This window comes from Eptatretus burgeri, chromosome 11 (genome assembly GCF_056783735.1).
Source record: "Eptatretus burgeri isolate ZD-2024b chromosome 11, Ebu_testis_v1, whole genome shotgun sequence".
Lineage (NCBI taxonomy): Eukaryota > Metazoa > Chordata > Myxini > Myxiniformes > Myxinidae > Eptatretus > Eptatretus burgeri.
In genome coordinates this window covers 10,882,966-10,955,054 of record NC_140971.1, presented here as the reverse complement: position 1 = coordinate 10,955,054, position 72,089 = coordinate 10,882,966, and the positions used below count along the sequence as shown (strand labels likewise).

General features: G+C 44.8%; 1 protein-coding gene across 6 annotated transcripts; it reads left to right on the top strand.

The window, feature by feature from the left end:
* The first annotated feature begins 14,300 nt into the window (after positions 1-14,300).
* On the top strand, positions 14,301-69,779 carry LOC147016498 (interferon-induced very large GTPase 1-like). Of its 6 annotated transcripts, none has more exons than XM_085845200.1 (4): positions 14,301-14,434; positions 39,587-39,923; positions 50,108-50,192; positions 64,235-69,779. In XM_085845200.1, the coding sequence occupies exons 2-4, from the start codon at positions 39,611-39,613 to the stop codon at positions 68,997-68,999; spliced, it is 5,163 nt and encodes a 1,720-aa protein (XP_085701326.1). In that variant the 5' UTR covers positions 14,301-14,434; positions 39,587-39,610; the 3' UTR covers positions 69,000-69,779. The 6 variants fall into 6 exon arrangements, with proteins under 6 accessions (XP_085701326.1, XP_085701329.1, XP_085701331.1 ...); XM_085845202.1 differs by lacking the exon at positions 14,301-14,434 and adding an exon at positions 15,492-15,640; XM_085845201.1 differs by lacking the exon at positions 14,301-14,434 and adding an exon at positions 16,860-17,504.
* Positions 69,780-72,089: the final 2,310 nt, after the last annotated feature.

The window sequence follows — 72,089 nt, the reverse complement described above, 5'->3', positions numbered from 1 at the left end:
ACCGGACGGACAGTTCAGTCGTGACCCTCTCGGACCAACGCAGGGATCTAGTCACGGGTGGGGGTTTAACCTCACCACGATCGTGCCAATTGCCCACCCGCGCAGGATAGGGTCGCTCGCCAAATTCGATCTACCTAAGTACCTGTGCGAATGGTCGACCGGGCGATCGCACCACGCCACAGGCCGACTCCGGACACGAACCGCTTAAGCGGTCCGTTCCATGCTACAGTGATAACCGAGCGGTGTTATCGTCGGCCTCGACGGTTCCGATTAATTACCGGGCGTATTAAGACCACTACGAACCCTTTATGTGAAGCAGAATGGAGGGTCAATCAAGAAAAGATGAAGCGAAATGGGAAAAGTTCACACAATGCACATTTATTACGCGACACACGGAAAGCACACATATACAGCCAAACGGTCAAAATGCACATATAGCAGTTAAAACAAAAGAAACAATGACGCAGAGTTACTACCGAATATGCGTACACACGGCAATACTTATACAGTTCTACTTTACAGACGGCGCCAACAACATTCATTCAAAAGCAATAGAAAAGGCCACCCTCATAGACAAGGGGGCAGACGGGGCCCGTGGGCCTTTATGGCGTGGAACTTGGCAGACCGAACGAGTCTCATGAGACCGTTGCAGGTTACCTGCACCTTCGCGGTGCGATGGTCGGTGAGCTCTCTCCGGTGCTCCTTGTACGAACGTACAGGTCCGCGCAACACAGCTGGCAGAGCGGCGCCTCCAGTCCGCGTCCCCTCCGTGATGTCCGCACTCTCCACCGACTGCAAGCTCCAACGAGCGGGTAGCTCTACGGACCGCTTCTCCAAGACCTAGACGGGCAGAAGACCATGAACCGCCGACGGACACTGACACTCACCGACTGCCCTGACCTGACCTCCTCTGACCTGACTTCCTCTGACCTGACTTCCTCTGAGGGGCGCCTCCGTGCGCCCTTTTATTTCCCCGGCACCCCGCCCCTCCCTTCGTGGCACGCGGGAGGGGTGCGGGGGGGGACATTCCACTAGAGAAATCGGGGTGGGAGTTGAGTTCCAACCGTCATTCTTGTTTACCAGGGAAATCGGGGTGGGAGTTGTTGTTTGTCCCCTTTGGTGTTCGTGGAGATGTTGACGGTTGCTGGCGGAGTGGTGAGGATGGCGTGGTTGTTGAGAGGCAGTTGTGGTTGTGGTTGTTGTGAAGCGGCGTTGTGGTTGGTGGTTGTTGTGTGATGGCGGTTGAGACGTGGTTGGTTCAAAATAAAGATAGAACAGAAAAACGCCGAACTCAAAGCGTCGCAGCCCGAATGAATCACATAAATCCCTCTAGACAACGGATTTCGGGCTAACTACACATGTACTTCGTGATATCTCACCTTCGGGCCCTTCATGGTGGAATGCGAATTTCCACAGCCGTAACAATACGCCGTGCAGCTCCACGAAAAATAAAAACATATGTGACTGCTACATTGTGTGACCGTGGAAATACTGCGGCCGCCATATAATTGCTAGTGGCCGTAGATTTTGGAGACCTCACGGCCGCCGTGGCAAATGTGACCTCGGCCTTAGTGTGATTTATACAATGTGTATATTGGTTAGTGTGATTTATACAATGTGTATATGGGATAGTGTGATTTATACAATGTGTATATGGGATGGTGTGATTTATAAAATGTGTATATGGGTTAGTGTGATATATAAAATGTGTATATGGGTTAGTGTGATTGAAAATATGTGTATATGGGTTAGTATGATTTATAAAATGTGTGCATCGGTTTGTGTGATTTATACAATGTGTATATGGGTTAGTGTGATATATAAAATGTGAAAGAGGGTTGGTGTGATTTACACAATGTGTATATGGGTTCGTGTGAAATATAAAATGTGTATATGGGTTCCTATGATATATAAAATGTGTATATGGGTTCGTATGATATAAAAAATGTGTACATGGGTTAGGGTGATTTATAATATGTGGCGATGAGTTAGTGCGATTTATTTAATGTGTATATGGGTTCGTGTGATATATTAAATGTGTATATGGGTTCGGGTGATATATATACAATGTGGATATGGGTTAGTGTGACAGATAAAATGTGTACATGGGTTAGTGTGATTTATAAAATGTGTCAATGGGTTAGAGTGATTTATAAAAGTAGTACGTGCCCATACGTGTGTGGCCGCACGTGCAAAAAATAAAGAAATAAATAAACTTTCAAACCGCGAGCCAGAAACACCAACCACAAAGGCCGTTCCTTCGCTCTTGCGTGCCCATACGTGCGTGGCCCGGAAGTTCACATATCACAGTTACGATTATTCGCAATTTAGGTTTAATGGCCAATTATTATTCAATTAGTGCTAACGTATTTTACCTTTTCCCATTGTCATCGCAAGGATAAACACAAAGAGAAGAGAAGAGAGAAAGAAAAACAAAACGTACATGCAAAAAAAAAAAAACTTTAAAACAACTCCACAGGCCGTTCCCTCGCTCTCGTAAATGACGACTGGATTGAGGCATTGTGTTTATCTATGAATGCGCATAAGAAATCGAGAAATTATTAGAATACACGAAGTCATCACTTTCCGGAACTCCGTACTTGTAACCCGTAATGGGGAATGCGGCTGAGGTTCTCTTCCCCATCGGCCACGCCTACGCAGCAACGTGTTTCGTCATTGGTTGGTGAAGAAATGGCTATAACTTGGGAAGTACTTGTCCGATTAATATCAAACTTTTAAAAGGCACATTCACAGGGCCCCAGCAATATACCTGGCAAGTTTCAATTAGATGGGACCAGTGGTTGTCGAGAAACAGCGGTCACAGACACACACACACACACACACACACACACACACACACACACACACACACACACACACACACATACACACACACATTGCTGGAAATATAGATAGATGTGGTATGGGTTAGTGTGATTTATACAATGTGTATCTGGGTTGGTGTGATTTATAAAATGTGTATTTGGGTTAGTGTTATTTATAAAATATGTAAATGGGATAGTGTGATATATAAAATATGTATATGGGTTAGTGTAATTTATACAATGTGCATATGGGATAGTGTGATATATAAAATGTGTATATGGGTTTGTGTTATCTATAAAATGTGTATATGGGTTAGTGTGATTTATAAAATGTGTATATGGGATAGTGTGATATATAAAATGTGCATATGGGTTCGTGTGACATATAAAATGTGTAAATGGGTTAGTGTGATATATAAAATGTGTATTTGGGTAAGTGTGATTTATAAAATGTGTATATGGGTTAGTGTGATTTATAAAATGTGGATATGGGTTTGTGTGATTTATAAAATGTGTGTATGGGTTCGTGTGATTTATAAAATGTACGTGAGTATGATTTATACAATGTGTATATGTGATAGTGTCATATATATATATATATAAAATGGGTGAGTGTGATATATAAAATGTGTATTTGGGTAAGTGTGATTTATAAAATGTGAAAATGGGTTAGTGTGATTTATACAATGTGTATATGGAATAGTGTGATATATAAAATGTGTATATGGGTTAGTGTGATTTATAAAATGTGTGTATGGGTTCGTGTGATTTATAAAATGTGTAAATGGGTTAGTGTGATATTTCAAATGTGTATATGGGTTTGTGTGATGTATAAAATGTGTATATGGGTTAGTGTGATTTATAAAATGTGTATATGGGATAGTGTGACATATAAAATGTGCATATGGGTTAGTGTGACATATAAAATGTGTAAATGGGTTAGTGTGATATATAAAATGTGTAAATGGGTTCGTGTGATATATAAAATGTGTATTTAGGTAAGTGTGATTGATAAAATGTGTATAGGGGTTATTGTGATTTATAAAATGTGGATATGGGTTTGTGTGATTTATAAAATGTGTGTATGGGTTCGTGTGATTTATAAAATGTATGTGAAAATGATTTATACAATGTGTAAATGTGATAGTGTGATATATGAAATGTGTAAATGGGTTTGTGTGATATATAAAATGTGTATTGGGTAAGTGTGATTTATAAAATGTGAAAATGGGTTCGTGTCATTTATAAAATGTGGATATGGGTTTGTGTGATTTATAAAATGTGTGTATGGGTTCGTGTGATTTATAAAATGTGTAAATGGGTTAGTGTGATATATAAAATGTGTATATGGGTTTGTGTGACATATAAAATGTGTATATGGGTTAGTGTGATTTATAAAATGTTGATATGGGTTTGTGTGATTTATAAAATGTGTCTATGGGTTCATGTGATTTACAAAATGTGTATAAGGATTCGTGTGATTTACAGTGTGTATATGGGTTAGTGTGATTTATAAAATTTGTATGTGGGTTAGTGTGATTTATACAATGAGTCTATGGGTTCATGTCATTTGGAAAATGTGTATATGGGTTCGTGTTATTTATAAAATGTGTATATGGGTTAATGATATTTATAAAATGTGTATATAGCATTGTGTTATTTATAAAATGTGTATATGGGTTTGCGTGATTTATAAAATGTGCATATACGTTCGTGTGATCAATAAAGGATGTCTATGGGTTTGCGTGATTTATAAAATGTGTCTCTGGGTTAATGTGATTTGTACAATGTGCATATGGGTTCGTGTGATCTATAAAGCATGTGCATGGGTTACCGTGATTTATAAAATCTGTTTTTGGGTTAGTGTTTTCTCTAAAATGTGTATCTGGGTAATTGTGATCTCTGAAGCATATATATGGGTTTGCTTGATTTTTACAATGTGTATATGGGTTAGCGTGATTTATGCAATGTGTATATGTTTTGGCTTGATTTATACAATGTATATATGGGTGAACTTGATTTATTCAAAGTGTATATGGGTTAGCGTGATTTATAAAATGTGTTTTTATCCCTTGATAAAACGAGAACCGTGCGACGAGTTATTACTTCGAAATCGAAAGATTTCGAAAGTATATTGATGACTTCCGTCATTTGTTTGTGTGTTTGTTTGTTTGTGTGTGTGTTTGTGTGTGTGTTTGTTTGTTTGTTTGTAGGCATGATAACTCGAGAACGGAAGAAGCTACCAATGTCAAATTACACTACGTGATTCAGGAGGGTGATGGCTTGTGCTCATTAGATTTTGGTCAAAATCGGTCAAAGGTCAAGGTCACAGTGAGGTAAAACATTCGATTTTTGATGGTTTGATATAGAATCATCGTAGAAACTTCTGGTTTGCGTCGCTACCTTCTCTTGAGACAGCTTTTCTTAGACAAGGTCAGAGGTCAAGTTGACGATTTCGTAAGTACCAGTCTCTGACTGCTTGTTTTTTTTTTTCCTTTTTACAATGAGTGTTATATCTTAGAGTTCATGTAAATTCCTATATCGTGCTTTTGTTTTTGTATTTTAATGATTTTGTTTATCACATCGAATTTAATAACTTTGCTCCTGGACTCGGACTTTTGTACCCCACTGTAATTTAAGCTGAAGAACATGTCTTGTGCTTATTTCAGTCCCAACTGCACATCTGCTTATATCCTCAGTTCATCTGTTACTGCTTGCTATCGCATAGTGTGGTTGTCTGGGCAGCAGCTCCAACACTACAAACAAATTCACATACCCAGGTTGTTCGCAAATAAATAAATAAATGTCACCAGTGGAGATGATTGTGTATATAAATAATTAATTCCAGGTGGTATGTACTCGATAGCAGTGATGGTAAAGTGTGTACAAATAAATAAATTCCATGTTGGTAGTGGAGATGGTCACAGAGTCATGGCCTACTCCTGGCGACCCTCCAGGTCTGCGCCTGCTCGCCGCACATGTTCCTCACTGCCTCATTGAGGTCATTGATTTGCATCCATGTTGCTGACTACTTCATCCAGCCATCTTGATCTATGCCTCCCTCTTCTACGAGTTCCACTGACCATTCCTGTCATCAGCGATTTTCTCAAAGTGGTGTTGGGACATCATATGTCAACAAAGTAGACCAGCTTCTGGTGGAGGATGATGGCTTCAAGCTGAATTGGATGGTTGAGGGTCTGGAGGATGGAATCCTTTGACCTTTCAATCTCGGGAATCTGAAACGTCTGTCGCCAACACCACATTTCAAAAGCCTGCATTCTCAACCTATTTCTCTTTGTGGTGGTCCATGTTTCAGCAGCATAGGGAAGATGAGTGTGTGGACAAGTCGGATCTTTGTTCCTGCAGAGATATCCCTGTCATTCCATCCCTTCTGTGAGGTAGCCATTGTTTTTCTTCCAAGTGCTGAGTGACTGTAGATCTCTGCAGAGCAATCTCCAGCTGCAATGATCTTGGACTCAAGAAAAACGAATTATTCTTCTGAGTCGATGCCCTCTCCAATGACCCGGAACTGTTGTGGATTTGCTGTGGCCTGTTGAGGAATAGTCCTGCTTTCTCACTTTCTTACTTCACTGCCATCAGGAATTCTGCCAGTTCTGTTTCAGTCTTAGTTAACAGAATAGTATTGTCTGCATACCACAGATTATTCAGACCCAAACCACCAAACCTGGTCCCTTTCTGTTTGTCAGTGAGTGCTGATCGGGTTGCGATTTCACTGTAGATATTGAACAGGCAAGGCAATAACTGCAGCCCTGCCTGACTCCCTTTCCAATTCTGAGCCAGTCAGTTTCCCTGTGATAAGTTCTGATGGTAGCTTCCTGATTTTTGGAGGTTTTGCAGCAGGTAAATGAGGTGCTTGGGTGCACCCATCTCTGTGAGCATCATCCGGAGTGAATCATGATCGACACAGTCAAAAGCTTTGCTGTAGTTTAAGCAAGCATACACGTCTTTTTGGCGATTTTTTTTTTTTTACATGGTTCCACAAGCCACCTGATACAAGCATACAATCACCCATCAACGCTCAAGGTACATAAAAGTCCTGCCATCATCCCTATACTCCTCTATCGCCAATATGTCCAGGTACCTATCCAATTCTAATTTAAACTTGCAGTTCCTATGGAAAGTCTACACCCCCTTTCAAAATATTCACCTTTTGTTGCCTTACAGCCTGGAATTAAATTGCATTAAAACAGACTTTTTCCACCTTTATACACATCGTAACCCACAACTTCCAAGTGAAAAATTCTTCAAATTACAGAAAATTAATTAAAAATACAAAACAAGAATATCTTGGTTGGATAAGTGTCCACCCCCTGAGTTAAAGCTTGGTGGAAGCACCTTTGATAGCAATTACAGCTCTGAGTCTGTTGGGATAGGTCTCTACCAACTTTGCACACCTTCAGGTGAGGTCAAGTCAGGTATGGGAGCATATGCCAGAGCAGCGCGTCACTGCATCCACTTTTCCGCCGGTACTCCATGGGCCTCGTCTGGCAATCCCCCAGGCAGATGCCTGGCCCATCCGGATCTCCTTGAGATGCAGATCAACCTGCTGCAACCACGAGGCACATGGTTGGCCCATTGGTCTCCTCCACTCACGAGGCTCCATCGCTGAGAGAATCTGGTGAGTTGGATCAGCGTCAGGAAAATGAGCCACATGTCCATACACCCTCAGCTGACACTCAAGGACTATGCAGATAATAAATCTCATTTGAGTCTCTCAGCAACCGCTCATTGGACACAAAGTCCGACCAGCAATAGCTAAAGATTCTCCGAAGAGACCTGTACCAAAGGAATTAAGTCTCCATCTCAGATCCCTTGTCAGAGTCCAAGTCTCACATCCGTAGAGCAAGACTGGAAGCACCAAGGACCTGAAGACTCGGACTTTCGTCCTCCTGCACAGGGACCGACAGTATCACACCCCATGATCCATTGAATCTCCCCAGGCTTCCCAGGCTTGACCCAGATGTCTACTGACGTCTGGCTCATAGCCAGCAGAGATATGAATATCACTGCCAAGGTAAATGAATCTCTCCGTGACCTCAACTTTCTCACCACAAACAGGTACAGACAAGGAAGCAGCATCCAAGACGTCATTGAGAGCTTGGATCTTAGTTTTGACTCAGGAAATCCGTAATCCAAGTGGCTCCAACTCCTCATTCAGTATCTTGATGGCCCCCAAAAGGATATCTAGAGTCTCCACAAAGATGACTGCATCATCTGTGAAATCATGGTCGGAGATATTGACATTCCCAAACGATGCACAGCAGCTTGATCATCTGACATCCTCCCCAGAATCAAGTCCATACAATCGCTGAAAAGTGTGGGAGGCAGTATATATATACCCCTAACAAACTCCAGTAACAACTGGAAATAAGTTGGACATTGTATCACCACATCTCACAGCGCTCTTAGTTCCAGAGTATAGTTCAGACATCAGATTGATTAGTTTTGGTGGCACCCCACAAAGACCAATAATCCTCCAGAGGTCATCCCAATTAGTGAATCACTCGACCTTGTGCCCTGTCCCCTGAAGTACTGCCTATCCATCGTGTCTGCCAGATCTGTGTCTATATTTTTGGAAGTTTCGTAAGATGCTCTGCAGTGAATCAAAGCAAATATGGTATAAAAAAACAAGCGGACTTTAAAAAAAGAAGTTACAAAGTTTGTGTGGACCCCGAACTGATGTTCCATGTGACACGTGCACAGACGAGGTGGTAAAATGGCGGATTTTCTACAATGTTTATTTCACGGGCTATTTTACTTTGCTATGTCTCCAGAGTTGTTCTGCATTAAGCTGCAACTCTTGTGGATGAAGTCATTTTATTTCATTAAATGCTGCATGCACGGTGAAGATGGGCTTTAAAGTTAAACGAATCCTTCATGGTATGCAGCGACAGCCTGGCCAACCATTCCTTATCATCCAATCAATTGGAGTGCTTGCAGGAGTGCTTAAGCCACTTGCCGAGCACCCATTGGCGACAGCGGTACCGCGCTTCGTCGTTCTGAGTGAATCGTTCACTCTCTGGATGCTTTTTCCGCTCCACGTCATGCAGAGCGAGTGGTTCGTGCTCCGTCACCTTGAACAGGTGGTTTGCGCCCTGTCGCCTTGAGCGGGTGGTTTGCGCCCCGTCGCCCTGAGCGGGTGGTTCGCGCCCCGTCGCCCTGAGCGGGTGGTTCGCGCCCCGTCGCCCTGAGCGGGTGGTTCGCGCCCCGTCGCCCTGAGCGGGTGGTTCGCGCCCCGTCGCCCTGAGCGGGTGGTTCGTTCCCCGTCGCCCTGAGCGGGTGGTTCGCGCCCCGTCGCCCTGAGCGGGTGGTTCGCGCCCCGTCGCCCTGAGCGGGTGGTTCGCGCCCCGTCGCCCTGAGCGGGTGGTTCGCGCCCCGTCGCCCTGAGCGGGTGGTTCGCGCCCCGTCGCCCTGAGCGGGTGGTTCGCGCCCCGTCGCCCTGAGCGGGTGGTTCGCGCCCCGTCGCCCTGAGCGGGTGGTTCGCGCCCCGTCGCCCTGAGCGGGTGGTTCGCGCCCCGTCGCCCTGAGCGGGTGGTTCGCGCCCCGTCGCCCTGAGCGGGTGGTTCGCGCCCCGTCGCCCTGAATGGGTGGTTCGCGCCCCGTCACCCTGAGCAGGTGTTGCGCCCCATCTCTCTCTGTCTCTCTCTGTCTCTCTGTCTCTATCTCTGGACTTATCCAGATGGTGGTTATGTCTGGACGGTGTTTGTCTCCAGACACGTCCTGGCGGTGTTTATGTCTGGATGGGAGTTTGTCTCTGGACATCTTGGCTCCATCGCGTCCATGCGGTATTTATATCAGAACGGGAGTTTGTTTCCCTGCCGTGTTTATAGTATGAGTGGTAGAAAATGGATTTCAGACATTATTTTGTTTCAATCTTCGCTGTTATTCTCTGCAGAATTGTTTTGATGAGATGGTCTGAAACGTAGCTAACACTCCACCGCACATCTGCCTTCCCTTCCTCCACCCTCCCCGCTCTCGCGCCCCCTCCCTCCTTTCCCCTCCACCTCTTTAGTTCTCTCTCTCTCTCTGTCTCTCTCTCTCTCTCTCTCTCTCTTTCTTTCTCTCTCTCTCTCTCTCTCTCTCTCTCTCTCTCTCTCTCTCTCTCTCTTTCTTTCTTTCTTTCTTTCTTTCTTTCTTTCTTTCTTTCTTTCTTTCTTTCTTTCTTTCTTTCTTTCTTTCTTTCTTTCTTTCTTTCTTTCTTTCTTTCTTTCTTTCTTTCTTTCTTTCTTTCTTTCTTTCTTTCTTTCTCCCCCCCCCTTTTAGTATTGCCATCAACGAATAGACAGGTGGTAGGACGAATCTCACAAGGATGAACTTATGTCTGAACAAGCAGGATGGTGCTCCGAGGCCAAGGGTGGACGGGCACCAGAGGTTCCCTGAACATGATGGCCAAACACACTGACTTAAACGATCTTTTACCTCTATCGTTACTTCAAATTAATTTAAGTGAGATGCACAAAAGAGTTTCAATGATTGCCTTTGACCCGTGAGGGGGGGGGGGTGTAACTGATTTGCACCCTCAGTTTCCTCTCGTGCACACATTGCATACACCTGCACCTCTCCTGACATGCTGCACCACACTATCCTCTTTCTCTCCTTCCTCCCCATTCACGTGGGCTCACCGACTCATGTGCGGGTGAGAAAAGGGTCGACAGTATTTTGCGACTTCTTCTTCTTCTTCCTCCTCATGTCTAATTTCCTGGTTGAATGAGGTTGACCTGTATTGTGTTTTAGTAATGAGGCCAAATGTATAAGGTGTTCTATACGTAATGTGAAATTTGGGCGTGGGGACCCTATCAGATTTAGTCACTGCAGACGACGTCTGTGGTTGTTTCCCAACCTGACGTGCCGCGGAGTTATCTTCAGCTCGCCAGCTTCAGGGCCACAAGTCGGGAAGCAGGTCTGAGAGCGGTCACTCGTGACCTGTCCGGCAAGACCGTAACAATGTGCTCAGTTGTTGGTTTGCACATCTCCCAGAAGTACAAAAAATAAAATAACCACAAGCTATTCAGTCGATTCTATCAATGTATAATTACCTTTCCATCGATTTACTTTACCAAGAAACCTTATCAGTCTTAACGGTTTGTGATTATTACACTGTTAAAAGAAGATCATAGCAAAAAAAAAAAAAAAACCGAACTTGAATTCATTTACCAATGAGTTCACTTACCAACAAATTAATTCACAAATTTATTCAATTCAACAAATTCAAATAAAAATTTATTTTTGCGTACCTCTGAGGTGTACAGAACGCTCTGACAATGCCTTGTGTAAGTGGAAATACAAAGTTCCACGGGTGATGTATAATTTCAGAGTGGCTGGTTCGCTTACCTACCTTAAGTAAAACAAGGACAAATGTGTCCAAGAGCAGCGTCCTAAAGGTTTTGTCGGCTAAAAAAAACAAACGACAAAAAAACAACAACAACTTCCTATATTTTGTCACGTGCCTTGATTAAGCCAATAACGAGACCCGTCATAGTGTATTTACGTACTGACGAAATATTTTGTATTTACGAAATAAATAATGTATTTACGAATTTACAATATATTAAATGGAATAATCTTTAAATAGTCACATGAACTTTTCGAAACTTTAAAGCAAATGTCCGAATATATTTAAAAGTTCATGATAGACGCTCTCAAAAGGCACCGTCTATGTGAGGATGTGTACAAGTGCTTCGTATTTAAGGAGATCCGGATCCTGTCTATAAAAGAGCCAAGTACGAATATAAAGGTTTTGTCTTCAGAAGAAGAAGAAGAAGAAGAAGAAGAAGAAGAAGAAGAAGAAGAAGAAGAAGAAGAAGAAGAAGAAGAAGAAGAAGAAGAAGAAGAAAAAGTGGGAACTGTGGAACTGCTTGAATGGGGGGGGGGTAGGAGTGGAAGACTTGAATAAGAAAGGGGGAGCTATGGGGTTGGGGAGAGGAGGTATGAAGAAGAGCAAAACGGGAGGGGAGGACAAGGAGTTGGAGTGGGGAGAGTGGGGAGCTGGGGAGAGACGGGACAGAGATGAGGACTTGGGGTTTGGAGAGGGGTTTGAGGACTTGAAGAAGAAAGGGGGAGCCATGGGGTTGGGAGAGAGGGGGTGACTGAGAACTTGAAGAGGGGAGGGGAGTGGAGTACAGAGAGTTGGAGTGGGGGGTGGGGGGGGACAGAAAAGGGAATGAGTTAAGAAAGGGGTTTGAGGTGGGGGAGGGTGGGTTGATGGCTTGGGGTTTGTTGATTTGAAGAAGAAAGGGGAAGCTGTGGACCTGGGATGGGGAAGGGAGGCAGGATTGAAAACTTGAAGAAGAAGGGTGGAGTGAAAGACAGAGTTGGGATGTGGGAGAAAGGGGGAGGACTAGGGGTGGGGATAGGACTTGAATGCTTGAGGTCCCATCCTAATAGACAGCCTTGGGGCTGGGAGGGTTGAGGACTTGAAGTTAAATTTTACATTACACACAATTTCCACGGGTCCCTGTCATTATGCTGTCAATGGACAAACCTGGAAAACTCCCGAAATACTGCACACTCTTTTGGGAACGAATTCCCTTACAATAGCCCCATGGAGCCAGGTTACCTGCTTCTCTGTTTACAATGCTTCATCTTTATTTTTATTTTATAAATACATAAAGTAGTAATGCATGTTTGTTTGTCCTCTTATAACTAGAGAACTACGCGTCACAGAGCAAAACTAAAGGCATATTCGGAATCAGCACGTCTCAGAGGTGCCACAGCACACCTTAGATGTTTAAAAAAACAAAAGTTAAAAAAAAATCGTCTTTTTTTTTTTTTTGGGCCGTTTCAACTTTTCTGCCGCAATTGATTGATTTTTCCGCGTCGTGACTTTTTTTATTCACAACCTGATCAAAGTAAGACAAAGACAGACCAGTGTATGGACAGACAAGGGAACGTTTACAAAATTTCTGATCAAAATTTGACTTTCTGATTTTAGATGCCTCAAAAAAGGAAGAGCTCCATTGGTCCCAAGGCAGCTGCAGATAAGCGAAAACACACTAACAGACAACAGGAGACATAAGAGGAGCAAGATGCCAGGCTAAATGAACAGGTTCATCAGCAACAGCGGCGAGCAAATGAGACTGAGGAAGAGTGATGCAAGACTTGAGGCAATGCGTCACCGCACTGCAGAAGCACGAGCACTGGCCCAGGCACAAGAGCACAATAATGCCAACAGGGTGGCATTCACGTATGACCCGGCTGACCCAACAACTCATGCAGACATCGGCCAAATGGACCAAGTCTGCACCCACTGCTCTGCTTACAAGTTCAAGGGAGAGACCGAGGGTGTGTGCTGCAGCGATGGCAAGGTCGTCCTTGAGCCTTCTCTTGCCCTTCCTCCCTTGCTGAAGGAACTTCTCTCAGGCGAAGGTCCCCTCAGCAAGCACTTCCTTGACAACATTCGGACGTATAATGGCAGCTTTGTGATGACGAGCTTCGGGCACAAGGAAGCTGAAGTCCAGGGCTGGAACCTGAGCTTCCGGATCCAAGGTCAAGTGTTCCACCGCATTGGCAGCTTGCTCCCGCCTGAAGAGGGCCAGCCAAAGTTCCTACAGGTCGACTTCCTGGACTGACAAGCCAAGGAACTGGCTGCCAGGAACCACAGTGGCCTCAAATCACACATCCTTCAGATGCTCACAAAGTGGTTTCACGAGAATAACCATCTGGTCCGTGAGTTCAAGACTGCAAGAGATGTATTTACAGAAGGAGGCAACTCTGAAGAGCGCCAGATCATCATCAGAGAGAACAAGCGACAACATGGGCAGCACACACGCCACTACAACGCCCAGTCTGCACCAGAAGTCGCCATCCTAATGGACAATGAGCCAACATAACCCAGAGACATTGGCCTCAGACTTCGCGATGGGGAACTTAAAAGGATCAGTGAGCTGCATGCATCTTATGATGCACTCCAGTATCCCATAGTGTTCCCATATGGAACAGATGGCTACAGCATCCATCTGATGGCCAGGACTGCTACTGGACAGAATGGACGAAAACTCACACAGCTGCAGTACTACAGCTACCACACCATGGTGAGAGAGGGCAACCACAGACTGCAGATGCGACGACTCTTTCGGCAGTTTCTGGTCGATGTCTACTACAAGATCGAGACAGAGCAACTGGGCTTTATCTGCCGGGAGCAAAATAACTTGCTTGCTGATAACTACGACAACCTCCTTGACAGTCTCATAGGCAGCGATGGTGACGAACGCTGACAACAACAAAGAAATGTGAAATGTGTCCAAATTAAATGTGATATATATTAAGCACCACAGTTTACCCCTTTCTTTATCCTATTTTTTCCCCCGCCGGGTACTCACAGCTAGTTATAAATATAGTGCAACATATTTTTCGGACACACCCAAAATATCTCTTTCATTGTCATGACCTGAATCACACCTGATCGGTTTTCCTGTAAATGATACCCTGACGTTGGTTGGAAATAACGCGTTTGATGTGAAAAGTTTATTTGACTACGAAACGTGACGTTTGTGATGCCATAAATACTGAGACTTTCATGAGAAATTCATTTTCTCTTTTCGATTGGGATTTTAATCTTTTGGTGAAACACACTCTATCTTCCAAAAAAAGTAAGTTTGATTTTAAAAACCTTGAATTATTTATATAATCTGTTTATATGTACCTCCACCACGGAAGGTGGATGGAGTTTTCATGTTCACCCGTTTGTTTGTCTGTGAGTTTGTGAGCAGAATATCTCATCTAGTTAAGGACGGATTCAGACGAAACTTAATGGACCTGGAATGGGGAAGTGTGTGACGAGAACGAATTCATCAGATTTTGGTTGGCTCCGAATTCCCCCGGCTATAAGAATTCCCCCGGCTATAAGTTATTGGGTAATTGAGCCAAAAACTATATACAGTATCTACCTATGTATATATATACATACATACATACATACATACATACATACATACATACACATAATGATATCTCAAAACATAGTGAATGCATTATTGATAAAACTATATGGATGAGTTGGTTCGGTGATAAGAACAAGCCGATTCGATTTTGGTTCAGATCCAGATCCAGATCCGTTTTATATCAATGGGATACAAAATGTAAACTGCTCACCTGGTGGAGGTATGCCTCGCTTTTATGTATCGATTAACAGATAACCTGGCTCCACCAGGCTGTTGTTATGGAATTCGTTTCCAATAGAGTGTGAAATATTTCAGGAGTTTGTCAGGTATGTCCATTGACAGCATAATGGTGCGGGGACCCGTGGAAATTCCCTGAAATGTAAAATGTGACTTCAAGTCCTCAACCCCATTTTTCAAGTCTTCAACCACCTACCCTCACAAGCCCAAGCCCTCCTCGCAAACCCCAAGTCATCAACCTTATGAACCAACCTCTGTCCTCCCCCTCTCCCCCTTGTCAAAGTAAAAGCACATTCTTACATTCATCACACATTCTTATATCAGATAGATACATAAGCAGAGACACAATTTTAAAAATTGCATTTCACCACAAGACGGACAGACAATTCAAAATGCTTCACAGAAATACAGTGCAGCATATTCCAAGGACACACCCTGAATATTTATTTCATTGCCATGACAAGGTTAGGAATACCCAAACCACACCCAATCGGCTTTCCCGGAAATTATACCCTGACGTTGGTTGGAAATGACGCGTTTGATGTGAAAAGTTTCTTTGAATACGAAACGTGATGTTTGTGATCCGATAAATACTGAAAAACTTTGATAAGAAATTCATTTTCTCTTTTCGATGGGGATTTTCATCTTTTGGTGAAATACACTATATCTTCCAAAAAAGTAAGTTTTCTTTTAGAAACCTTCAATTATTTATATAATCTGTTGATATTGTTGCGAATTCGCGCCCGCCGGCGTGCGAGCGGCCACGTAACTCGAATCGCGGCACGTCGCCCACCGGACGGACAATTCTGTCGTGACCCTCTCGGACTAACGCCGGGAACTAGTCACGGGTGGACCTTTCGGTCTCACCACGATCGTGCCAATCGGCCCCCCGCGTGGGATAGAGTTGTTTGCCAAATTCGACCTACCTAAGTACCCACACGGAGGGTAGACCGGGCGATCGCACCTCGCCGCAGGTCGACTCCGGACACGGGAAAAACAGTTCAACATGAGGCACATTTATTCCGCGGCAAACGGAAAGCACACATATACAATTACAACAATTATGCACCAAAAGCAATTGCAACAAAAGAAACACAACAATGCAGATCTACTATCGACTACGCGAGCACACGGCAACACTTACACAGTTTTACTTTACAGACGGCGCTGACAACATATATACTCAAAAGCAAAAGAAAAGGGCCACCCTCAACGACAAGGGGGCAGACGGGCCTGTGGGCCGAGACCGGGTGGAGCCTACCCGTCTTGTGATGAGCCGCAAATGTCGCGGCGGTGCCCCGACTCTGCGCTCCTCCGCGGGTTTCATTGGCACTGCTTGGAATGGGGTGGGAACGGGGCCCCCTTTCCGCACTATCTCAGCGCGGGGGGGGGGGGAGGGGGGAATTGTTGATGCTCTGGGGAAAGAGGATAGCTGGCTCGCTTGGGTCCCGCAATGAGCGACTCTACTGCGACCTCGACCGCGCTCCCGGCTTCACCTCTCTGCAGCTCCCCGACAGACTCTGACTCAGACAGACTGACTCTCCTCCAGACCCGTCTTGACTGCTGCTGCCACACTCCGCCGCCGCAGCCACACCTCTCCAACTCGCCTGAGCCCAAAACTCTCCCGCTGCCACACTTCTCCAACTCGCCCGAGCCCAAAACTCTCTGAATTCACCCTGCGCTCGGCGCTTTATAGTACGGCAGGAGAACCCATATGCAAATTTCCGGATCAGGATGAGCTCGGGGGCGGAGCCACGCTCGCCCATTGGACGGAGGAAAAGTGGGCGTGAACCTCCCCTGTTCCTCGAATTTGCATATCTCGATTCTACTCCGACGCGCCTGGAGGCGGGGCCAAATCGCCCCGCGCTTGCTGATAGGACGGATCGGAAGTGGGCGTGTATCATTCCTGATCCGACTTCCCCTCGGAAAGGCCGCTCTTTGTACCCGCAGCTCAGCGCGCGCCCTGTACGAGGCCAGGACAGCCTGACGCTCGGCGCCCACAAGCAGCGCGGGAACGACCGCAGAAGGAGGGAGGAAGGTGGTGGAGGGCCTAAAGTGGCGGTGATGGCCACGGTGACGCTTGGAATGGCGGTGATGCGATGTTTGCGGTAGCGAGCTGTGAAGGTAAAGGTCGTGGCTGTTGGCGTTGTTGTTGTTGTTGTTGTGAAGCGGCGTTGCGGTTGGTGGTTGTTGTGTGATGGCGGTTGAGACGTGGTTGGTTCAAAATAAAGATAGAACAGAAAAACGGCTATCTTAAAGGGTTGCAGCCCGAATGAATCACTTTTATTCCCTCTAAACAACGGGTTTGGGCTAACTACACATGTACTTACAGAGATATCTCAGCTACGGGACCTGAATGGTGGTTTGCGAATTTCCTCAACCACAACAATATGTATCTTCACCACGAAAGGTGGACAAAGGTTATGTTTTCACCCAATTGTTTGTGTTTGTGAGCAGAGATGTCAAGTTAAGGATGGATTTGGACGAAACTTGGTGGACAGACAAGTTGGGTGTGTGACAAGGTCGAACTGTTCAGATTTTGGTGAGGATCCGAATCCGGCCGGCTGCAAGAATTTTAAAGTTATTGGGTCATCGAGCCAAAAATGAAATACAGTATCTATGTTTGTATGTACGTATGTATGTGCGTATATATGTACATATGTATATATATATATATATGTATATATATATATATATATATATATATATATATTATTGTGACGTCCACGGGACTTGAACAGTCCCGCTAACGTAGAATGAGCCGAAACTATGGAGGCGGTTTATTTCTATAACCCAAAGATGGCGGTTCTAATCGCTCTACCGCAAACGGGATGAGGAAGGTGGCACGAGTCGCTTTTCACTGAGTTAATGATGTTTATTTCTCTAATCAGAAATAATAAGACTCGGCAAGAGGAGGGATCCGGGGCGATTCGAATGGATGGTGGTGTGGGTTCGGGCGTGGGGAAAACACAAACAATTCCAATGGAAATACCAATCTCAAACCCTCTAAGGCGCCAGGTACACACACACACACACACACACACACACACACACACACACACACACACACACACACATACACATACACATACACATACACATACACATACACATACACATACACATACACATACACATACACATACACATACACATACACATACACATACACATACACATACACACACACACACGACGTAGCTGGTCCTGGTGGTCAGGCTGGCCCGTGGTGGTGACGCAACAGTCCCTGGATTGGCGTTGGACGAGCTGGCGTTGCGCTCGTCTGGTGCAGGAGACACCATGGTGCTGTCGACCTCCTGGTGTAGGCGCAAGTCCGCTCACAGCCGCCAGGGAGCCGGTTCTGGCGCCAAGTTGCGAGCAGGAGAGGGAGGCAGGTCCGCCCGCCGTTCGACCCCGTACTCCGAGCCAGCAGAACCCCAGAGCCAACCGAGGTGAGGCACGAGGCACACCAAGGCCACGAGACACGATGAAACCAGGATCGAATCAGCGCAACAACACAGCACACTCCCAGCACAACAGCCTCCACCAGAACGGTTTTTCTGTCCCGATCTTCTTCCTCCTCCTTTTTCCCCGAACAGAGCCTTTTTATCCTCGAGTCCTCGTCACTTCCAATCGAGCCGTTTTATTGGCCCTCCGCCGTCGCCTTCCGCCAATCATTATCACGGGGCGGAGCCATCCGCAGCACTGTCCTGTGACGTCACGGCAAGCCTCCAGGGAATACTAAAAGGGGTTTACGCAGACACACTTACCCTATCCCGTATCCCTATCTAATTACGTGACAATTATCATTTCCCCCTTGAAGAAATGGACATTTACTAGACAACTTATCACCACTGAATTGCTACTTATTACATCGAGATCCTGGTACACTCGAACAGCATGGCATACCTAATTAAACATCCTAATTACCCTTTGAATGCATACCCCCCCCCCTCCAACGTAACACTGCCCCCTCCTCTGGTACCGCAGCTCCTGCAAGGTATATCACAGGCGCTACCGTACCAGTCTTAACATTTACTGACTCACACCTGTTTAACCTAACGAAATAAAGTAGGGGGGGGCAATGGGCAGCGAGTCGCAGCTAACTTACCTATCCTGCTTAATGTACTACCCCCTTATGGCCTTATCCTCGCCGAAACAATCATTCATTTTTTTATTATTTTTTTATTTTTTTATTTTATCACATGAGAGCACTGAGCGAAGTTGCACTCCATCCTCTGGATCATCGCTCTTGCCCAACACTCTTCCAGTGATCTGGGGAGGGGAAACAAAAGGTTCCAAAAAAAAAAAAAACACAATACTTATACTTTACATTCCGACTCTAAGCCTTAACGACACTATTCACGGGATATTTACACTTGAACGCGTCCCCCATTGGATGCTAATAGACCCAGCGTTACCTGGTGAGCCAATTTTCAAATTTGCTTGCCCCAAAATTATGCGGACATCATGCCCTTGCTGCACATGTCAAGTTGTGCGGGATCGAGTGGGACTCACACATCTTCACAACACTCACACCATGGTCATCATCACATTTCTAGGTCATGGTCCCCATTTTAATGATGCAGGCTGAATCCCGTCATGGCCGTGGGGTGGGTTCCCACAAGATGATGGGGGCATCTCAGGTGCAACCATGCCCACAGGTAAGCTTTAGTCCAACCCGGACGTTTCTCCGCCCCGCTCCCTTTGATTTCCACCCCCCTGGTAGCCATCAGCTCTAACCCCATACAACACACTGGAAGGGGTCTCACTAGCTCCTCTGGCCTTCCTGGGTCGCCAATGTCCTACCCGCCTTGGTCGCCCAACCAGAACCTCTCCCAGTTGCCTCCAGACACTGTCACCATGAGCCACCAGGGGTGAATCTCCTTGAAGGGGGTCGCAATTCCCGCTCACCGTGAACATCAGCAATCCCTGTGGACAAGCACATCATCCCCACCCACAAGACCCACATGACTCCCCCACCCCATCGGCCTTACATGTGACACCTGCATTTCTAACACTTCACTGACCATGACCTTCCCTGTTACCACACCATGTCCAATAAAAAAAACAATGTGTGCACCATACATTTCACTTCTTAACTTAAAACAACTCACACAGCACTTCTCACCCGATCCACGCACCAGCCATTGGACAGCCACTTGTGCCCGCTTTGTTACCAATTACCCACTGTCACGATTGTCACTCTAAAACCCAGCAGGACTTACAAACCCTCAACTTCAGCACATGGGGCAGGAGGCTGCCCGGGCCTAAGCTCCCGCACAGAAGCGGCCAATCTTCCCCTCACACACTCTATCCAATCCGAAATATCCCGACCCATGAAAGGGCTCAATCGGTCACAATGGACGATCTGTAGGAGTGCGTGGCAGCCCATCTGGATTTTAAAAACTACATCGGTTACCTGTCAGAGTATCACACCGGGGCCCTTCCAGGGGGGGGGGTGAGTTTCGGGCACACACCCTTCCTCCTCTGTGGCCGGAAGAGCCAAATGAGGTCTCCAGGGAGGAATCTGGGGGGTGTGTCCGAGAGTCATACCTCAATTTAGCACGCGAGGAAGCCAAACCTATTTGCTCCCTCGCAAAGTCATGAGCTTTCTCTCTGCTCTTACGCATTTTGGAAGCATAACCCTCCGCCGAAGTCCATGTTGGGGTTTCAGGTGTCACGCCCAGCCACAAATCAACAGGGACCCGCATCTCCCGACCAAGCATCAGCAAGGCAGGGGTGCAGCGCGTGGCATCATGCTGCGCAGTCCTGTATGTCATCAGGACAAAGGGGAGATGTTCGTCCCAGTCCTGCTGATTCTGGGAGGTAAAGAGAGCTAACTGGGTAAGCAGAGTTTTATTAAACCTCTCCACCATCCCATCCGACTGTGGCCTTAGAGGAGTGGTCCGAGTCTTGTGAATTTGGAGGAGCTCGCACACTGAACGTAGGAGTTCGGACTCGAAGTTCCGGCCCTGGTGTGTGTGCAGCTCCCTCGGAGTTCCAAAACGGGTGAAGAACCCCTCCACTAGTGCTTGGGCAACCAGCCGTGCTTCCTGATTGGGCAATGCATAGGCCTCCGGCCATCTGGTAAAGTAGTCCATTGCCACCAGAATATACTTGTTGCCTCGGTGGGTGGTGGGTAGAGGCCCGACCACATCAACCGCTACCCTCTCAAGTGGTGCTCCTACATTATAAATTTAGAGGGGGGGCCTTACGTGCGCATGGTGGTGTTTTCTTCCCCCGGCAGAGGTCGCACCAACGTACCCATTTTTGGATGTCGCTGCCCGAGTTCACCCAGTAGAATCTCTGCCTCAATTTCGCTAGTGTTTTGGTTACACCTAAGTGTCCCATCGTTCGTGTTCCATGTACAAGCCCCATCACCTGTTCTCTCAATTTCTAAGATACCACTAACAACGAGGAAGCATTTCCACTCGTTGGTAATTCCCACTCCTGGTACAAAATGCCATCCTTCAGCTGGAGCATCTGCCATTGTGCCCAATACCCCTTCACCTGCGCTCCAAGCAAAGCAATTTCTTTCCACGCAGGCCGTTTTCCACCCTCTAGCCAATTACAGAGGTGGCCCAAAACAGGGTCCTCCTTCTGTTCCTTTTTCCAATCGACACTACCAAATTCAGGAGGTGGTTGTGGCAGAGTCCGATGGCTTACTCGGGCGGCACATAGGCATGCATCAATTTGTTCCTGCCCAATCAAATCCCTATTCTCTTGACGTTCACAAAATTTGCATTGGTGCTGCCAACAAGGTCGCCGAGAGAGAGCATCTGCGTTGGCATGTGTTTTGCCGGGCCGATGTTGCACAACAAAATTGTACTGCTGCAGTTTCTCAAGCCACCTTGCAATTTGGCCCTCCGGCTCCTTGAACCAAAGATGCCATTGCAAGGAGGCATGATCAACCCGGATCAGAAACTCCCTCCCGTACAGGTAAGGATGAAAGTGTCCAACTGCAGACAGCAAGGCCAATAATTCTTTGCGAGTGACGCAATAATTTCGCTCGGGCTTTGACAGAGCCCTACTATAATAGGCAATCACTCGTTCGACACCTTGTTGGACTTGAGACAGGACCGCCCCCAATCCTCCCTGACTAGCATCCGTGTCAAGGATGAACTGGCCAGTCTCGGCCGGATACGCCAAAACTGGGGCTTCCATCAGACGTTGTTTTAGGTGATTGAATGCTTTGGTACAGGTTTCTGACCACACAAATTTAGCTCCCTTCTCTGTCAATTGGTGCAATGGTCTTGCAATACTTGCAAAATTTTCCACAAATTTCCTATAGTAAGAACAGAGGCCCAAAAATCCTCTGACCTCTCTTACATTTCTGGGGGTGGGCCACTCTTTTACTGCCACTGCCTTTTTTGGGTCTGTGGCCACACCGCTCTCATTCACCACGTGACCCAGATAAACGACCTCTTTCCTAAAAATTTCGCATTTCCCAGGGTTCAGTTTTAACCCGGCCCCCCTCAATCGCCTGAAAACTCCACCAAATTTTTGGCAGCCTGCTCAAATGTGGGAGCGTGGACAAGAACGTCGTCTAAATAGATCAGGCATGTTTGCCATGGCAGCCCAATCAAAACGCGTTCCATCAGACGTTCAAATGTGGCGGGGGCATTGCACAATCCGAAAGGCATGACGACAAACTTCCAGAGGCCCTTCCCTGTGGTAAATGCTGTTTTCTCTCTCCCTTGTCGGTCCATTTCCACCTGCCAGTAGCCACTCTTCAAATCCAATGTAGTGAACCATTTTGAGCCGGAAATGGCATCGAGTGTATCATCAATACATGGCAGGGGATACGAGTCTTTGAGCGTCACTTGATTGAGCTGGCGATAATCCACACAGAACCGAATGGTCCCGTCCTTCTTTCTCACCAACACAATGGGAGACACCCAAGGACTTACCGAGGGCTCAATAATTCCAGCCTCCTTCATCTTTTCCACCTGTTTTTCAGCCTCATCCCTCTTTGCAAGAGGTAGACGTCGTGCAAGCTGTCGAACAGGTCGAGCCTCGCCAGTGTCAATTTGGTGCCTGACTAGACTCGTGCGTCCAAAATCCTCGGGAGAGAGAGAGAATACATCCACATTAGCACCAACCAAATTGTGCAATGACCTTACCTGGTCCACTGTTAACCCCTGTTCTGCTCGGTTTACCATGTCCCTTACTCCCTCTGGCCAATTTGTTTTTCCAAAATTTTTCCCCGACTCCGGCTGACCTGGCGAGTCTGTGGTTCCCTCCCCTCTGGTGATCTCCACTACACTGCTACACTTTGCTATAACAGCTCCGTCCCTCACTGTGTGAGGGCTGTCAGACAGGTTGAGCAACCGAACCACTACCATGGGCTGATGTGTATCCATGAGTGTACGACCCACCATCAATCCTGCAGTTTCCCCCGAGCTCCACGGCTCTACCATCCCGAGCTGGCCCATGTGATTGGTCCTTGCCGATATCCGGGCCAACACCACGGTCTCGGACCTGGGGGCTACGGTCACGGTGCAAGACATCTCCAGTCGCGCCCCCTGCACCTCCTCGACTTCCCCCAGTCCCTCCAACCGTAGCTTTTCAGTCCCTAGCCACATGTGACCCCGCCCCAGGTCTAGTTGGCAGTCATGTTCCACAAGGAAACTCAACCCCAGAAGGCATCGGTCACACACTTCTGCCACCCACACCACCGCATCGACCTCAAGGCTGCCCAACTCCATCCTCACAACCCCACGACCCATTATCGGCGTCTTTGCTCCGTAGCCAGTTGGAGACTGTGTCCTGCTAGTCTATCGATTTTGCCCCAACCTCCAACACTTTGGTCCAACACTAGCGGGCTAATAACGGTATCACTTGCACCCGTGTCCACCACTGCTTCACAAAACTCTCCCTCTATCTTTACCCTTACCCGCAAATTCCCCACACCAATTTTCCCACAATTCACTATTTTCACCAAGGGAGGGCACTTCGCCACAATCTCACCAGCCAAGCATGGCCCTGTATGCTCAGCCCGATCTAGTTTCCCCGACCCCCGACAGTGATCTCCGGACTCGACCTTGGTAAGGGCATCTCGGATAGACCTGGCGATTCAGCAGGAGGATTCATCCTCTCCGGGCTTGAAAGTCTATTGGAGGGTCTCTCCATCGCCGGGTACCGGCAATATCGTTGCATGTGTCCTCTTCGCCCGCACTGGAAACAACTCCCCATAAAAGGCCCCCGTGGGTATCGGTGTAATGTCTCTTCCGGTTCCGGACCCCCTCGGCCATAATCAAATTGCTCTATTGGCTGGGCTGGACCCCGTCGCTTTGGTTCACCAACTACCGAATTACCCCTTATCAAACTTGACAGTTTCTGGCAAATTTCCTGTAACATTTGGGTAATGCCAATTTCTCCCAGCCCCTCTCCTTGATCCTGAATCTCCGCCTGTCAGACCGTCACCGATGACCTCTCTGGCATCCGACCCGGCCGCCTCCACGAGGCTAGCCTGGCTGCGCACTCAGCCGCTCGGTGAACGGTGGGTGGATCCTGTAACTCCACTAGCGCTCGGACCTCAGGGTCCGGAAGAGCAGCTAAAAATTTCTCTAGTGCCAGTCTGTCCCACGCCTCCACTGTAAGGTCCCGATACGCGATCCTGACTGATTGGTAAATGTCCTGTGCCAGCTCCTGCACTGTCTCACCCGGCTTTAATCTGCGGTGCTGGAGCTGGGCCCGCACCAGATCACAGTTCGCTGCGAACCCAAACCGACGGCTCAACGCCTCGCAAATGTGGGAACTGGTCAACATCCCCTCCGCGATCACGTTTAACACATCTGCGGCTGGTCCCCGCAACGTTGCCACCAAATTCCCTGTACGTTCCCGCTCATTCCACCCGTTTTGTCGAGAAATACACTCAAATTGCGTCAGAAAAGCTTCAAGGCTCCCTGACCCGTCAAAATTTACCAGGGGGATCACGTTTACGGTGGCCCACTTCTCAGTTTCTCCCTTGTCCGAATCCAGCCCAGGGATCAAACACCCTTGTGGCTGCGTATCCAATTTCGGAGCCCACTATGGCCAAAGATGTTTTGTGGTGAGGGTCTCATGGGTCAATTTTGCCTCCTGTTCCAAACGTTGAATGGACCGATTCACCTCTTCCCGCAGGATCTTCTGGGCCCGCACAACCTCCTCCAAGGCTCCGTCGCGAGTTTGTAGCTGCTCCTCAACCAACCCGGACACTCTACTTACAAAAGACGGCTCTACCAGGCCTTTATCCAAGACTTCATCTTGGCTCATAATTTTATCTTGTTCGTCCAAACGAGCCTCCAATCCTTTTACCTCCTCCGCCAAATTCATCCCTTGCTTCCTCAGCTCTCCCTACTCTTCTACTTGTAGCTGCATACGAGCATCCACACAGGCACGATGACGTTCCAGGCTTTCATCCACTTTATCTACCCGAATGTTCGTTGCATCAATTTTATCTACCAATTTTTTTGTTATATTTTCCCCCTCCAATGTAATTTCTATCTTTGTTTCCTCCAATCTATCCTCGAATTTACTTTGTATTTCCCCCAATTGAACATCCACACACTCCTGCATCTCAGTTTTCATTTTCTCCATCTTTTCCCCAATTCATCCCTCATTAAATCGATCCGTGCACCCAACTGTTCCCCCATTACCCCCAATTGATCTGTCATTTCTGCCATTTGTGCCGTCATGTCTGCCCTCTGTGCCGTCATGTCTGCCCTCTGTGTCACGAATTGATTTTCCATTTGTGCCGTCATTTCTGCCCTCTGTGTCACGAATTGATTTTCCATTTGTGCCGTCATTTCTGCCCTCTGTGTCACGAATTGATTTGCCATTTGTACCGTCATGTCCGCTATTAAACATTCCAACAGTGTCTGGATCATCATCGCACCGGTTTCCGGCGCTGCCAGCCCCGCTACGGGCGATGAAGCACGGTCCACGCTTGGAATGGGGGAGGTTCCAATCCTACCCCCGTCTCTCCCTCCTTCCCCCGACTCGCTGCCAGACACGTGGCCTTCCTCCTCAAACATCTGCACATCCGCCATGGTGCAGAAGTCCCGTTTGCCGCCAATTAAATTTAATTAGAAAACTCCCGCCAAAATTTTCCCGCGCTCGCGCGCTTTTCTGCAGTAATTTTATATTCCAATTCGTGGCGAGATTTTAGTCCTGGTATATTCTCCCGATACCAAATATAATTTAGAGGGGTTCGAACATCCCACTCCTGACACCAATGTGACGTCCACGGGACTTGAACAGTCCCGCTAACGTAGAATGAGCCGAAACGATGGAGGCGGTTTATTTCTATAACCCAAAGATGGCGGTTCTAATCACTCGACCGCAAACGGGACGAGGAAGGTGGCACTAGTCGCTTTTCACTGAGTTAATGATGTTTATTTCTCTAACCAGAAATAAGACTCGGCAAGAGGAGGGATCCGGGGCGATTCGACGGGATGGTGGTGTGGGTTCGGGCGTGGGGAAAACACAAATAATACCAATCTCAAACCCTCTAAGGCGCCAGGTACACACACACACATACAACGTAGCTGGTCCTGGTGGTCAGGCTGGCCCGTGGTGGTGACGCAACAGTCCCTGGATTGGCGTTGGACGAGCTGGTGTTGCGCTCGTCTGGTGCAGGAGACACCGTGGTGCTGTCGACCTCCTGGTGTCGGCGCAAGTCCGCTCACAGCCGCCAGGGAGCCAGTTCTGGCGCCAAGTTGCGAGCAGGAGAGGGAGGCAGGTCCGCCCGCCGTTCGACCCCGTACTCCGAGCCAGCAGAACCTCAGAGCCAACCGAGGTGAGGCACGAGGCACAGCAAGGCCACGAGACACGATGAAACCAGGATCGAATCAGCACAACAACACAGCACGCTCCCAGCACAACAGCCTCCACCAGAACGGTTTTTCTGTCCCGATCTTCTTCCTCCTCCTTTTTCCCCGAACAGAGCCTTTTTATCCTCGAGTCCTCGTCACTTCCAATCAAGCCGTTTTATTGGCCCTCCGCCGTCGCCTTCCGCCAATCGTGATCACGGGGCGGAGCCATCCGCAGCACTGTCCTGTGACATCACGGCAAGCCTCCAGGGAATACTAAAAGGGGTTTACGCAGACACACTTACCCTATCCCGTATCCCTATCTAATTACGTGACAATTATCATTTCCCCCTTGAAGAAATGGACATTTACTAGACAACTTATCACCACTGAATTGCTACTTGTTACATCGAGATCCTGGTACACTCGAACAGCATGGCATACCTAATTAAACATCCTAATTCCCCTTTGAATGCATACCCCCCCTCAAACGTAACAATATATATGTGTATGTCTTCTTCTTCTTCTTCTTCTTCTTCTTCTTCTTCTTCTTCTTCTTCTTCTTCTTCTTCTTCTTCTTCTTCTTCTTCTTCTTCTTCTTCTTCTTCTTCTTCTTCTTCTTCTTCTTTCGGCTGCTCCCGTTAGGGGTCGCCACAGCGGATCATCCGTATGATCCGCATAGTGATTTGGCACATGTTTTACGCCGGATGCCCTTCCTGACACAACCCTGGTCGCCTCTTACGACACAGGGATATGGTACACCTATTTTAACCGGGGTATACACCGGCCCAGTATACTGGTACTCATCATCGGTATATATATATATATATATATATATATATATATATATATATATATATATATATATATATATATATATATATATATATATATATATATATATATATATATATATATATATTCTGGGTTTGGAGCGTCGACAGGTCTCCTTCAGGGCTCTCTGCTGACGATCTCAAAGTTAAGTTTCGGATCATTTTTTGTCCCATTTTTACTCTTTATTTTCTCACCTACATGTTACTGTGTGTTCCTAGTTCGATTTTGTTTCAAAAATCGTGCTATTTTGTGAGATTTTGTCGACCTTGTCTTACCGGGTGCTTGAGGCTTAGGCTTGAGGCCTACCGGTTCCCCTCGGTGTACGATCATATTTATTTGTTTTTTTCTCCCCAATTACCTTCAATTTCTATCTTCCCCAATTTCCTAACGTCCCCCATCCCTCCCACGAATCTCTCGATTTCTTATCTTCAATTAAAAAAAAAACGCTATCTTTCTCCTTGCACACTCACGAGTCTTGAGTCTTCTTCTTCTTCTTCTTCTTCTTCTTCTTCTTTATCTCCTCTTCTTCCTCTTCTTCTTCCTCGATTTTTTTTTTCTACAACACTTTCATGACCTCATCTGTTGAAAATTCTCTCAAGCATTAATAATAATAACAAAAACGATATTTTATAATGCTTCATCTTCCTCTTTCACACATGTGGTACTCTGCTGTACCATAATGCACGACTCTTCTACTATTTAAACAGACTGCTCTCAATTCGACCTCTCCTTCACACCTTGCCTAAAAAATCCAACTGTGAGAGCATTTATTCTCTCCATTCTCTGAATTCACCTTTATTGCATACATCAAGAATTGTGTTCAATCGCATCTCTGACCTAAAACTTTTTAAAACCCCAGTTTGCTATGAATGTTCACTTTCCATCAACCATTCTTTATTTCCAACTTCAGTGCCAACTCACCCCTCTCACCCCTCACTCTCAAAGCAACCATCACACTCTTCTCCCTCCAAGCCTCCCTCTCACCTCTCTCAAAAACTCTCCCCTCACCTTTCTCCCACCATTCATCCCCCTCACTCATCCTTCTCAAAGTTTCCCCCCCCCTCTCATCCACAAAGCTGCCTCCTTCCCCTGCCCTCTCACCTCCATCTCTTCACTCCACCTCCTCAAATCCTCAACTGCCTTCTTCCCCCTCTCTTGTCCCCCCTCTCCCCCAGCACCACAGAGCCTTTTCTCCTCCTCATTCAGTTCCTCCCCTAGCTATTCTGCAATCCCCCACACTCTTTCAACAACCCTCCTTACCTCCCCCCCCTCGTCCCCTGTCCAACCCTCCCCCACCCTCTACACCCAAAGCCTCCTCCCCTACCTCTTCATTAAAAGTGTGGACCTCAAATATCCGGGGCCTTCGCTCAAACCTTTCAGACCTTTCCATATAGGTTGCCACTGGCAAACCAGACATAATCTGCCGAACAGAAATTTCCTCCCCCAAAACATGTCTGACTCCCAAGTATCTCTCCCTGGTTACTCCCTCCTCCGGTATAACAGACCTGAGCCTCGTCCTGGTAGAGGAGTTGCTCTCTTCATCAAAGACTCTATTTCTCACTCTCCATGCACTGCCCTCACTCCCTCACACTCACAGGAATACCTCTGGCTACAGCTTCCCCTCCACTCCCACCTCATGTTTATATGTGTACTGTACCGTCCACTTAATAGTGATGACTCCATCTACACCTCACTGTCTGAAAACATGGACCAACTTCTATCTTCTCATCTAAACTCTCTCTTCCTCATATGTGGTGACATCAATTGTCATCATGCCAGTTGGCTTGGTGTGGGTACCTCTCTCACCTGTCATGGCACTTCAGCAAAAGCTTTATGTGACTCATTGGGACTGACTCAATCGGTCAACTTCCCGACCCGGATCTCAAGCAATGGTACTCCATCTCTTCTGGATCTGATTTTGACAAATTTCCCTGACAATATCTGCTGCTCTTTTTCCGCTCCAATCGGTTCTTCTGACCACGTCCTTGTCAAAGTGGACATCTCTCTGGATATCATCAGAGAACCACCTCACCGCCGTCGAGTCTGGCATTTCACTCAAGCAGACTGGCAGGGTCTCCGAGCAGCCATCAAACTTATAGACTGGTCTCCTATCTCTACTTTCTCCAACATCAACTCATCCTGGGAATTCTTTCAAAGAAACTTGCTCTCCCTCATGCACAGATTTATCCCCTCTCGTCTTCAGTTGTCCTTCCCTTCCTCCCGCCCTTGGTTCACTGAAGCTTGTGGTGAGGCAGTTGTCCTGAAACAACTTGCCTTTGCCTCATGGAAAGCAAACCCAACTGAGGGCAATCTCAGTTCCTTCCATAAAGCTCGGAACAAGTGTGTATCTACCCTCAGGAGAGCCAGAAAACCACATCTTTCTAATCTCAAGTCTGAAATCTCAAACCTCTCAAAATCCTCCTCAAAATCCTGGTGGCATCGAATCAAATCTGTTTCTGGTGTATGTTGCCCCTCCAATCCCTCCCTTACCTCAAATGGCCGCACTGCTGATTCCACAAGTGGAAAAGCTGAATGCCTAAACTCGGTGTTTGCAGCGAAATCTTGTGTCCAAAACCCATCACTTTCTCTACCCACCTTATCCAGTCGCACCCAACTGTCCCTGGACTCTGTATCCTTTTCTCCTGACAAGGTGGAGAGCTTGCTGTCAAATCTCGACTCAGATTCTGCAACCGATCCAGACGGCATCAGCCCACGTGTCCTCAAAGCCTGCTCTTCTGCTCTTGCTCACCCTCCCTCTGTTCTATTCACCCTCTCATTTGCTCAAGGTCATCTGCCATCTGCTTGGAAATCTGCAAACATCACTGCCCTGCATAAAAAGGTGCAAAAACAGATCCCTGCAACTACAGACCAATCAGCCTTCTCCCAATCATCAGCAAGGTTTTGGAACCCATCATCGCTTCAGACATTAAATCCTTCCTCTTCTCCAATGGCTTGATTTTCGATCATCAATTTGGTTTCAGACCAGGTCACTCTCTGCTGGATATGCTGCTTCTGCTCTGGATCTCACCCCATCTCTAGCCAAACCGCGAGAAGGCACGAGGTGGAGGGAGGGACCACCTTGGTGTGTGCTGTGCCGCGCTTCATGCGCGCAGCCGATCGGCCAACAGGAATGAAGCCGTACACCAGGTCAGTGGTCACCGTGTGCTCAGTGAAAAAGCTTACGAGACCATCGCTGCCTGTTACCCACTGTGCCCAGCACTCAGCCATTCCAAAGCTACATACATTGCTAGAGCTGGCTCTCCGGATCACCTCCAAGATCACCACCAAATCGCGTCTGCTTTGATCTTTCTCATTTCTTTCGCCTTCTCCTTGCCTTCTGCCGGTCACTCCTTGTCTCACTTTTTTTATGGCAAACTCGTAAGGTCAATCTCGCAGCAAGGCGACACTGAATCCCAAAGATTGACCACAGCTTACCAATTGGTGGAGAGCGTCGTTTTCATAACAAACTTTCACTCACTTCGTTCACACTGTGTAATGACCCTGTTGACCAAAGCATTCAACCTCAACACTGGTCATCTTCAAAGCTCTGTTGACCAGCTGTCTTGATGTCATTGCCAATGACACATACCGATGTCTGTGCACGAATCATATGTCCCACTTTACATCTCATTTAATTAATTCACTGAAACTCGAGTTGCCCTTTGTCCCCGAATTATCAGAAGCATGTCTTTACCACAAAACTAAATAAATCCAAACATATAAGATTTATAAAGGATTTACTAATCCATAACAATATGAGGAAGAGAGAGTGTTGGGATGAGAGGGTAGAAGTTGGTCCATGTTTTCGGAGAGTGAGGTGTAAATGGAGTCATCGCTGTTTGGTGAATGGAAAACATACATATTAACATGAGGTAGGAGTGGAGGGAAGCTGTAGCCAGAGGTATTCCTTTGTGTGTGGGGGAGTGAAGGTAGTGCATGGAGAGTGAGGAATAGTCTATGATTAAGAGAGCAACTCGTACCATTGGTACAGTTTTGACATCATTTTCTGGGAAAACGTGACATTACAGAGAAAGAATAATGTCAAGAATACTTTTGTTGTGCCTTCATTCATCGAATGTAATACAAAAAAACCACTTCTTTCTCTGATGATTCATTCCAGAGTTTTAGTTAGAAACGCAATTTTTCACCCTTTGATTACTTTGACCGTGACATTTGGCTGAGGTCATTGTTAGCCACATATCACACTTTGGTTAATCCATGCTACTCTCCTACCAAGTTTGGTAACAATCGGTCCAGCCATCGCTGACCTATATCCATGATGGTGTTTAAAGACGGATACACACACAGACAGATGAGAGAGCTGGTCATTCTAATATTTCACTAACCCCCTTTGGGGGCGAAGCATGAATCGATTCTTCACCTGAAGATGTCACCATATTATTGGCCCTCTGATAGAAAGGCCCCCCCCCCACGTGAGGTTTTGCAGGGGGCCACCCACATACCTAGTGGAGGCTCTGACAATAATTTACCCAGCCGACTGACTGGATGGCCTTTGGAGGTACTGTACAGTGCATACACGCACCTCCAAGTTGTCTATCCTGGGTTAGAATCCCGACGCAGCTACAAACCATCATCCCGGTGTTTTACAGGCAGGGTGAATCATCAATGTGTTTTTGTGGGCATTAAAGATCCCAAGGTGTCCTTCACTAAGAGTAGGCCATGTTATGACTCTTCACCCGGCCGAGTAATGACAGAGTCGAATGAGGGTTCTCGAATGATACGATTTATTTCAGAAGATGGCACTACGCATGCGGAATGCAGCCCAAAGGCCCTTCAGTCAGGTGCCCCCGGACCACATTGAGAATATGCTTCAAAACCATCACATATATAATCACACAAAAGCAAAACTGGGTGTGGACTATAAGTGTGTGCTAAGGGATAAAGAAATAAAGAAATAAATGCGGCAGTGGGCTTCTTTCCCCCCTCCCTAGGGGCCTTCAGGGAAGTTGAATCAGTCAATCCTCAGATTCGCAACCCAACAGTTCATCTTGCAAACTAATAACTTTCTAAGACTCCTACACCCCTACACTGGCACCTGCTGATAGCAAAGGCGAAACTCTGGTGATGACTAAGAACAGGAATGTGTGGGATATCAGCATACACAGTTTTCCCAAGGACATGCTGTTGTGCAGCTGCAGAGCCATAAAGGGTTATCAAAGACATAGTGAAAACAGCATGATACATTTAAAGCAACATTTTAAAGCAAGGTAAGCAAGGTTTAAATAATACACAATTACAAGCAAGGTTTGAATCCCGACAGCTGATTAACATACAGCTAATGGTCCAAAATATGACCACCTAGCATATCATCATAACAGTTTCCCTCCTTGGTCATATTTTGACCATACCCAGCCACACCTGATACTCACCAACCGAGTGGATCCCTATTTGGTTCCTGTAGCAGCTACCCCTAGGCCCCCGTGCCTGCCAAACGGGATTTGCGAATGCCGTGGATAGCCATCAACATTCCCCAAATGAGAAGTCCCCAACTGCCGGTGGTTCAGGTTAGCTTCTGTTGCCTTTTGTCTTGCCCACTGCCACAAGTCTCCCATTAAGTTGTCATATACAAATTTGATGTTAAGTCCACACAATATTAAAGGCACTACAAGTCTATACAATATTAACAGCAACATTATTATTTAGGCAATTATACTCGACACTAATTACAACAATAATATTTACAATATGCAAATGTAATAATGGGTGAGCAGCACTGTGAGCGCTCAAGGCATGGTGTAAGCTCCTTTCTCAACTTGCGCTAGAAGACAAAAGAGTCTCATGAGATGCATATTTACATATAAAGGTCATACAAGTATTTTCCATACATGCCTTCACTACCTGGTATTGTCCATTTTCCACGATTATGCATATGCTAGTCAAAACACTGCCACATCTATCATAAACCTCCATCAGCATTTTACTTGTAGATTTCCTTTCTTTCTTGTTACAACTTCCTGTATCTTCGTGTGTAGTGAGATGCGTGAGTCCATGTTTGGCTTACCTTTTCACTTGAAAGTTCGTTGAGTAATCAGTAATACCTGGAAGAGTCTTTCCCAGGGCGCCCCTCTGCCAGAACACCTTGTTGGCTCCTCAGCTGGTGGGGGTCGGGTCTGGTTGTGGCCCCATACAGAGGTCCTCGGGGTCTTCCTCCATGAGTTCGCTGTTAATTATTATGATGGCCTGGGTGAGGGGTGAGGCTTCACAGCATTTCTTTAGACAAATGGAAATGAGACGTTTGATCAGAAATACTCCAAAAATGATTCCCATGATGATTAGGATTGCTGCCCCTACCAGGCGCAGTAACCAGTCTCCCCAGTCATGAAATATAGATCTCCACCCTGCGTAACCCTCCTTGCGTTCCACTCGATCGCTAGTGAGAGCTTCAAGCCTTATAGGTGAAAACACCTATAAGTGAAATGTGTTCTTCTCCGGGAGGTTACTGTATTTTCACAAGATTTCACAACTATACTCCAAAAGGGTTCTTTAGGGGCCCATGGAACTTGGGTAATTAGAGATGCGTGTTGACCCCATATGAATCCTATTTGTGCAAAGTGTCCCCACTGGGTTTGTCTTGCGTTTTGTTCTGCCAAGCCACTTCTGTCTTTTCTGCATTTTCTGACGTCCCCCCCTCCCAACAGGTTTTGTCATAGCATAAGACCATCGAATCGATTTTATTTCCTCGTTTCGTTCTATCAAATCATAAGTTTCCTCGGCTTGGACGCAAGACAGTTCTATGAGCTGCTGTGGCTGGATGGTTGTCAGCCCTCTGGAAATGAGTGGTGCGGTCTTGCCAGGTTCCTTTGAAAATATCTTTACCTTATCTAGTTCTTGGTTGTATGTTTTCCCCAACCTTGCGTATTCACCTGCTTCCATTCTTTCTCCAGCCGCTCCCCTCCTATGTCGCTGTGGGGTTGGTACTGGTTCATTTCCGTGTCCCCCTTTGCCACGGGGGTGTATACGGTTTCTTTGGCTTGAGTGTGTTAGTGTGTTGCCTAGTGATAGGTCCCCCCCACAAAGGAGTAGTGTGAGTACCAGGAGTTGCATGTTGTGTCGTCAAAGGTTCTGTCACTGTCTCCGTTACTACAAGGTTTACAGCATGCCACTGCACTGAACACTGCAGTCAACTGCAACATAATGACAAGTATTTGTGTAAAAGATTATTTTTAAATGATACCTCCGTATGAGGCTCCAACCATGGCTAGAGCTTGCAGGACTGGAAGTTGCTCTGGGTGCGTGGTGAGTGGATGTGAAGGCCGAAGACCTTACTGTACACTACTGTAGATTTTGATCAGGCAAGCATACCTTCCATCCATCTCCTTGTCTGACGGCCTGTAAAGTGTTCTGGTGTTCGTTGCTCCAACTTGTGGTTCTGGGGCGCATCTCAATCTGTTCACCATTCTTCCTAACTCCCCTGCACTATGTCCGTTACTAACTGCCATTGAGATGTACGGTGTTAGTCCTTCTCTGTGCTTCATTAGTTCACGCTCTCTGGCGGCTTGTTTCACCTCCGCTGCCGCTCCTTCCTTCCCGATCCATCGGTTGGTTGTCATCAGAGAGCGTTTGACGGTGTAATCTCTATGTGATTTGGCCACGTATTCATAATCCTGCCCTGTTTCATCGTAGTCGACAGTGAGTGCAGTGCAAAGCCAATTCCATTCCTTCCAGATCGATGTCGTTGCTAAGCAACCGTTCCTCTACATCCCTTTAATTCCGCTTATGCTTCCCAAATCCAATGAATTTATCCTGACGGATAGAGGCTCATATAAATACAACAGACATGCTTTTCTGTCCGCTTCCAGACAAACAGCTCGACCCCGACAGGCAGAGAATCGAAACGCTCCCTCGTCAAGGCCCACGATGGCTGCGTGTTCAAACAGCACGAGCTCCGCTCGTAATTTTTCCCAAAAACACCGCTATCCTCATCAGTGCGTAGCCTACCAAACGTCCTTGTTCTTGGATGTCTGACATGTAAACAAGGACAAATGTGTCCAAGAGCCACGTCCTAAAGGTTTTGTCTTTACCAGAATAATAATAATAATAATAATAATAATAATAGAAGAAGAAGAAGAAGAACAACGCGGAACTCTCTTAGAGCCGGCGTTTACTACGCGAGACGCGGCTAAAAGATAAACCCACTTTAAATAAAATCCGTTCCTTGTTCAAAGCATTTAAATCGCCCTTTCCATCCATCCTAAATCCCTCGGTCCTGCGCCTCTTCCGCGTCTCTTTTTTTTTTTTTTTCTCTTTTCCTCTTCCGGTCACGAAGCCCAATCAACAACAACAACAACAACAACAACAACAACCGGAACAAACATATATATTACAGCCTTGTTTCAAAGCATTGTCGCTTCCATGTTCCGATAGCGCGTGCACTCGCCCCGAAACAAAAAAATGGAGCGATCCTTTGAAACGTCAATGTCCTTATTAATTAATTTTACCACAAAGCTATCTCTTTAAAATCTAGTTTGTCCACCATATTCAAAATCAGCCGCCTCGAGAAATTCTCGTACATTGCTCCGACAAGCAGGCACGTTCACAGCAGGGTGTTAATTGCACTTTCAAGTTTGACAAAGCGCGCTGGGCCCATGCGTGATTACGTCATCACGCACTCACATGAGCAATACGTCTTATCAGCGCGTTGGTTTTTACGATCAAACTCACGTAACAAATATTTGACGACATCTCAAATACGTTCGTTTTAAATCGGAATTTTTACAGAATCCTAAGAAGGGCGTCCCCATCTTGTAAAATGTGTTAATCCATTTCGTAAACCCTCATGATAAGCTGTCCTTCGACGGGACGATTTCGTGCTTTCGTCGCGCCTGTTAAATCCTACGGCACGTCACGTGACTCGCAAAACCCCATAAAATAACAGTTTTTTTCCCCAGATTTACGAAAATCAAGTATAAAACATGCTTAATGACCCCAACAATGAAACCAGAATTGAAACTGACGTTAAAACGAACCCGTAACGTCGATCAGCCTTACGAAACATGCAAAGTGGAAACAGAACTGAATTTGAATTTGAAATCAAAATGATGCTCCGTGGAGACCATCCATTTATCACGTACAGTGTTCAAAGCCAAAACAGCATACAGAGTTTATCGGACCATGAGAAAACCCGAACGTTGGTCCATTTGACATCCCACAGCACGAGTACTGGAGGGAATTCTCACACATAATCCCCAAACTGTCTGCTGAAGTGGTTTTAATTATTCAATTCCCCATCGAGTTCACACACACACACACACACACACACACACACTCTCTCTCTCTCTCTCTCTCTCTCTCTCTCTCTCTCTCTCTCTCTCTCTCTCTCTCTCTCTCTCTCTCTCTCTCTCTCTCTCTCTCTCTCTCTCTCTCTCTCTCTCTCTCTCTCTCTCTCTCTCTCTCTCTCTCTCTCTCTCTCTCTCTCTCTCTCTCTCTCAAAATGACATTTGCCCATCACTGAATTAACAACCCGTGCAGAATCGGTCATCATCGTCCTTCCTCCGGATTTGGTGTGCGCAATTCACCTCGTCCAAAGTCTTCACATTAACGATGACGACCAATCATTATCTCCATACAAACATACAAGTTGTTCCACACATACAAGTTCCAGGTTGGAACACTCAACTTACGTCTAACACAAAACTCAACCTTCCCCACCACATTGTATTCACAAATACATCCAAATAGGTAACTCTACAAACAGCCCTTCTCCTGGCTCATTAACCTTGTGTTTTTCCCCCGTTGGTTCAAGATTCCCTCTGAATCGAATCGCTTACGTCCTGTCTCACTTTGTGACTCCGTTAGCCACGCTGCAAACGCTCTCCAGTGTTTTCCACTTTCACCGATAACTTTAAGTGTTGTTCCTTTGGGTAACTCTATGTTCTTTGCAGAGTTATTCCCCATCTTTTGTTCTTATCTTACCAACCGCCTAATAGCTGTAAATCGTTTCTCCTTTTACACCGGGACCGAAATCCCTTTCAATCAGCCGCCTAATAGCTGTAAATCGTTTCTCCTTTTACACCGGGACCGAGATCCCTTTCGACCCGCCGCCTAATAGCCTCAAACCCAATGAAGGCCTCTAACCTTCCCTCTCTATGGTACAGGATTCCAACCTGTTTCCTCCTTATTTCACACGGATACCTTTATCCTCGACCCTTACCGGTTCTAACATATGGCCTGCCAGCCCTCTTTGTGCCCTTCAAACAAACCGCATTCGAATCACCTCATATGTTTTACCGTTACAGTTCTTGATCCGAGCAGATCCTGGAGCTGCGTCCAGCGGGGCACTGCCCACCAAGTGTACAGTTTTCACCTAACTAGGGCTCCTTGTCTTAGGTGCCCTATACGTGCAATTTCCACGTACCTTTAGCTGAACCCTTGTGATCGCTGTACACCAAGTGGAGTCCCGCCGTCCACACCGCCAGCATCAGTCGCATCCCATCCTCGTCACCAATTGTTATGACTCTTCACCCGGCCGAGTAATGACAGAGTCGAATGAGGGTTCTCGAATGATACGATTTATTTCAGAAGATGGCACTACGCATGCGGAATGCAGCCCAAAGGCCCTTCAGTCAGGTGCCCCCGGACCACATTGAGAATATGCTTCAAAACCATCACATATATAATCACACAAAAGCACAACTGGGTGTGGACTATAAGTGTGTGCTAAGGGATAAAGAAATAAAGAAATAAATGCGGCAGTGGGCTTCTTTCCCCCCTCCCTAGGGGCCCTCAGGGGAGTTGAATCAGTCAATCCTCAGATTCGCAACCCAACAGTTCATCTTGCAAACTAATAACTTTCTTAGACTCCTACACCCCTACACTGGCACCTGCTGATAGCAAAGGCGAAACTCTGGTGATGACTAAGAACAGGAATGTGTGGGATATCAGCATACACAGTTTTCCCAAGGACATGCTGTTGTGCAGCTGCAGAGCCATAAAGGGTTATCAAAGACATAGTGAAAACAGCATGATACATTTAAAGCAACATTTTAAAGCAAGGTAAGCAAGGTTTAAATAATACACAATTACAAGCAAGGTTTGAATCCCGACAGCTGATTAACACACAGCTAATGGTCCAAAATATGACCACCTAGCATATCATCATATCAGGCCAAATCACAATTCCTGCCATAACTCATGCTGCAAAGGCAAGCCACCCAATCTCATCCTTACCAAGAACCAATGCTCTGTAACACAGTCTAGTACATCAGGGATATTTTCCGTATCAACCGCTTTACAAGCCGCTCGCCCAGCCACGAGACAAGTGGAACAGGCGATTAAGAGAGATGCTTCATGATGTTCGGAAAAATGGCCGCTGTAGTCTGATTCAAAACGACACTACAATCAATGAAATGTTCAGAAGCGTTCCCCGTTATGTTTACTCATAATATTGTTGAAACGTCAATGTCATACTTTTATTGTTAATTCTACTTTTCATCGTAATTGTTCAAGATCTACAAACATGCAAACTCGCCTCCCAAAAATGCACAGTGGTAGGGTCCATAGATAAACTCGTCAGGAGGTTCCTGAACTCCTCCTTCTGATTCCCTATTTGTTTATCTTTGTTCCTATCTTCCTCGTACTCTGTAACCACTGATAACACAATAAGTTCATTTCGGGAAGTTGTCATAAGAGGATCGAGAAAAACTAAAAACCATGGCCTGGGCAACATACGTTCGAGCACCATGACAGCAATGTTTACATGAAGACCACCATGTTGTTAAGCGGTGTCGAGTACTCCATTCTGTCGCAATGCTTGCTTGAGTGCTTTTAATAGAACAGCCACTTGGTGATTTTTGACCCCCTATTAACACTGAAGGACTAATGACGTCATGCTGTTCCATGTAAATAAATTAAATTGTTTAAGGTGAGATGATGTAAACCAGTGACTTGTAAACCAACACTTTCCATGCTTTTGTGATTGAGGAATAAAAACATAAAATTTTTGTTTATTAATAAAATTAATATTTTTCAACAGGTGCATGGAAGAAACCACTTCACAATGGAATCAAGCAGTGTTTGCCATCAAATCGAAGAGCAAATATTGTATCTTCAAAAGATCTTAAAAGACTCGATTGATGACATCATTCAAGAGACACAAAAACAAGGACTGATTGGTGATTCAGAGATTGAAAAATTTTCTCAACTCCCTGGTGAATCACTGAAGTCCCGTTGGGATCTCTTGGTGAATTTGATCACAGAAGATGAACACACCTGTGAACAGTTTGTGTGGAAGGTTTTATTTCAGTACCGAAACACAATTCCTGACTTTGACAGGAGATTCTGCAAGAAACACTCGACTTTGCCCATTCCAGGTAAGAGACAAACTCTACATAACATGCGAGCAGGTTAAAGAGGTAACTGTATACATAACATGTTTTCAGGATATAGAGACAACTTTGTGTACATAACACGTTTCCAGGATAAAGAGACAACTTTGTGTACATAACATGCTCGCAGGTTAAAGAGGTTAACTGTACACATAACATGTTTCCAGGATAAAGAGACAACTTTGTGTACATAACATGCTAGTGTGGAGCTGTTGAACAGCTCCCAAGATGAAAGCAGCCATTTTAATAGGATTACCTTTTCTTAAAATTGAATGTAGCATTTAATTGAGGAAGCCACAGCATTTAAGATGCTCTCAGTAAGCTACCATTTTTGACTGTTGGTAATCAAAGCAAGTCGGCTATCTCTCTCTCTCTCTCTCTCTCTCTCTCTCTCTCTCTCTCTCTCTCTCTCTCTCTCTCTCTCTCTCTCTCTCTCTCTCTCTCTCTCTCTCTCTCTCTCTCTCTCTCTCTCTCTCTCTCTCTCTCTCTCTCTCTCTCTGTCTCTGTCTCTGTCTCTGTCTCTGTCTCTGTCTCTGTCTCTGTCTCTGTCTCTTTGTCGTGCAGCTGAACATCTGGCTTTCTTGTTGGCCCTTGTAACAACATTCTTTGAGCCTTGGGCTCGGAGAAGCCCAATCATAAATCAGCACTGTTTTGGTATAGTTCAAAAGGGAACATCTTGCAGTTAGGGTAATATATATATATATATTGTGATAAAGATCTGCCTGACCAATAACAGATCTTCTTGCTTGTGAAAAGATCAATGCTTTGTCAGGCCAGGAGAGAATATTTGCTGGGGTGTTGTTACTTTCAAAGAATACGATATCTTAGAAAGGAAATATAAAGCTGATGGAAGTTGGGGAAATCATGAAAACAGATGAGCAGGAAAAGTATATATAAAGTAAACCAAACTGCTTGCAGGCCAGAGTTTGACTGAGCTGGTATACTGTAGGTATTCTGTGCCTTTCTACTCTCGTGTACACTTTTGATGTGTATTAAAAGCTCTTCTCTACGACAATTGGTGTAGTCATTGCTTGATTGCAAACCCTGATCTCGACACTAGCAGGTTAAAGACATGTTTCTTTAACCTCTATACATAAAGAGGTAACTCTATACCTATATACATAAAGAGGTAACTTAAAGAGGTAACTCTATGCATAACATGTTTCCAGGATAAAGAGACAACTTTGTGTACATAACATGCGAGCAGGTTAAAGAGACAACTTTGCATACATAACATGCTAGCAGGTTAAAGAGACAACTTTGTGCACATAACATGTTTCCAAGTTAAAGAGACAACTTTGTGTACATAACATGCTATCAGGTTAAAGAGGTAACTGTATTCATAACATGTTTCCAGGATAAAGAGACAACTTTGTGTACAAAACATGCTATCAGGTTAAAGAGGTAACTGTATTCATAACATGTTTCCAGGATAAAGAGACAACTTTGTGTACATAATATGCTATCAGGTTAAAGAGGTAACTGTATTCATAACATGTTTCCAGGATAAAGAGACAACTTTGTGTACATAACATGCTCGTAGGTTAAAGACATGTTTCTTTAACCTCTATACATAATGAGGTAACTCTATACCCATATACATAAAGAGGTAACTTAAAGAGGTAACTCTATACATAACATGTTTCCAGGATAAAGAGACAACTTTGTGTACATCACATGTTTCCAAGTTAAAGAGACAACTTTGTGTACATAACATGTTTCCAGATTAAAGAGACAACTTTGTGTACATAACATATTTCCAGGTTAAAGAGACAACTTTGTGGACATCACATGTTTCCAAGTTAAAGAGACAACTTTGTGGACATCACATGTTTCCAAGTTAAAGAGACAACTTTGTGGACATAACATGTTTCCAGGTTAAAGAGACAACTTTGTGTACATAACATGTTTCCAAGTTAAAGAGACAACTTTGTATCTATGACATGCATCCGTTGCTATTCGATGGGTGTATAAAAAGTTCTGCCCAAACATCAAGGGAGCCACGAGGATCCCTCGTGGAGAAAAACAAATAATGGTGATTCCTCTGTTTCAAGGTTAAATAATAAAATATGTAAAATAAGAGCTTCAATGATTCACTTTAATTGCTGTTCAGTCTGGAAACCTTTCATTTGGTCCTCATATTTACCATATACATTTTACATATATGGGAAGGGTGTTGTTCACATGTAACAAAGAACCGCGACCATTTTGTTTCCTGTCGACCCTTTCCAAGTGGAGTGGCGCATCAGAATTATATAAATAAGATCACCTATTGTAGGTCCTTCCCATTCGTTTGTGTAACCCCCATTTCCCCTCCCCCCTCTTTTCCTGCTGATTATCGTCCTACCTTCTCCCCTCCTGAAACCCTCAACTCCAAACTCAATCCCCATTCTCCATTCTAACCGTGAGGCTTGGACCCAGTTCGTCCGGCATATTGCTGACGGAACTTCTTTCCCTGAGTCGGGTCATCACAGTTGGTGATACTATCCCATCAGGTCAGGTATGGGAGCACGTGACAGAGCAGCACATGGCTGCGTTCACTTTCCGCCGGTACTCCGGCGGCCTCTGTCTGGCTATCCCCCAGGCAGATGCCTGGCCCATCCTCATCTCATTGAGATGCCGATCAACCTGCTGCAACCATGAGGCATGTGGTCAGCCCATTGGCCTCCTCCACTCACGAGACTCCCTCGCTGAGAGAATCTGGTGAGCAGGATCAGCATCAGGAAAATGAGCCACATGTCCATACAGCTGCAGCTGATGCTTACGGACTGTGCAGGTAACAAATCTCAATTGAGTCTCTCTCATCAACCACTCGTTGGACACAAAGTCTGACCAGCAATAGCCAAGGATTCTCCAAAGAGACCTGGTATCAAAGGAATTATGTCTCCGTCTCAGATCCCTGGTCAGAGTCCAAGTCTCACATCCATAGAGCAAGACTGGAAGCACCAAGGACCTGAAGACTCTGACTTTTGTTCTTCCACACAGGAACCGGCAGGGCCACACCCCATGATCCAGTGAATCCATGACTCCCCAGGCCCGAAACAGACATGTCTGTTTACCTCTGGCTCACAGCCAGCAGAGATATGAGTGTCACTGCCAGGGTAAGTGAATCTCTCCACAATCTCAACATCCTCACCACAAACAGGTACAGACAGGATACCAGCATCCAAGATGTCATTGAAAGCCTGGATCTTAGTTTTGACCCAGGAAACCCATAATTCCAGCAGCTCCGACTCCTCAATCAGCACCTCGAGGGCCCCCAAAAGGATATCTAGAGTCTCCGCAAAGATGATGACATCATTTGCAAAATCGATGTCAGAGATCTTGACATTCCCAAATGATGCACCGCAGCTTGATCTCTCTGACTTCCTCCCCAGAATCCAGTCCATATAAGCGCTGAAAAGTGGGGGGCTAGTACACACTCCTGACGAACTCCAGGAACAACTGGAAATAAGTCAGAGATGGTATTACCACATCTCACAGCACTCTTAGTACCAGAGTATAGTTCAGCCATCAGATTGATCAGTGTTGGAGCCACCCCACGAAGACCAAGAATCCTCCAGAGGGCATCCTGATTCACTGAACCAAATGCTTTACAGAGGTCAACATAGGCTGCAAGCAGCCCCTGCTGAAACTCTCATCTGCGTTCGGTGAGGACCCGAAGAACAAGGATACGGTCAATCATTGACCTCTTTGGTGTGAAGCCTGGCTGCTCTGGATGCTGGTGCCCAAGCAGATGGTGGCGAACCCTTTCAAAAATTAACCGAGCAAAGACCCTGCCTTGCACTGAGAGCAGCGTCACCCCTCGGTAGTTGTTGCAGTCTTGGCGATCACCCTTCCCCTTCCAGAGAGGGACAACAAGGACCCTCTACCAGTCAGTTGGGATGATGCGTGTGTTCCAGGCAGAGCACAGAACTGCATGCAACAACTTGAGCACAGCATTTCCACCAGCCTTGAGAAGTTCAGCACGGATGCCACAGATCCCTGGAGCTTTACCCCCTTTCAACCGGTTCACCGCAGCTTGTGTTTCCACAAACGAAGGTGGACCACAGTTGATTGGAGGATCATCAATAGGGATTGTAACACCCCTGACGTCTAACGCGACAGCTGGGGGATCAGCCTGGTACAACCGCTCAAAGTAACCGGCCCAACGGGCCTTCGCTTCGGACTCCTCTGTCAAGAGCCTACCACTCTCTGCTCTAACTGCAGTACACCGAGGAACGGGCTTGGATGAACGCAATGCGCGAATTCCCCTGTAAACAGGATGGGAATCACTTGACCACAGGTGATGCTCTACCCCCTCACAGATTCCTCGCACATAGGCCTCCTTGTCCACCCTAAGTGTACATACAGTTTTGCGCCTCAGCTCCCTGAACAGCTCATCTCTGCCATTCAGCCTGGCCCTGCGACTCTGGGCAATGGTATCCGGTGTCCCTTGAGAGACAAAATTCTTCTTCACCCACCGTTGAGTTCCAAGACATCAACCGGCAACATCAAGGACAGTGGTCTTGAAGGCACTCCACAACTCTTAAGGATCCCCCAAAGCACCTCGACCCCCCCTCCAATTCTCCACTCAGCCTGTTCATAAACTCCTCAGCTACCCTCTCATCCTTGAGCTTGCCAACATCCAGCCTAGGCTGAGATGATACCATTCTCCTGGATTTAAGGTGCATCTTAAGAGTTGCTACAACAAGCCTGTGGTCAGTAATGAGGAACTGAGCACTCCGATAGACCCTGCAGTTTTGGATCGTCCTCCAGCGACCATCAATGAGGACATGGTCCATCTCCTTTGCCACACCACCAGCGTTGGAATACCAAGTCCAGTGATGAGCCTGTGGGCACCAAAACCATGAACCAGCCACCCCAAGTCCATGACTTCTTGCAAAGTCAAGGAACTTAGTACAATTCTGGTTCACAGTTCCAGACCCATGGGGACCAACACATACCTCATAACCATCCCTATCAGCTCCAATCATTAGATTGTAAGAGGACATTCGTTCCTATCGAATGTCTATCCTATCGGTATATTGCAAGAGGACATGCACAGTCACTCGAGAGTACGAGGCATGTGGGTTTGGGTAGAATTGTTTGATAGGTCGTAGGATTATGTGACAGACACTGATATGGAGTCGGAACTGTGTAAAACATCATTTGGCACCACCCTGCCCCGAGCCATTGAGCAGTATTTCTAAAGGCCCAGTCACACCTTGACGTTTTAGCCAGCTTATGCCGATTTTTGCAAAAATTTGTGTAAAACGCTGGTACACGTCGAATACGTTATGGGTACGTTTTGTATATGTTAAGACCACGCTGAAAAACACTGCCATAAGTGGTAGTACGCTGGCTTTAAACGTTGAACTTTTGGGTTTTCCTCAAATTTTTTCATGCTTGAAATTTTACGACGTATGCCAGCATATGACTCGCACGTTCCGCTACGCTGGCCATACGTTGTAGGCACGTTATGCGATCGTTGACACACGTTGAAACACGTTACTTGTAAGTTACTCATAAGTCGAAACACGTGGAGTTAATGTTTAGCATACCCGAAACTTATTTCTAACCTATGCGTAACGTTTTGTAAGCATGCTACACGAACGTTGTTCACACTTTGCAACACGTTACTTGAAAGTACTACTAATACTACTACTACTACCAACATCGACATCACTACATTCTCTCGAACTACTACTACTACTAACATCGACATCATTAAATTCTCTCGAACTACTACTACTACTACTACCAACATCGACATGACTAAATTCTCTCGAACTGCTACTACTACTACCATCGACATCACTAAATTCTCTCGAACTAGTACTACTACTACTACTACTACTACTACTACTACTACTACTACTACTAACATCGACATCACTAAATTCTCTCGAACTACTACTGCCACTGCCAGTGACATTGACATCTACTCAACATGGAGTCAGGAACACTGACGGGTTCCTCTTGTGAAGCCCATTTGTATATACCAATTCCCCTAAACGCTGCCAATACGCCATTATACGGTAGCTGTAAGTTAGAAACACGTTCAGTAAGTTCTGTGGTCGTCCGGAAGACGTCAATCAAATTCGTCTGCATATGCCAATGTGCGTTTGAGATACGTTACACATAGGTTCAAAGCACGCTACTCATAGGTTCAAAGCACGCTACTAATGTGTTCAAAGCACGTTACTCATCGGTTAAAAATTAAGTTTCGGGTATGCTAAACCCGAAGTTTCGGGTATGCCTCGACGTGTTTCGACTTATGAGTAACTTACAAGTAACGTGTGGCCGACGTGTGTAAACGATTGCGGAGCGTGCCGAGAACTTATGCCAGCGTATGCGGAACTTGTGAGCCATACGTCGAGTACGTCGTAAAATTTTCAGCATGCTTGAAATTTCACGACGTTCTAGACGTACCACGTAATATGCCAGCGTACTTCATTGTTTTTCATCGTGCTGCTAACGTATTCACAACTTTCCCATACTGTATTCGACGTGTCCCAGCGTTTTAGATACATTTTTCATAGGTCGGCATACGCTGGCTAAATCGTCAAGGTGTGACTGCGATGTTGACACTTCCAATTTTCAGGCGGTTATGATTTAAATCGGCGACCGGCAGGTTTTTAACAGAGAACGCCACGAGTTCGTCGGCGATACGTGCAGCGTGCTATGACTAAGTTAAACTATCGTTGCGCATAGGTTGTGAACGCCGACAACAGGCAAAGCATTCGTTGGTATAAGTTATCTTTAACACAATGAAACGTTCTGTGCCCGTTACTAATACGTTATGCATACGACCAACACGTTATGAATACGACCAAAACTTAAGGCCCGGTCACACCTTGATGTTTTAGCCAGCGATGGCAACGTATTAAAATGTATCTAAAACGCTGGCTGACGTTTAACTTTTGATGTTTTTTTTTTAAGATTCGGACATATTCATAACGAGTTGGTCGTATGCATAACATATTAGTAATGGACACAGAACGTTTCGTTGTGTTATAGATAACTTATACCAACGAATGCTGAACCTGTTGTCGGCCTACACAACCGATACCCAACGATAGTCTAACTTCGGCATAGCGCGTTGCACGCATCGCCGACGATGTCGTGACGTAGCCTATTAAAAGGCTGACGCACAACGATTCGAATCATAACTGCCGTAGAAATGGAAGTGACAACATCGCGGTCACACCTTGGCGATCTTGCCAGCGTATGCCGACCTAAGAAAAATGTGTCTAAAACGTTGGGGCACGTCAAATACGGTATGAGTAAGTTTGGTATACGTGAGTAGAACGCTAAAGTACGCTATCATACGTCGTAGTAAGTAGAGTACGTCAATAAATTTTAAACATGTTCAAAATTTTACGACGTACTCGGCGTATGACACACGTTCCGCATGCGATGGGGATAAGTTTTACACACGATATGTGGACGCTTACACATGTCCACAAAGGCTACTTATAAGCTACTCATTAGTCGAAACACGTCGCGGTAATGTCTTTTTTACGCGAAACTTATTTCTAACTTATGTTTGATGTGCTTTGAACCAATTATTTACGTAGTCCCAACACACATCGACGTATGTAGACGTATTCCAATGACGTCTTCCGGTCGAAAAAAAAAAATGAACGTGTTTCTAGCTTACAACTGCATATAAAGACGTGTTCCCAGCGGTTTTGGGAATTGGTATATAAAAATGCTGCTCATAAAAGGGGAACCCAACAGTGTTTTCGAGTTCCTTTTTGAGTCGATGTCCATGTCAGCAGTATCAGTATCAGTATCAGTATTAGTAGTAGTTTGTTCATGTTGGCAGTAGTAGGTGAGTGTGAGGGGGAGGGTGTGGGTTATGATGGATCGTCCTTGCGTCCACGTGTCCACGGGTAGGTTCATAGGCTGCCACTCAACGATTTAAATGGCTGCATCTCCACTATTGAAAGTAGACGCTTGCGCTCAACAATTGGATTTTTTTTACACGCAACGACTTTTAAACGGTACCACTCAACCATTTTCATTGTTTACAATGAACGATTTAAATTGCTGTCACTCGCCTTTGTTTTTTGACGCTGGCGCTTGGAAATTTTAATCGTTTCTATTGAACGTGCTAAATCGCTCAAACCCCACTATTGAAAGTAGACGCTTGCGCTCAACAATTGGATTTTTTTACACTCAACGACTTTTAAACGGTACCACTCAACTATTTTCATTGTTTACAATGAACGATTTAAATTGCTGTCACTCGCCTTTGTTTTTTGACGCTGAGGTTTTGAAATTTGAAGCGTTTCTTCTGAACGTGTTAAAACGCTCAAACTCGACTATTTTAAATAGACGCTGCCGATGGACAATTGGAATCATAGCCAAGCTAGACATCGAAGTGTGAACATCCTCGTCATGCCGAAGAAAAGTTTGAAGAATGCTGCAAATAAGTGTCCTGGCCGTGGCCGTGGACGCTGACGCAAGGACGATCCATTATACCGACGTCTTTCAGCCTATGAGTAACTTAAAAGTAACGTCTGTCGATGTGTGGCAACGATCGCGTAACGTGCCAACAACACGTTAATCATAGGTTAGAAATAAGTTTCGGGTACGCTAAACATTACCTCGGCGTGTCTCAACTTATGATTAACTTACAAGTAGCATGTGTTGACGTCTGTCAACGATCGCAGACCGTGCATGCAACTTGTGGCCAGCGTAGCGGAACGTGTGAGTCATACGCCGGCATACGTCGTGAAATTTCAAGCATGAAAAAATTTGAGGACAACTGAAAAGTACAACGTTTAAAGCCAACGTACAACGACGTATGGCAGTGTTTTTCAGCGTGCTCTCAATGTTATCAAAACTTACCCATAACGTATTCAACGTGTGCCAGCGTTTTAGAAAAAAATTCAAAAATCGGCATACGTTGGCTAAAACGTCAAGGTGTGACCGGGCCTTTAAAAAAAAAACTCAAAACTTCAGCGTACGCCAACGTTTTACGTGCGATTTTATACGTTGCCATTCCTGGCTAAAACGTCAAGGTGTGACTGGGCCTTAAGTCTCACCTCATCCTTTGTTATAATCACACTTTTGGTATCGGATTTGAGATAAGATGTGTCATTGTCTTGTGTGTTTTCACCCTGTGCACGCGAAGTGAAAAGCGGGAATAAGTAATTGGTTCATATCTGTCTGTCTGTTCATCGGATCAGTTTTTAATCGTCATTTTAAGATTGCGGAAGAGCTTATTTAAATCTAATGTTATATATTTTGAACATGATTCAGAACATGAATAAGACAGGTTTCTCATTTTACCATAATTTGGCTTTGAATTCGTCCAGATCGTGCATGCCTAGAGAGGACTGAGATAATATTTTAACTCTGTCTGCTGGTCTAGCAGTTAAACAAAACTGAACAGGAGCTCATCGCTAAGTCCCCCACCTTTTGAGTGGTACGAGGAATAGCTCTGTATAATATGAAAGATAAATGTTGAACGGTTTTTGAAATATTGCGTACAAAAGCCAAGTTACCGAGATAGCTGCCATAGCAACCCAATTCTGCCAATCACAGCCATGATCTAATCAGGTTGGGATAATTTCATGAGGAATAGATATCTGCAATATGAACGCTAAATGTTCAACGGTTTTTGAAATATCGTGTGACACAAATATGTCAGATTACTGTTTTTAAAGTTGTTATAAAAGACAAAAAACAACAGGCATGATGAACAAATGTAACTCGTTTGATAGGGTGATTCTCTACCGAGTGCTCTTCTCGTTTAGAATTGCTATTATAAGGGGTTGCATACTTATACAACCAAGACATTCTAGCTTTGTATTTTTAATTAAATTTTCTGAAATTTGTATGATTTGTTTTTCACTTGGAAGTTATGGGTGACGATGTGTAAATAAAAGAAGAAAAAGTCTGGTTTAATGCAATTGAATTCCAGGCTATGAGGCAACAAAAGGTGAAAATTTTGAGAGGGGGTGTAGACTTTATATAGGCACTGTATCTGATGCTCTGACGCCATAAACATAACAATACTTGTGTGAAAATGATTGGTTGCAACAAAATTAATGTTTGTAGATGTCGAGCTTTCTTTGTTTTGAATAAATGTATGGATTTGTTTTGTCACTGAGGTTTTATTGGATTCTGCTCCAAAAATATGATGCCTTCACTTGTGTATTTTTATTTCTTAGATCAACAGCGTGGGCAGCATCATCAAGAATACTGCATTGCACTGAATGAAAACTCAAACAACTGCCTTAGACATCGTACTCAAAGGTAGAAAATAAATGATTCACGTGTAAGAAATCTTGGCATTCTTGCAGAATGGATGCTCAACCAATTGAAGGTTATAAAAAATTTGATGTTCTGAAGTCTGAGGAATTCAAGGGTGCAGCATTGAGGAGAGAACATCCTGCATTATCTTTAAATTTATAAAGTAGGAATACTGATTAATTTTAATTAATTTTAAAATGCTTTGTGTATTTTTCTTGTGTTTGTCCTGTTTTTGTCTTTCTTTATTTCTCCACCAAAAAAAACATGATAGTCCTGACAGGCTGATGTGGATCCCAGCGGGTTGCTCCAACAGCTATCATAATGGCCGACCCTGAGCCAGATCACATGTCCATTCCTATTGCTGATCTCAATTATGTGCTTCATTCTCCTGAGTTTCTGCTACACACTTCCGAGGCAGCAACTTATGGAACAGCAACTTGGACATAAAAAGTGGAAACAAGAGCATTGGAAAGGAAAGAAACCCAGGGAGGATGGAGAGGATATTCAAGATCAGCCTCAAGAGCAGGAACAAGGGGAGCACCAAACTGAAGGAAAGTGGAAATGTCAGGAAGATCAACAAAAGAAAGATAAATGGCATATTCCAGTTGAAGACCTGAGTAGGCGAGCTATCAATGACACACCATTCCCTGCTCCAACATCCATCAGCCATTTTCTTGGCAACACAGCTATATCGCCACAACATGTTGCTAACCGCAGCCATGAGCTGCATATGAACGAAGGGGAAGAAGGAGAAGGAGAAGGAGAACACAGAGTAGTCCATCAGGAAGGGCATAAAGAAGGACAAAATCTTCTGTCCCAACAGCAACAGCAACATGGGAAGCATGATCATGGACATCAGAAAGACCAGCCTCAAAGGCAGGGACATGTAGAGCAGCAAAGAAAAGGACCTGAACAATCCTGGAAACATGGAAATCAGCCTAAAACGCAGCATGACGGAGAAGAGGCACAAGAGGTGATGAATGATGAGTATGAGGACATTTCAACTGACAGGGAAGTGCCAAAAATACCTAAGGGACAGACAAGAGATAAATCAAAAAGATCAGATAAAGAAAGGTGGGTGTGTACTGTGATTCAGAAGAGTGTTAAAATGATTCAAAATCAGGTCTTTTTGAATCATTTAATTATTTTTTTTAATCATTTAATTTTTTTAATTTTAAATCATTTAATTTAAAATTTTGAATCATTTAATCATAGATGAGGCAAAATTTGTGAAAATGTGGATATTTAAAGTGCTGAAGGCAAATGGTGTTAACTTATGGCATACAAACTATTTAGGGGTATCGAGGGGTGCTGAACTCAAATCTAATGTATACAAAGCTCAAAAATGGCCGATAATGCCTTAAAATTGAGAAATCCAAGATGGCTGCCAACGACGGGCTGAAATGTATTTATGTTCATATCTTTTTGACTAAGCAAGGTAGAAACTTGAATGAAATGTTCCTTTGGAAGTTTTTCATATATGGGGAATCCAATGCCATATTCAGTTTTGATATATAATGTGAAGAAACTGATTCAAGATGAATAATTCGTCGACCAGATAAGATCTACAAGCAGGTTGACATATGCCAAGACATATTCCTCTTTGTACGAAGTCGTGCTACTTTCCAAGGGCAAGCAAAACACTATCAAAGTGAACAGGAACATTCTACAAAGGCTCATAACAGCTTATAGAGCAGGGCGCGAGGTAAACCTAGAAAACATCCTCAAGCATGAACTCATGACCGTCCCACTATCCTTGGCCACAACAAGTTGTAGTCTACATTCCACCAACAAGTCTGTGTTAGCAAACATACTGATGCAACAAGTCCAAACTCCTGCAAATGTTACACTCGATGAACTCAGCTGCTTGCTCATTGATGGCCAAGCACTCGTGATGGCACTCGTAAAGCCGCCTGACATTAGAACGTTTGGTGACTATGCCAACACATTTGCTAACAATGTGTTCAAGATGGGAGCAAAATACCAGAGGATCGACATTGTCTTCGACATGTATCAAGGCGAATCAATCAAAGCAGGTACCAGGACGAAACGTAAGCAGCGCCACCGACCGGTATGTCGTCAAATAGACAGCGAGCCATCAGTTCCTCTCCAATCAGACTGGTCTAGCTTTATGGCACTCGAGGAAAATAAAGCAGATCTCGCTTTACTACTTTCAAACCATCTGATTGAACACAGCCTGAGAGATGGACCAGTAGTTGTAGTAGCAGGGGGTGTTCGCCGAAGCGACCACTGTCAAGTCATCTGATCCAGATCTCGAAGTCTCCTCTCTCTCTGAGGGCTGACCACGAATAAGCTGATACCCGGCTGATTTTGCACTGCATCCATGCTGATATGGAAATGATAGTTGTGTCAGTACGTGATACAGACGTGCTTCTTCTACTTCGAGCACACTATGACAGAATGAAATGTACACGTCTCTACATGAAAGCTGGGACATCGAAGGCTCCTAAGTATTTCCCAGTACATGAAATTCGCATGTTGCTATCTGCTGGTCAAGTGGACACACTACTTGCCTTCCATGCAGTAACCGGCTGTGATAGTGTGTCTCAGTTCAGTTGCCACGGAAAGAAAACAGCCTGGCAGGTGTTCCAGCAACATCATACTGATCTGATTGGCCTAGGCAAGGGCCCTCTCACCGAAAACATAGCTATATCAACAGAGAAATTCATCTGTAAGATATATGGTGTGCCGGAGGTCGATACATGCAACAAAGCACGAGTCAAGTTATTTTGTATCGGTCGTGCACATGAGACTCTGCCACCAACCTCAGATGCAGCAAAGTTTCACATCATGCGTTCACACCATCAAGCAAGTGTCTGGAACCAAGCACACTCACCATATCCTGCTCTTCCTCCAGTGACCGAAATGGGATGGATGCACCTGGACGGTCAGTTAGTACCATGGCTACTCTCTCTGCCACCTATCCCGAAAGCATGCAGGGAGATCACCTCATGTGGTTGTACGAAGGGGTGCCTCAGCCAACGTTGCAGCTGCAGGAAAATTCGCATGAAATGCATCAAGGCATGCAACTGCAGGAAACTTGGCGACAACTGCCGGAACAGTCATGACGACCGGAAATAAGTTAATGTGTGCACATCTACCTGTACACACAATGAAGGACTGTATATAACGCTCTGACAGCAAATATGATAAACTCATGCAATTCATGCACGATTAAATCCAAAATTCTTGTCATTGTTCTCGTGTTGCAAATAAACAAATTGCTTGTCAAATGTTGGTTTACGTCGAAGCGCGTCAGTGTTATTTGGGGGTACTTTACTTTGCTAAGCCAAAATGGGTATTACATCCCTAATATGTTTCCTGCTAACATTTAAATCATACATAGTGCCTCTGGGCTTTAAAAAATGGGTGGTCTGTGTTCCTGGTGGGGAGGGAGAGGGATGGCGCTTGTGGATGTTATCTGGTCGACGAATTATACATCTTCAAAAAATACAATTTTTGCAATAAATATGACTTTCAATCAGTTTCTTCACATTTTTTATCAAAACTGAATATGGCATTGGATTCCCCATATATGAAAAACTTCCAAAGGAACATTTCATTCAAGTTTCTACCTTGTTTAGTCAAAAAGATATGAACATAAATACATTCCAGCCCGTCATTGGCGGCCATCTTGGATTTCTCAATTTTAAGGCATTATCGGCCATTTTTGAGCTTGGTATACATCAGATTTGAGTTCAGCACCCCTCGATACCCCTAAATAGTTTGTATGCCATAAATTAACACCATTTGCCTTCGGGATTAAGATTTTTGGAAAATTGACCTCGACTGTTGGTGAAGTTATAAAAATTGGCAAAATATTACTGCAAATCTTGCTTATTTATATGTTAGAGAAATTGTTATCCTGTCCCCATAATACACTTTTCCGAACTCCAAAATTGATAATGTAAAGCCGTTTACATCATGAAAAAATGAAAATTACTGCCATTGCCACTTATTCAGCTCATGGGCACACATGTTAAACCTGTTATAGCAGTCATATCTATTGGGCTGAAAAATTGGCCTAGAGGTATGCTCACTCACCTCTTCGCTATCCAGCCTGGGTTCATAAACTGTTGTCCCAATGTTTCACAGGCAGGGTGATTCATCAATGTGTGTGCCGTTCCTAGAATGGACGTTAAAGAGGTGTCCCATCTGCCAGAATTCACTGGATGACACTAAAGATCCAACGGTGTCCTTTGCAAAGAATAGGCGAGCTATTGCTGGCACCAGGCCAAATTACAAATTCCTGCCCTAATTAGCAGGAGGCATTGCATCAGGGGTACAGCCTTGCCCACAGCCAATCATGCTACACCACAGCCTTGTGCTGCAAACAAACAAAGAAGTCATATCTACTCATGTAAAAGTCAGGTATTCTTAAAAGCATAGCCTTTGTCGAAAGTCAGTGCAATATTATGTTTCAGTGAATAATTGCAGTTTTTGTTTTACGTTTATAGCTTCTTGACTATTTTTCATGTGCATTTGTAGCCAAATACATCGTGCATGTGAATTATTGCTGGTAACATTCACAAGACATCTCCCGAGACATATCACGTGCCTCCGATACGGTCTGGCACCCTGCCCTGCTCACCAAACTCTCTTCCTATGGTATCCAAAGCCATCTCCACTCATGACTTGCAGACTTCCTCTCCTGTCGCAATCAACATGTGGCCCTTAATGGAGTTCTCTCATCCTCTCTTTCTGTCCAGTGTTATGACCTAGCCCTTCGGTAGAGGGCTCGGGGAACAGCCTATTGCTCCAGATGTCCTAATTGACGTACTCGGGAGGTCAATACGTATTTCCGTTAAATGGTCGCGCTGTCTGAGCAGCCGAAAATGACCGAGCGATATTGTCCACATGCTTGCGTAACCCCAGAGATACACAGAATGCGAATGTATACCGGTCCACCAATACGATTCCAGTTCAGAAATTAATGCAGATCCTTTCCTCAGGATAAACCAAGCTGTGGGATGGTGGTGGTGGTGGTCATATGGCAGCTTCGCTGCTGGGGTAGCTATCATTTCTTGAAGCGCGACTGTGTCGCTGATGCAGTGCCCCTCTACCAGTACACACACTGGAACTGGTACTCATTTCGCCGACCTCGGAAGGATGACAACTGTGGGATGTACAAGTCAATCAAGCATAAAAAAATAACAGGAAAATTTCACATACTGGTGGAGGTAAAGAAACAATTAATTAAATGATGACAGACAAGTGACAAGACAGACACAACAATCAGACACCCCTACAAATGTCCCCATCTAATCCCTGTGGGGGAAGTGGGGGGGGGAGCAAAATAAAAAAATAATATTTGCCAAGATGTAAAGAAAATAATGTGTAAAGGAGAAAGGTGGGGGTGGGGGAAGAAGAAGAAGAATTCAGGCATGTTTGTGTTGATGTTCCAAAAGCCTCGCCCCAGCCACAGGCTACAAGGCTGATACTTCATGGCCACCCCTCCCTCTCTGGAAGGGTTCTCAAACTTCGCCAACAAACGAACCGGAGCAATTCCTGCAACACTTTGAAGCCACACGTTGCTTCAGGTCGGCTCAGATGACACCCAGGAGGAGGAAACTTCTGCTCCACACCCTCGGACCGTCTCCCAATGAGGCTCTCCTCTGCTTCAGTGTCTTCAACACAGATGGTACCTCCAACAGGCGGCCCTCGGAGAGATCGCTCCAATCCTCAACGAGGTTGCACAGGCTAGGTCTCTCATCACACATGCCAGACCACTCATCACACAGGCTATACGCGTGTCCTCTGATCATTTCCCGCCTTTTTTCCTCTCCCTCACTCCTCGCACTTGCCTTTCTGCCAGCCGCCACGGCTATCACTTCTTCTTTACTCCACTTTCCCCTCTTCAAAATCCACACTGTACCGCCGCATGAGATAATGTGGAGGCCTCAAAAAGAGAATAGAAAGAGAAGGGGAAGGAAGGTCCTGCAGCAGAAGGATCGAAAACAAAACAAAACAAAAAAATAAGGCAGAAAGAAACCCATCTTGAGAACCACAGCCACCTCCGCAAAACCGATGCAATCAGGGAGTTGAGGTATTAAAAACTTGAGGTAAAAAAAGTTGAGGTTAAAAAACCCCCACCCCCATGAAGGTAACACCAGGCTGGAGTTCCTCAAGGTAGCGTTCTGGGCCCTGTTCTTTTTGTTGTTTTCATCAATGATCTCTCCGACTCTGCAGATAATCCTCTTTATCTCTTTGCTGATGACTCCACCCTCTGTCGTACCATCTGTCATCCCTCAGACCGGCAAGCAGCAGCTTTTTCACTCTCTGCAGATCTGGATAAAATCACAATCTGGTCCAACACGTGGAACATGTCTTTCAATCCTGACAAATCTCTCTGCAAAACGACCGTCTGGAAAAAAAAAAAACCCCAAGCTACTTTTTCAACAAGTCTTGAAGACGTTTTTTCTCTTGAAGTCCTTTCATTCAAGCTTCTGGGTCTCACTATCTGCCATGAACTTTCCTGGGAAAGCACATTTCCAAGCTGGCCTCCAAAGCTAGTTTCCGACTGGGCATCCTCTGTCGAGAAAAGTCCTTCCTCGGCCCACCTGAGCTCCTGACCACATAAAAGCTTTTGTCCGTAGCCTGATGGAATACAGCTCTCCCCTCTAGGCTGGCGCTCCTACCTCTCACCTTTCTCGGCTTCACGCTGTGGAAACCTAGGCATTTAGAATCATTGGTATCTCCCTAGATGAGGCTGTCTTTGGGCCTCTCATTCTCTCACCGCAGGCTGGTCGGTGGTCTTTCTGTCTTCTATCGTCTCCTCTCTGTTCTCGCCCCCACTGCTTTGTCCACGATATCCCCCCCCCCCATATTTCCACAGAGCGCTCAAGGTCTGCCAGCCACCCCCTTCTGGTAAAACTAGCAAAATCACTGCTCACCTTCACTCTTTCATTACTCCCTTTTCCCGCCTTTGGAATAAACTCCCTCACTCTATTCAATCCCATTCTTCCCACCAGGCCTTCAAAACAGCTGTTCACTACCACCTCTTATCTTCCCCCATTCAAATCCTCGATCTTTTCTGCCCCCGTCAATCCACCCCAAACACACCTCCTTCAAATTCCCTGCTTTCCTTCCTGAAAGTCCTTGTAATGTTCATCTTGTTTCCCCTGTGTTCCCCACCCCATCCCTCTCCCTTCCACAGATCTTCTGATGTCTCTGTTCCCCACTGTTTTGTCCTTACCTCTCCCACCCTCTTGTCTCCTGCCCCCCCCCTTGTTGTGCATTGTGTGTTAGCTCTCGTACAAGCCTCGACAAATGTATACTAAAAAAAGATTAAGCTGCGGTGCATCGTTTGGGAATGTCAAGTTATCTGACCTTGATTTCGCAGATAATTCAGTCATCCTTGTGGAGATGCTGGATATACTTAAGGGGGCCATTGAGGTGCTGGATGAGGAGTTGGAGCCACTGGGATTACGGGTTTCTTCGGTCAAAAGTAAGATACAGGCTTTCAACGGCATCTTGGATGCTGCTATCTTGCCTGTACCTGTTTGTGGTGAGGATTTTGAGGTCATGGAGAGATTCACATACCTTGGCAGTGATATTCATGTCTCTGCATCATTGTGAGCCAGAGGTCAATAGACGTCTGGGTCAGGTCTAGGGAGTCATGGATTCACTGGATCATGTGGTGTGGCACTGTCGGTACCTAGCAGGAGGACGAAAGTCTGAGTCTTTAAGTCATTGGTGCTTCCAGTCTTGATCCACAGATGTAAGACTTGGACCCTGACCAAGGATCTGACTATCTCAGATGGAAACTAACTCCTTCGGTGCCATGTCTCTTCAGAGAATCCTTTGCTGTCGCTGGTTAGACTTTGTGTCAAATGAGTGGTTGCTGATGGAGACTCAGATGAGATTTGTTATCCATATAGTCTGTGAGCGTCAGCTGCAGCTGTATGGACATGTGGCTCGTTTTTCTGATGCTGATCCTGATTACCAGATTCTCTCAGCAAGGGAGCTTTGTGAGTGGAGGAGGCCAATGGGCCAACCACGTGCCTCATGGTTGCAGCAAGTTGATCGGCATCTCGAGGATATGGGGATGGGCCAGGAATCTGCCTGGGGGATGGTCAGATGGAGGCCCATGGAGGACCCGCAGAAAGTGTACACAGCGACAAGGGGTACCACCAGCAAGGGTTACCACCATCTGATGTCATTGCCCATCTTTATATATGATCTTTTCTACCCCATTAACCCTCTTATTAGCAGGTGACTGACTCTCTCTCTCTCTCTCTCTCTCTCTCTCTCTCTCTCTCTCTCTCTCTCTCTCTCTCTCTCTCTCTCTCTCTCTCTCTCTCTCTCTCTCTCTCTCTGTGTCTCTCTCTCTGTGTCTCTGTGTCTCTCTCTCTGTGTCTCTGTGTCTCTGTGTCTCTGTGTCTCTGTGTCTCTGTGTCTCTGTGTCTCTGTGTCTCTCTGTGTCTCTGTGTCTCTGTGTCTCTGTGTCTCTCTGTGTCTCTGTGTCTCTGTGTCTCTCTGTGTCTCTGTGTCTCTGTGTCTCTCTGTGTCTCTGTGTCTCTGTGTCTCTCTGTGTCTCTCTGTGTCCCTGTGTCTCTGTGTCTCTGTGTGTCTCTGTGTCTCCCTGTGTCTCTGTGTGTCTCTGTGTCTCTGTGTCTCTGCGTCTCTGTGCCTCTGTGTCTCTGTGTCTCCGTGTCTCTGCGTCTCTCTGTGTCTCTGTGTCTCTGTGTCTCTCTGTGGCTCTCTGTGCCTCTCTGTGTCTCTCTGTGTCTCTGTGTCTCTGTGTCTCTGTCTATCTGTGTCTCTGTGTCTCTGTCTCTCTGTGTCTCTGTGTCTCTCTGTGTCTCTGTGTCTCTCTGTGTCTCTCTGTGTCTCTGTGTCTCTGTCTCTCTGTGTCTCTGTCTCTCTGTGTCTCTGTCTCTCTGTGTCTCTGTCTCTCTGTGTCTCTGTGTCTCTGTGTCTCTGTGTCTCTGTGTCTCTGTGTCTCTGTGTCTCTGTGTCTCTGTGTCTCTGTGTCTCTCTGTCTCTCTGTCTCTCTGTGTCTCTGTGTCTCTGTCTCTCTGTGTCTCTGTCTCTCTGTGTCTCTGTGTCTCTGTGTCTCTGTCTCTCTGTCTCTCTGTCTCTCTGTGTCTCTGTCTCTCTGTGTCTCTGTCTCTGTGTCTCTGTCTCTGTGTCTGTGTCTCTGTGTCTCTGTCTCTCTGTCTCTCTGTGTCTCTGTCTCTCTGTGTCTCTGTGTCTCTGTCTCTCTGTCTCTCTGTGTCTCTGTGTCTCTGTGTCTCTGTCTCTCTGTGTCTCTGTCTCTCTGTCTCTCTGTGTCTCTGTCTCTCTGTGTCTCTGTCTCTCTGTGTCTCTGTCTCTCTGTGTCTCTGTGTCTCTGTCTCTCTGTCTCTCTGTGTCTCTGTCTCTCTGTGTCTCTGTCTCTCTGTGTCTCTGTCTCTCTGTGTCTCTGTCTCTCTGTGTCTCTGTCTCTCTGTGTCTCTGTCTCCCTGTGTCTCTGTCTCCCTGTGTCTCTGTCTCCCTGTGTCTCTGTGTCCCTGTGTCTCTGTCTCCCTGTGTCTCTGTCTCCCTGTGTCTCTGTGTCTCTGTGTCTCTGTGTCTCTGTGTCTCTGTCTCTCTGTGTCTCTGTGTCTCTGTCTCTCTGTGTCTCTGTCTCTCTGTGTCTCTGTGTCTCTGTGTCTCTGTGTCTCTGTGTCTCTGTCTCTCTGTGTCTCTGTCTCTCTGTGTCTCTGTCTCTCTGTGTCTCTGTGTCTCTGTGTCTCTGTGTCTCTGTGTCTCTGTGTCTCTGTGTCTCTGTGTCTCTGTGTCTCTGTGTCTCTCTGTCTCTCTGTGTCTCTGTGTCTCTGTCTCTCTGTGTCTCTGTCTCTCTGTGTCTCTGTGTCTCTGTGTCTCTGTCTCTCTGTGTCTCTGTCTCTCTGTCTCTCTGTGTCTCTGTCTCTCTGTGTCTCTGTCTCTGTGTCTCTGTCTCTGTGTCTGTGTCTCTGTGTCTCTGTCTCTCTGTCTCTCTGTGTCTCTGTCTCTCTGTGTCTCTGTGTCTCTGTCTCTCTGTCTCTCTGTGTCTCTGTGTCTCTGTGTCTCTGTCTCTCTGTCTCTCTGTCTCTCTGTCTCTCTGTGTCTCTGTCTCTCTGTGTCTCTGTCTCTCTGTGTCTCTGTCTCTCTGTGTCTCTGTGTCTCTGTCTCTCTGTCTCTCTGTGTCTCTGTCTCTCTGTGTCTCTGTCTCTCTGTGTCTCTGTCTCTCTGTGTCTCTGTCTCTCTGTGTCTCTGTCTCTCTGTGTCTCTGTCTCTCTGTGTCTCTGTCTCCCTGTGTCTCTGTCTCCCTGTGTCTCTGTCTCCCTGTGTCTCTGTCTCCCTGTGTCTCTGTCTCCCTGTGTCTCTGTCTCCCTGTGTCTCTGTCTCTCTGTGTCTTTCTGTCTCTCTGTGTCTTTCTGTCTCTCTGTGTCTTTCTGTCTCTGTCTCTCTCTGTCTTTCTCTCTCTGTCTCTCTCTGTCTTTCTCTCTCTGTCTCTCTCTGTCTTTCTCTCTCTGTCTCTCTCTGTCTTTCTCTCTCTGTCTCTCTCTGTCTTTCTCTCTCTGTCTCTCTCTGTCTTTCTCTCTCTGTCTCTCTCTGTCTTTCTCTCTCTGTCTCTCTCTGTCTTTCTCTCTCTGTCTCTCTCTGTCTTTCTGTCTCTGTCTCTCTCTGTCTTTCTGTCTCTGTCTCTCTCTGTCTTTCTGTCTCTGTCTCTCTCTGTCTTTCTGTCTCTGTCTCTCTCTGTCTTTCTCTCTCTGTCTCTCTCTGTCTTTCTCTCTCTGTCTCTCTCTGTCTTTCTCTCTCTGTCTCTCTCTGTCTTTCTCTCTCTGTCTCTCTCTGTCTTTCTCTCTCTGTCTCTCTCTGTCTTTCTCTCTCTGTCTCTCTCTGTCTTTCTCTCTCTGTCTCTCTCTGTCTCTCTCTCTCTCTGTCTCTCTCTGTCTTTCTCTCTCTGTCTCTCTCTGTCTTTCTCTCTCTGTCTCTCTCTGTCTTTCTCTCTCTGTCTCTCTCTCTGTCTTTCTGTCTCTGTCTCTCTCTGTCTTTCTCTCTCTGTCTCTCTCTGTCTTTCTCTCTCTGTCTCTCTCTGTCTTTCTGTCTCTGTCTCTCTCTGTCTTTCTGTCTCTGTCTCTCTCTGTCTTTCTGTCTCTGTCTCTCTCTGTCTTTCTCTCTCTGTCTCTCTCTGTCTTTCTGTCTCTGTCTCTCTCTGTCTTTCTGTCTCTGTCTCTCTCTGTCTTTCTCTCTCTGTCTCTCTCTGTCTTTCTCTCTCTGTCTCTCTCTGTCTTTCTCTCTCTGTCTCTCTCTGTCTTTCTGTCTCTGTCTCTCTCTGTCTTTCTGTCTCTGTCTCTCTCTGTCTTTCTGTCTCTGTCTCTCTCTGTCTTTCTGTCTCTGTCTCTCTCTGTCTTTCTGTCTCTGTCTCTCTCTGTCTTTCTGTCTCTGTCTCTCTCTCTGTCTCTCTCTGTCTCTCTCTGTCTCTCTCTGTCTTTCTCTCTCTGTCTCTCTCTGTCTTTCTCTCTCTGTCTCTCTCTGTCTTTCTCTCTCTGTCTCTCTCTGTCTTTCTCTCTCTGTCTCTCTCTGTCTTTCTCTCTCTGTCTTTCTGTCTCTGTCTTTCTGTCTCTGTCTTTCTGTCTCTGTCTTTCTGTCTCTGTCTTTCTCTCTCTGTCTTTCTGTCTCTCTGTCTTTCTGTCTCTCTGTCTCTTTCTGTCTCTCTGTCTCTTTCTGTCTCTCTGTCTCTCTGTCTCTCTGTCTCTCTGTCTCTCTGTCTCTCTGTCTCTCTGTCTCTCTGTCTCTTTCTGTCTCTCTGTCTCTCTGTCTCTCTGTGTCTCTGTGTCTCTGTGTCTCTGTCTCTCTGTCTCTCTGTCTCTCTGTGTCTCTGTGTCTCTGTGTCTCTGTCTCTGTCTCTCTGTCTCTCTGTGTCTCTGTCTCTGTCTCTCTCTGTCTCTCTCTGTCTCTCTCTCCTCTTTTGTGGTTCATTATCTTGCCAAAACGAAGTTTTGCAAGATATGTTAGTCAGCTTGTATGTTTTTTTTTGTTGTTTTTTTGTCTGTAATCACGTATAAAAAATTCTGCAGAGCACAGTTATCATCGGAAATTTTTGTAACTTCGCATATCAGAGGCCTATAGAGGTCCCTTTCAGTGCACAAAATTTTGAAGGTCAAGGTCAAAGGTCAAGGTCACTTTGGCGCAAATCAGGGGAGTCGACGATACCCTTATTTTTTGAGTAATTTTGATGGGATCGTCTTCAAACTTCATGGGAATATAGTTCATGGTCTGGCGCTCAGCTGATTAATTTTTGGTGGCGATTGGCCTTGACCTTCATATGGTTTTTTTTGTTTGTTTGTTTGTTTGTTTGTTTTTTTTTGGTCTGTAATCACGTATAAATCACTCTGCAGAGCACAGTTGTCATTGGAAATTTTTGTAACTTCGCATATCAGAGTCCCATAGAGGTCCCTTTCAGCGCATAAAATTTTGAAGGTCAAAGGTCAAGGTCACTTTGTCGCAAATCAGGGGAGTCGACAAAACCCTTATTTTTTGAGTAATTTTGATCGGATCGTCTTCATACTTCATGGGAATATAGTTCATGGTCTGGCGCTCAGCTGATTAATTTTTGGTGGCGATTGGCCTTGACCTTCATATGTTTTTTTTGTCGGTAATCACGTATAAATCACTCTGCTGAGCACAGTTCTCCTCTTCTTCTTTCGGCTGCTCCTGTTAGGGGTCGCCACAGCGGATCATCCGTATGATCCGCATAGTGATTTGGCACATGTTTTACGCCGGATTCCCTTCCTGACGCAACCCTGGTCGCCTCTTACGACACAGGGATATGGTACACCTATTTTAACCGGGGTATACACCGGCCCAGTATACTGGTACTCATTTTGCCAACCTCAGAAGGATGACAGGCTGAGTCAACCCCCTGGTGTATTAATTCAGTGGCCCAACGGGGCTTGAACTCAGGACCTTTTGGATCCCAAGCCACTGCCCTAACCACTGTGCCAACACTAGGCTCTCTGCAGAGCACAGTTATCATTGGAAATTTTTGTAACTTCGCATATCAGAGTCCTATAGAGGTCCCTTTCAGCGCATAAAAATTTTGAAGGTCAAGGTCAAAGGTCTAGGTCACTGTCGCAAATCAGGAGAGTCGACGAAACCCTTATTTTTTGAGTAATTTTGATCGGATCGTCTTCAAACTTCATGGGAATATAGTTCATGGTCTGGCGCTCAACTGATTAATTTTTGGTGGCGATTGGCCTTGACCTTCATGGTTAGCATCTGAGGTCAAACATATTTGACCCCAACGTCAAATTTTCAAGTTTTAGGAACCATATCGTGTAGTACCTCAAATTGAACACCTCGATGAGTGCTTTCTTGATATGTCAAGCTTGAGACATTATGACGTCATTTGGTGACGTTATGAGGCAAACGCATATTTTTCATGGTTACTCTAGAACGATTTTCATCGGAATCTCTCGTAGGCAGATATTCCTCAAGGAGTCGCTCCTGGTGGATAGCAGCTCTGTTCACCTCAGTGTGACCTTAAAGAAGTCACACATGCTCACCTTTTGGCAAGATACGGGTCACCCTGCGGGTGACATTGGTTTATTAATTTTCTTGCCAAGTCCATCCAACTATTGTCATGGTAATCTACTCTCAGTTTAGGGGCATTTCCCCTCCATTACTTTCTCGGGCCTCGGTCCTGGAAAGAAGAAAATGAAACGAGGAAATAAAATTTGACATGAATATGTCAATGGGTATATATCCTTCCATGTTAGAGGTGAATCCACGAACGTTTGATCTCATTTAAAGGTGAAATTGAAAATTAAAAGTTATGAGAGAGAGATGACATCAGATGCTTCTAAATCGAGTTGGAGTTAGGGCACATGACTTGTTGAATCAGATCATCCTTGTGTTACAGTCCATAGTTGTGCTGAGTTTGTTTGAAATCTCTTCAGTCGTTCACCAGTTATCATGTAACAACATGATTAAATGGCACATGACTGTCTTTGTTGTTGCATTTATCTCTACAAAATCACAATCCTGGATAATCTATTTTGTTTGCATTGCAGGCCCCACAATGAGAAGAACAAGTTTCCTGGTGAAGATTTCCTGGAGAAACTTTCACTGAAAGATTGTTTGCACAAAAAACTCTCCATTTGTGAATTCACAACAATCAAGTCGATGAAGGAAGAAAATCCACAAAAACTGGAAGATCTTCCATTATACTTTTTGAACAAATTGCTGATGAACAACTCAAAAGCCAGAAAAACAACTTTTCAGAAATCAAACAAAGGGGAAAGTTGTGCTTCCTCTGAATGCCTCGATTTTGATGATTTTGTTTCCTTAGAAGAAGAAATCGCTGAGATAGCAGTGAACCCCTTGGATGTGATCAACGCTGTGTTCCTGTGTTCGGATCCTTTTCTCCAGCAGGAGCTGCTCAGGAAGATGTCCATGTGCCAGTTTGCTCTCCCTTTTGTTATTCCCGATGTAATCAACCAAAAACACATTCTACTTCTCCACGGATTACGATCAATCACCAAAGAATGGCGACAACATTCAGGTCCAGGAAAAGGATTCATCGAGGACTGCATGGCAGTTCATTCTTTAACAATCATCTCCTTCGTTCGACTCGGTCAGTGCAGCTTATCAAAGTCAAAAACCATCAATGAGGCTCTCACTGATGGAAATCATGACATATTCCTTCATCGTGACATAGATGGTGGAAATTGTCCCCGAAAAATATCGGAGGGTATGATTGAGGTATCTTGGTACCTCCCACGTGGTAAGTACACTGACCACTTCCCTGAACCATTTACAGTGATGAACATGCGTGGTGACGTCACAGAACAACCACACAGCCACATTCAGTTCCTCACCCAAGTCTCAACTGCAGTATTTTTCTTTGTTGAAAACATCACAGAAAAAGGGTACGATGTACTTTCCTCAACATGTTCACCAGAGAAAGGAACGCACGTTATCATCAAGATGGTGGAACAAGGCTCTGAAAATACCCAGCGTTTTATACGAAAACTCTGGAATGAAGGGAAGATAAATGAAGATTGCACATTGATTTTGAAGTCAAACATGAACAATGCAGAATTACTTGGGAAGCTTCGAACCTTTATGAAGAAGGCTTTGTGTAAAGGGAAAATGTCCCTCGAACAAGTAGCAGAAGAGGCAAGAAAATGTTTCATCTGTATTGATGAAGATGATGATGACTCACGGAATGGAGACAAATCTGCACAAATAGTTTTGAATGAAATAAATGGAAAAACATCAGCAATGTGCAAGAAAGATCAGCTTTACCTCCAAGGACGTTTTTGGGAAAAGTGGATAAAGTTGGACAAAGAACAAAGTCGACCAAAAGCATATCAACATCAAAAAGAGAATCTGGATACATATATTGATCATCTTGTGAAACAAAAGAGTAAAATACGCACCGATCAATACACAAAGGGCTTGTCGAGTCTCATGAAAGCATTTGTGGAAGAGTTTAAGGAACATTCTCACAATCATCTCTCAAGAGCATTCTTCCTTCAATCCATGAAACAAGGGCTGGAAGTGAAATGCAGGGAAACTATTCATCCTCTACGAGAGGAATACAAACGTTTGTATGAAGGATCTGAGCGTAAGAAGCTTGTACAATTGGATAAAACGATCTCTGAGAGTTCACTGGGACTTGAGCACCTTATCCGAGAAATGGCCCAAATGTATGAAGCTGCATCATCATTGAAGTGTACAGAAGAGTTTCGTGATTTTCCTCGACTTGCTGCCCAGATGTTGTTTGATGGATATCCTCTAGAACTCATTGATGGAGATGTTTCGGGGATTCCTTTGCTGTGGGTAAAAGCCGTACTTGAAGAATTGTCCTTTTTGATAAAGCCTGAAACAAGAATTCCAGTTGTGTCCGTGCTGGGGGTACAAAGCACCGGGAAGTCCACACTCCTCAACACCATGTTTGGTGTTCAGTTTGCAGTGAGCAGTGGTCGCTGTACCCGGGGAGCCTTCATGCAGCTTGTACGGGTCGAAGGTGAAGCAAACGAGAAATTGAAATGTGACTTCATCATGATTTTGGACACTGAGGGACTCAAAGCCCCAGAACTGGCAGATATTTGTGACAGTCATGAACATGACAATGAGTTGGCGACCCTTGTGATTGGCCTGAGTGATGTCACCATCATCAACTTAGCAATGGAAAATATGACAGAAATGAAGGATATTTTACAAATAGCAGTTCATGCTTTCCTCAGGATGAAAGAAGTGGGGAAAAAGCCAATTTGTCACTTTGTGCACCAAAACACGGGAACCGTTTCGGCTCATGACCAGAACATGAGAGACAAGAAACATCTCATTGATCTGTTAGATGCAATGACAGAGCAGGCCGCTAAAATGGAGAAAAAACATCCAACCTACTCCAAGTTTTCTGATGTACTGGATTATGATCCAAATCACAACAACTGGTACATCCCAGGCCTTTGGTACGGAAATCCCCCCATGGCTCCGGTGAACCCTGAGTACAGTGCACAGGTTCTTGAACTGAAACAGCACATTTTAGACCAGTTTGTGAAGAGAAACCCCATGACTGTGATAGAATTCAACACTTGGCTGGAAGAAATGTGGAAAGCGGTTAAAACAGAAAACTTCATTTTCAACTTCAGGAATAGTCTCGTTGCTGAAGCTTATAATGAGCTGTGCATGAATAACAACCAGTGGCAATGGAGCTTCAAGAGAAACATTTATTCGTTTGTTGAAAGAGAAGAAAATGAATTAAATAATGCAGACATGGACAATGTGGATGAATTGTTCCAACAACAAAAACATGACTTGAACATGGAAATTGTAAAAGAGAAAACGACAATAAAAGAAAAGCTGAATCATTACTTTGAGAATGATGATTGTGGTAAAAACACACATTTGGTGGAGAAATTCAAAAAGGAATTTGAAATTGGAATTGACTCACTTTGTGGGGAAGTGAATCGATCATCACTCCAAAAGTTGGAAATCGTGGTTGATGTCAGAAAAAAACAAAGAAAAACTGATGACATTAAAAAAAGCTATTTCTCAAAGATTGAAGGTGAGGTTAATGATCTTCTTAAAGCTTGTAAGAAAAGTCCAAACAACCAAGGAATGGAAGACGAAGAAGAGTTGAAAGAGAAATTTAGTGAAATGTGGGAAAACACACTGATGAATCTCGAGAGATTAGAAAATCCACAAAGAGTACCAATTAAAAATGAAATGGAACACAAACTGATTGGGCACATGCCAAACATCAAACCTGAAGATGCTCAACGTCTCCGGAAGAACTTGTGGAAACCAGAAAAAGAATTCACGACACAAGAATCCCATTTATGTTTGACAACATGGCAACGGGTAGGGAAAAACATTCTTGTTGCATCTCAACTTATGAAGCCAATATTCGGGAAAACACCTGAAGTATCCTTTCTGAAAGATTATGCTGATAGTATAATCACTGATTGTGATCAACATGTCTCAATCATCATCAATCAGAGGAAATGTTACTCTGACATATACTGTGATGAACTACTACAAAGAATCAGAGATTATTTGGAACGAGAATCAAAAATTATCAATTTCACCGACACATTCAGGGTGGATATCACAACGCACATCATCGCTCGTGCAGCAGAGAAATTTCAAAAAATGCAAGATGACTATTTTCACAACAACGATCCGTTTACCATCTTAAACAAACAAAAAAGCATGTATGAGAAACGGTTCCTGGATGTTTATTACACAAGAACCAAAAGTAAGGAACTCGCTGAAGAATTTTTCTCCTCATTTCTCAAACCAGCCATTGAGTCTTTAATGGACAATCGACTTGGTCCTGAAATAGTGACCAAGATGAAGGAAAGTTTTCTTTCTCATGAACTTTCTTCCCAAAAATACTTACACCTTGCTTTGCTTCTTGATTTGAAGGAAAAAGACAATGCACAAAGTTACTACAACTACTTTCGTGATTATAAAACCTATGCAACAAACTGGGTACAGAAGCAGGTTCTGAAGTTCTGTAACAGTAACAATAATGGTGAAACAAACCTGAACAACATCACATCAAACATCATGAAAGAGATTTTAAAAAGATTAATGAACTCCATTTCCACAGCAGAACAAAAACCAAACACAGACATCAAGTGTTTCCTCTCAGAGGTTTGTGACTCGATGACAGATTTGATGGTTGTTGATCGAAGTACTTTTGGATCATATAATCTCTGTGATGAAAATGTTCAAAACTTTTCCAATGATCTGAAACTTGTTATTGAAGCCAAACACAAACAGAAAGAAATAGTTTCTCATTGTGAAGGTGATGCTGTGAACAAAATACTTTCTAAACTTCCCCTCCAACCCAATGAGCAACTCCTCAAGTCCATTGGGTTCTGTGGGAAGCAGTGTCCATTTTGTGGTGAACCCTGTGAGAGTGGTGGTCCTGAACACACGGAGCACCATTGTGAGCTTCACAAGCCAAGGGAATTAAACAGTTATCGTTTTCTTGAAACTGAGAAGCTTGTCTGTGAAGTGTGTACGACTGGTGTGGCAGGAAATTGCTCTTTCCGTAACCGTGATACCGATGGTCAATGGCACCCCTACAAGGATTATCGATCTGTAAACGATTACTACGCCTCGTGGACAATCCCAGCTGATACTACACTGGAAGCCTCATCCTACTGGAAGTGGGTCATGTGCAAGTTCAATGAGAAATTGGCTGAACTCTCAAAAGCCAAACCTGCAGATATTCCTGATTCCTGGAGGAAGATAACGTGGGAGGACGTGAAGAAGGATCTTGAGAAAAAGTACAACAAGAAAATCTTGAGTTAGTGCCGTTTTTTATGGATAAATAACCATCAGATGTGTGGAAGCTCACAATTCATTGAAACTCCATGAGCATTTTCACTAATTTGCTAAAACAATCAGGTGGGTTGGCAGGATGGCTCGACATCACAAACTCACTTCCAAGCTGTCTCGCCTGGGTTTGAATCCCAACCCAGCTATAAACTGTCATCCCGGTGTTTCACATACAAGGTGATTCATCAGTTTGTGTGCCGTTTCGCGGGTGAACATTAAACTGGCGTCCCATCTGCTGACATTTATTAGTAGATGTTAAGTTTAAGATCCCATGGTGTCCTTCACGAAAAGTAGGTAAGCGATCTCCGGCACCCTGAATAAATTAAAAAATTTGGACTTGACTTGCTGTGTGAGAGTGGCGATCTGTCCAGGATTCTAACGTTGTAGCTAAGAACCTGCTTCAGCATCACCAACGCTCTATATTGAGCATGGTTCATGATAAAATGAATTCACTTTTGTGTTTTTGCCTTTTTGTTCTTACTTTTACCTCCTTACATGATTGGTTTTTGCTCTTGAATCGTTTTGCCACAAAAGGATGATTTGAAATTGATAAATGTGATGGAGAAACTTATCAGCAAAGTAACTGAAAACCCAGGAATTGTTTCAATAAGTAATTACAGAAATAACAATAATAATATGAGCACTGCTGTCAGCTCTCATCATCGTCATAATCATCATAATCATCATCATCAATCATCACCATTCTATAGTGTGTATGTATATATATGTATATATATATATATATATATATATATATATATATATATATATATATATATATATATGTATATATATATATATATATATATATATATATATATATATATATATATATATATATATATATATATATATATATATATATATATGGTACATATATGTCTCAATGTAACCAAAACTCCAAGGATTGCATTTTTAAAAAATTAAAATGAGTCCGTGACTTTTTGGGGGGAAATTTAAGCTGGATTCAATTGTAAAGATGTATGTGCACACCAAACAATTTAATTTGAGACTAATTATAAAATACAACTATCGCACGTTTAGTGCAAAATTGGGCAAATACTCTGCTAGTAATTATAACTGATAAATATAATGATTCTGGTAATTATCAAGTGAATAGATATCACCTTTACGAATGTTCTTAAATGCAAGGTGAATATTTTGGGACTTTGTTTCCAAATGGCAAAAATTGCAATGATGCTTTGTTTTGAAGAGGTACAGGAGCAGCATCATGATGTTATATTATGTCTCCAATTGTTTTACTTTTTAAAGTTTCTAATTTGAAACAAGATTATTGAGAGTTTCATTTTAAAATCCAGAACTTCATCAGAGTTTTCTCTTTTTTTATTGTAGGTATCATCTCGGTTGATGAGGATTAAAAATATGACAAAAGCTACAATGATGTATGTTAAAGAAAATTCTGATGAATGAGGATTATATGGATATTTGGTGATGTCAGTCATTTTCAATGAATTTAAAAAAATTATAGTTTGGACTTGTAAACTAGATTTATTGAAACCTTTCATGCTTGTAATATTGATTAGTTATTGTTTGATAAATGGATATTATCTCACTGTTATAATACAATGGATGGAATTGACAAACATTGATCAAAGTACACTAACCAAGGGAATCGAGGAGAAGCTGATGTTTCGGGCGTTAACCCTTCATCGGAGAACCACACTAACCTTCATGATTAATACCAGTTTTACTTTGTTATACAGCAATATTGTTGATGAAACAATAATAGTAGAAATGGTGGTGGGTGAACATACTTGCTTTTTCAATATATTTTCAATAAAGTCTCAGATTAATACCCACATCCCTGATTAATAAAGAAGATATTATAACGAAAATTGACTTTTTTGGGGTTGAGGGGTTAATTAGTTATATCATAATTTTCATGTTAGAGTACACTAGCACTACACTATGTGCATGTATGTACACTAGCACATTACCCAAAGGATGATGGCGTCACCCCCTACACAGTCACACACACACACACACACACACACACACACACACACACACACACACACACACACACACACACACACACACACACACACACACTTTTAGTGTGAGTAACTTACACATGCAATTAATTCTGACAACTCAACAAATAATACCTCTGGTGACTTCATCAGCAGAGGCATAAAAAGCTTCAGCGTCCCCCTCTTACCTCTGTCCTATCTATGCTCTCCTCACCCCCAACCCAATAGCCCCAACCTCTCCCTTCCAAAGCTGTTCCATCTTTACTCTCACCCTCCTCCTGCTCATAAAAGCAAATGGGCATTCCCGCATCAAAACAGTGGAATATATAACACTTTCTGCTCTCCTATCACAATTTTAAGATAAGAAAGTCAGAAATTGTCTGGGAATCCTGAGGTATCAATTTTGCAAACGCTGTGTGCACACGATAAACATTTCTCCTGTACGTCCATTCATCGTGTCAAACACCTCCATGCAGTACCATCCCCCCCCCCCGCCCCCACGGTTCTGCTCCCCTCATCCTGCCCCTTTTCAACTTCACCCTCCCCAAGCTTCCCACCACCCCCCACCCTCTCCTTGCTCCTTTCCACATCCCTTTGTCCTAGCAGCAGCTCCTCTCTGCTGATGGGGCAAAACACCGCAACGCCAAGGAACATCAAGAGCGATCCCTTTAATTCATCCACTCAAGCTACGAGCACCACCTTCTTCCTTTCCCGTCCACGTGATGACATCATGCTATCATCTGCAGCACACATGAAACAGTGTATTCGATATAATGTACAATGAGGCTGGACACCACATTCCCCTCTCTCCATAAATTATATATGGTATTACTCAAGAGTTACAATATCATAACAGTTCGATAAGAATGAACTTAATTACCTTCTACTACTCATGCAATCGCAGACACACAGTATCTTAAACAGTCACATAAATTGGAAAAGTATTGATGTCAGAATATCAATCTCCATCAGTATCGTACGTTATCTCTCATCCAAACAGGCTCACTCGGAACCCAAACAGGTTGATCATTGTCATTTCTTGGCGGATCATTCTCGTGTTTTCAGAATC

Coding starts and splice junctions, on each gene's coding strand:
- LOC147016498 (XM_085845199.1), top strand. CDS start 50,563: ATGTGCTTCATTCTCCTGAGTTTCTGCTACACACTTCCGAGGCAGCAA. Junction 51,264..64,234: donor AAAAGATCAGATAAAGAAAG/GTGGGTGTGTAC, acceptor TTTGCATTGCAG/GCCCCACAATGAGAAGAACA.